Raw genomic sequence first — 72089 nt, 5'->3', positions numbered from 1 at the left:
CCTGCCGTACTTTTCCGTTGGGGTTTGGTTGTCTCTCTTGGTAAGTTTTGAACTTAGTCTGGTTTTTTTAGGTTGTCTGCTGTTTTGTTAAGGTTTGGCTGTCTGATTTTCTCGTGTTGCTCTTTCAGTTGGGTTGTTTGAGGGACTTTGCAGCTGTTTGAGAGTGAATTTCCAGAATTAGGTACGGTTTCTGGTCTTACTTTCTCTTTTTGTCGGGTGTTTATGTTCTTTGCTTGCATGCGTTTTGAGTGGGGGTAGCCAAAACATGACTGGTAGGGTTGGGGTTAGTAACGTGATAGATCTGTCAGACACAAGTAGCGATTCTGGTATAGAACTAAATATGGACGGGAATACGGCCGGTAGTAATGCTAAGAATGCTGGGTGGGGGGTAAAATCGAACACGCCACCTCCTTTTGCGGAGTTTATGGGTGGGAATCCTGTTACCGGCCCTTTTATACCCATGACTGCGGCTCAGTTTACTCGCTCACAACAGCTACATGGCCTGCGGGCACGAATGGAGAGAGAGCTTAGGCCGAATGAGCATAATGTGCCGGCTGGGGAGCCGATATTAGACGTAGATCCGATTTCGGTTAGGTACCATTTGCGGGATTATCGGGAATTTACTCAGCCTGGCGGCTCTGGTCTTGGGGAGTACGGTACTAACATCGGCAATATATATGTTTCTAGGGTCATGCCGTCAGACGCCGAACCGTCTACAAGTAATCGACGGGCCGGGAAGGATCCTACCGTCCATGATGCGGGTGAGGTTGATGCCGCCGTTAGTGGTGATTTGCCTTCCACCCCTGGCGACTCCATACTGGAGTCTTCTGAGTCTGGGTCTCCCGGGCTAAGGGCGCCGCCCATTGCCGACTCTGATGAAGATGAGGAGGATGCTGCGATTTTGCAGCAAGTGTTTGAAGAAGAGGCCTTGGACGCCGATGTGAATTTCGAAGGTGAGGCTGCCGCGTTCTTGGTTCCGGCCCCTCCCGCTAATGATTCTGCTGCCCTCACCACTGAGATAGATAGTGACTTTGTAAAAGAGGCCGTTGCCAACCGGCATTCTGAGGTTGGTGGTCGCTTTTTGGGTTTACCTGAGGGGTACAAGTTGACTGTGCCGAAAGAAGAGCAAACGGTGGCCGACTGTCCCGTAGGTCATGTTGTTGTATACACGAAGATGTTCGACTATGGGTTGCGCTTTCCCTTGCACCCGTTCATTGAGAAGGTTCTGCGGGCCTGGAATGTCGGCCTCGTTCAATTATCGCCCATAGTTATTCGCAATCTGGTTGCGTACACTTGGTTATTTTCATTCAAACAGTGGCCCTTGACCCTCAACCTTTTCAAAAAACTGCACTGGCTGAAGCGTGATGGGAAAGATACCGGCTGGTGGACGATCTTTACCAAGAGTCAGCGTCAGACTGTGAGCCCCCGGCTCTCCAGCTGCAAGGACTGGAAGGACCACTTCTATTTCATGGATGTTCCCGAAGATTACCCCCTTCGGCGTACATTCTACCAGCCTAAACCTAGGATGGAACAATTTGACCAAGCCGACCTTGGGCCCCGAGAGCAACGTGCGTACGACAGGCTGCTGGTTGACTATGTTGACGTTGGGCTGTCTAAGCCTAAAACCTTGCCGGCTTTTTGGCTTCCTCCTGCCGGTTATATTCTTAGTCCTGCCGCTTTGGGCGCAGTCGGTCTTGCACCTACACATCCCCTTGGTAAATGCAGTTGTTTGCCTGCACTCGTTATCTGCTGTATTTGTTTATATTTCTTGGATCTCTGTTGTGTCGTGTTGCGTTTGTTAAAAAAAAAAAAAATTCTGACTTCCTCGTTCATTTATTTATTTATTTATATTATTTTTCTTAGGGCACCATCTTTTAAACAAGGCTTCACTCGGCCTTGACAAGAATTGGAGGGTTGCTGAACAGTGTCCGGCGGGTCCTGCTGAGAAATATTATACTGTTTCTACTTTCTGCGCGAAAGCTTGTCGTGGTCGGTCAGCCAGCTTTGTGACTCCTTCTGCCGTTGTGGACCGAGGTGTTGTTCCTCGCGTTGTTCGAACAAAGGTTCCGGCAGCTGACCAGGCTACATCCTCAGCCCAAGACGAAATGACTACTGGCAGGTTTGCTTCTCTTCCTACCGGTCGGGGGGGACATGCTACTCGGAAGAGGTCTTCCAGCCAGGCGAAGGCCAGTTCTCCCAAACGGTCAAAAAATGACGCTGCGAAGACAGCGCAGGAGAAGGTGAAAGACGTCTACGCCAGCGTCGACAAGCCCTTGCAGACATCTGGCGCTGGAAAGAAGATTGCTGAACAGCCTGCTCAGTCGGTTGAGATTTTGGATGCTGACCTTTTGTCCAAATTGAACCGGAAGCAGGTGTTGAGCGATTTGATTAGCGATCCGATCCATCCTGTGCCTGTGTCGAGGCATATCCCCTCCATGAACCGGTCTGCCAGCTCGGCCTCTAAGTATGGGGTTATAGTTCGTTCTGGGGGGTTCATCGAGGACAAAACTGTCGTGCTATCTCCGGATATTCTTGCCGGTCTAGCCGCTGCTCCCGGTCATGCTGAAGAGCACTGGCAGCCGCAGAATGATGTTCTGAGGGGTGAGTCTATCCTTTTTGACCGTCCTAAAGACGGAGGTACACTGGGCTACCGGTCTCTGCGCCAAGTTGTTACACCCGCCGACGGTATGCCCCAGGAGATTGAGACGCCGGCTGCACAGTTGATGCATGACCTGTACTCGGTATTTTACTTCCCTCTTTGACTTGCTTGTTTTTTATACTTGCTTTTATTTTCGGCTCTGAGCGATTTTACTTTCCTCAGGTGACGCAATCTGCTACCGAGCTTGTGGAGTGCTATCGGAGCTATCAGCGTCGTTTAAAACGATCGCAAGCTGAGAAAGAGAAGCTTCAGACGGACCTTGCTGAATCGGTCAGGACTGAAGGTGACTGCCGGAAGGAGATTGCGAGACTTGAGCTGGATGTTATTGCCGCAGGCAATAGGAAGGCTGAACTAGAGCTTCTTCCAGCCAAGTTGACGGCCGAAGAGCAGAAGATGGCTGAGCTGCAGATCAAGCTGGATGCGGCGCTGAAGGCGGCCCAAGATGCTGAGAAAGCTGCTAAGGATGATCGCAAGGCTGTGGCGCTGAAGGCTGTGCAGAAATTTATGAAGTCTGACTTCTACTGCGAGGAGATGAAGGGGCGCTACAATGGTGGGTGGACTGCAGCTCATCGTTGTGCCGTCAAAGCCTTGACGCTGACTGAGGATGCCTGGGGTAAGGTGTGTTGAAAATAATGCAAAGAAAGAGTATTACCATATTGTGAAAATGTCCCACATTGGTAGAAATGAAAAGGAGGCTTTTCAAGTGGAGTATTTAAAGAAAATGACTTTGTCCCACATGGAAAGAAAACAAGCTTTTCCCTTTGTTTAAATATAGGGAAGTAATGTTTATACTTTGAAGTACTTCCCCAAGTGTTGTGGGCTAGAAGGGGGAATCCCCACGCGCGCCACCGCCGCCCGTCCGGCCGGTTCGGTTCGTGTTCGTGGCAGCGGTTACAGGTGTTTTAATTACCCAATTAAATGTTAATTTTCGGTTACAAAATCTTAGTGGCTTTATAATCTGTTTGGGGATCAGTTTTGAAAGCACACCGAAAATCAAACTCTCTCTACTCCTATTCTGAGCATTATTGTGAGTTCCATGTTTCTCCTTAGTTGAGTGCACATTTTGGAGAGACGCTGTGTAAAATCTTGGGGGGCAACGCCTTTTCCGATTGCACCATAGTCGGGGCGAATTTTGCTTCTAAGACAGTGTTTCGTAACACGTCACAGCTTTATTTACATCAAATATTCGGCCCACATTTTATTAACATTTTCGGATTTTACAGTCTCATTTCCTACAATTTAGAAGCAAAATTTTTTCCAATTGTGAAATCTGATTATGGATTCTTCTCTAATCAAAACTCTTCCTGATCTCTCCAAATTGGAACCTCTTGATGGTACCAATTACAAACGATGGTCACAAAAATTACTGATCTTTTTCGAACAATTGGAGGTTGACTATGTTCTGGTTCAAGATTGTCCTCAACGTCCTCTCACCGAGACATCTGATGCTGCCATACCAAATGTTGATGAACAGATCGCCAAGTATGAGAAGCACAACAAGTTCGTTAGAGGTCACCTTCTCAGTCATATGGGTAACTCTCTTTTTGATCTTTTCATCAATAACAAATCTGCTAAATCTGTTTGGGAGACCTTGGAAAAGAAATATGGTACAGATGATGCTGGAAAAAAGAAGTATGCTACGGGAAAGTGGCTACAGTTCAAGATCGTTGATGACAAGCCAATCATGGATCAAGTCCATGAGTACGAGAATCTGGTTGCTGACATTCTGGCAGAAGGTATGAAGATGTGTGAAGTGCTGCAAGCCAATGTTCTGATCGAGAAGCTCCCTGATTCATGGTCCAATTACCGCAATCATCTCAAGCACAAGAAGAAAGATATGTCCCTTGAAGAATTGGTCAGCCACATGAAGATCAAAGAAGCCAACCGGTTGAAGGATAAGGATTCTTCTCCTTATGAACTTTCTGTTAAAGCTAACATTGTGGAATCTTCTTTCCCAAAATCTGACAGGTTTAATAAACAAAACAAGAATTCTGGAAACTTCAAGAAGAAGAATCAGAATTCAAAACAACTTGGTGTTCAGGGCAAGAGGCGGAGTGGTTGAGAAATTTATTGGCCGATATTCCATTGTGGGGGCGTCCTGCTCCACCTGTATCTCTACATTGTGATTCTCAAGCTGCTATTTGTGTTGCTAAAAACAGCGCTTATAATGGCAAAAAGAGACATATTCATGTGAGGCATGAATCTGTGAGAACACTAATAGAGAGTGGTGTAATTACTATGGAATTTGTGAGATCTGAGAGGAATATAGCAGATCCTTTAACCAAGGGACTAAATAGAAGATTAGTCCTTGATACGTCGAGGGGGATGGGGCTTAAGCCCGTTAGTTGAGAAATTCATGGTGGACACCCGACCTTGTTCACACAAGGTTTCTTGTGGTCTAACGAAGCCATGGAAAGACTCATTCTTGTACACTTCCCATTCCTATGACTTGTACATATTTATCATAAGGTTAAGCTTTGTAGCTTTCAATGAAACTCATATCCCAGAATCTGGGTGGTCCTAATGAGAAGGACTTGGTGAGTTCACCGTATGTGTATTGAGAGGTTGAGCAATAGCTCTTAATGATTTCATATCCCAGGATATGGGTGGTCTATGTGATAGACTTGATGAAATCACCTACTTGAGTGTGAAGGTTTGGCCACCTTCTATGAAAAACTTGGGCTAGTTTTTCTAGAGCACTCATAAGCATCCCAAGTATAATGGCCGTTGTTGATTGTCTATCGCGGAACTCATAATAATCTAAGGTATGGTATGTGTTATTGGGTTTTATTTCTTGGTTGGGATAGTTCCAGATTTGTTCACTTTCTCAATAAAGGGATTGCCTAATCTTCACTATGTGTTGGTTCAATCGAAAGACACCAACATTTAAGTATCAAACCTTCCATAAAATGCTCAGAATTCTTTTTCTTGTTTTTCAAATGGGTCTTTGCATTTGTGGGGGATTGTTGAAAATAATGCAAAGAAAGAGTATTACCATATTGTGAAAATGTCCCACATTGGTAGAAATGAAAAGGAGGCTTTTCAAGTGGAGTATTTAAAGAAAATGACTTTGTCCCACATGGAAAGAAAACAAGCTTTTCCCTTTGTTTAAATATAGGGAAGTAATGTTTATACTTTGAAGTACTTCCCCAAGTGTTGTGGGCTAGAAGGGGGAATCCCCACGCGCGCCACCGCCGCCCGTCCGGCCGGTTCGGTTCGTGTTCGTGGCAGCGGTTACAGGTGTTTTAATTACCCAATTAAATGTTAATTTTCGGTTACAAAATCTTAGTGGCTTTATAATCTGTTTGGGGATCAGTTTTGAAAGCACACCGAAAATCAAACTCTCTCTACTCCTATTCTGAGCATTATTGTGAGTTCCATGTTTCTCCTTAGTTGAGTGCACATTTTGGAGAGACGCTGTGTAAAATCTTGGGGGGCAACGCCTTTTCCGATTGCACCATAGTCGGGGCGAATTTTGCTTCTAAGACAGTGTTTCGTAACACGTCACAGCTTTATTTACATCAAATATTCGGCCCACATTTTATTAACATTTTCGGATTTTACAGTCTCATTTCCTACAAGGTGGAGGGATCCTATGAAGAGGGTGGCCATATTGATCCGACTGGCATGGAGACCCAGACCTTCCCAGACATCGTCATTCAGAATGCTGACCCTCGCCTTCTGCCCGACAGGGAGATTCCCGAGTCTGCTTACTGGAGTGATGCAGATACTCAGCTTGACGGTCTTGGCAGTCATCACCAGGCTCTTCCTGTGGTTCTTCCAACAGTTTTTTCCGGCCTCATACTTGTTAATGTCTGTTGGTAGCTTTTGAATATCATTTAGCGGATGTAACTTATAAACAATTTCCTTTTTTGGTACCTTTTAGCTGTTTGTGGCACTTTGTCTTTTGCCGTGTGTTAACTGTTTCAAGAACGTTATTGTCGTCTTGGCTGCGCCGTCTGAGGCGTATGTTTGTGCCTTTTAGCAGCTACTCACTCCGCATTTAGTTATTTTTGGGTGGTGGCCGTCGTCCCTGTATTTGTTTAAAACCTATGTGATGCACTTGATGGATTATCCGTTTGTTTTTATTCAACTTGTCACGTAATGGCGTCGTTTTGCCTTTGATTTTATTATATATTGCATCTTGCCTCTTGTCGACTGGGCCAATGTGTTCAACCCTTGCATATGCTTATGTCGTATTTTGCCTCGTTGCTGACTGAGCCAATGTGCTCACCCTTAGATTTTAATTTTTACCGTATCTTGCATCATTGCTGACTGAGCCAATGTGCTCAAATTTAGATTTTAACTTTTACCGTATGGTAATCTTTGCTGACTGAGCCAATGTGCTCAACCTTTGATTTCGTTTTGTTGTATCTTGCAACATTGCTGACTGAGCCAATGTGCTCAACCTTTTATGTCGTTTTGTCGTATCTTGCAACATTGCTGACTGAGCCAATGTGCTCAACCTTTTATTTCGTTTTGTCGTATCTTGCAACATTGCTGACTGAGCCAATGTGCTCAACCTTTTATTTCGTTTTGTCGTATCTTGCAACATTGCTGACTGAGCCAATGTGCTCAACCTTTTATTTCGTTTTGTCGTATCTTGCAACATTGCTGACTGAGCCAATGTGCTCAACCTTTTATTTCGTTTTGTCGTATCTTGCAACATTGCTGACTGAGCCAATGTGCTCAACCTTTTATTTCGTTTTGTCGTATCTTGCAACATTGCTGACTGAGCCAATGTGCTCAACCTTTTATTTCGCTTTGTCGTATCTTGCAACATTGCTGACTGAGCCAATGTGCTCAACCTTTTATTTCGTTTTGTCGTATCTTGCAACATTGCTGACTGAGCCAATGTGCTCAACCTTTTATTTCGTTTTGTCGTATCTTGCAACATTGCTGACTGAGCCAATGTGCTCAACCTTTTATTTCGCTTTGTCGTATCTTGCAACATTGCTGACTGAGCCAATGTGCTCAACCTTTTATTTCGTTTTGTCGTATCTTGCAACATTGCTGACTGAGCCAATGTGCTCAACCTTTTATTTCGTTTTGTTTATGCCGTATAGTTTACCTGGAATATAGTTCTAGCTCATATATTAGATTTCAAAATATGGCACTGTCGACCCTACTACATCATGTTTTCATACAACTTCACACATGGAATTTTCTTAAAGTATCTGCGTTCCATGAGTTCTTCAGCGGTGTTCCATTCATCTCCATTAGTCTGTATGATCCAGCTACCAGTTCTTCCCATATCTGGTAGGGCCCTTCCCAATTTGCAGTCAGTTTTCCTTGTTTTTGAGCTTTGCCGGTTGCTGCCGTCCGGCGGAGTACAAGGTCGCCTACCTCCAGCTTCCTATGTTTTACTCGCTTGTTGTAGGCCCTGCTCATTCTGTTTTTGTATGCGGCCGGCCTAATTTCCGCCTGCAGTCTGACCTCTGGTAGGAAATCAAGCTGGTGTCTGAGTAAGCTGTCGTTTCCCTGTTCTTCATAATGCTGGATGCGAAAGGTGGGTAGTGCTACTTCAGCCGGTATGACTGCTTCTGATCCGAAACACAGTTTGAAAGGACTCTCTCCTGTTGCTTCTTTAACCGTCGTTCTGTTACCCCATAGAACCTCTGGGACTGTGTCTGCCCACTTGCCCTTGAACTCATCCAACTTTTTCTTAAGGGCTACGAGTATTTGTTTGTTTGCAGCCTCGGCCTGCCCGTTGCTCTGCGGGTGGCAGACTGAGGCATATGCGAATTTGATCCGGTAGTCTGCCAAGAATGCTCGTATAGGTTCGCAGTCGAACTGGCATCCGTGGTCGAATACTATTGCTGTCGGTATTCCAAATCTTGTTATGATGTTTTTCCAGATGAACTTCCGTACCTGGTTGGCTGTTATTTTTGCTACCGGCTCGGCCTCAATCCATTTTGTGAAGTAATCGACGGCAACAATCAAGAACTTCCTGCCTCCTGAGGCTGTTGTGAAGGGTCCCACGATATCCATTCCCCACTAGGCGAATGGGATTGGATTCAAAATGGGCATCAAGTCGTTTGCTGGCATACGTATTACTGGGGCAAATAGCTGGCATTTTTCGCATTTCTTGACGTAGCTCTGTGCGTCCTCCAGCATGGTTGGCCAGTAGTAACCTTGTCTTTGGCAGATCAAAGCAAGTGTTTTTCCTCCTACATGGTTTCCGCATATTCCTTCATGCATTTCTTCGATTAACCTTGCGGATTCGTATGCCGTCAAACACCGCAGCAGGGGGAGGCTGAAGGCTCTTTTATAGATTTGCCCCTGATATATGACGTACCAGCAGATGTCTTTTTTGATTTTCTTTGCCTCCCTGATATCGGCCGGGAGAACTCCAGTCGTCTTGTACGCCCAGATATCATCGTACCACTCTTTGTTTGCCGTGATGACCATTATTTCCTTTCCTTTTTCCTCCGTACTCCTTCTGTGCATGATTTCTATCATTACTGATCGACTGAGCTCGATTGTTTTCGAACTGGCCAGTTTTGCTAGGCTGTCTGCGGCAGTGTTCAACGCTCTGGGGACCAATTCGATGTCAAAAGCTTCTAATTTCGCTGTCAGTGTCTTCAGTTTTTCTTGATACCGCCGCATTGACGGCTCTTTTGTTTCATACTCTCCCGAAAACTGATTTGCCACCAACTGAGAATCTGTTGTCATTACTATCCTCTTGGCATCTGCCAACAAGCATAGCTGTACCCCTGCAATGGCTGCTTCATATTCTGCTTCGTTGTTCGAAGCTGCGAAAGTGAATCTGATTGCGTATTCGAACTTATCTCCTGTCGGAGAGATCATGACAACGCCGGCTCCCGCTCCCGACTGAGCGGCTGAACCGTCTACTGATACTTTCCAGGATTCTGCTTTGGTTTCCTCTTCTTGATAGGATGCTTCAACTACGAAGTCAGCCAAAGCTTGTGCTTTTATTGCATTGCGCGGGTGAAACTCAAGATCGTACTCCGACAGCTCTATTGCCCATCGCAACAGTCTGCCGGCTGTATCCATTTTTTGCAAAGCCTTTTCTAGTGGAAAGTTCGTCAGAATTTGTATGGTATGTGCGTCATAATATGGTCTGAGCTTTCTGGCGGCTATCAGGACTGCATAGGCCACTTTCTCTATCAGCGAGTATCTTGCTTCTGCCGGATTCAAAATGTGGCTGACAAAGTATATCGGCTGCTGGACTTTGTCTTTTTCACTGATTAGTACGGCAGCAACGGTTTGGGCTGAAGCGGACACATATAATTGTAGCTTGTCGCCCTCTTCCGGCCTGGCTATCGTCGGTAAAGCACGAAGATGTTCTTTTACCTTCTCGAAGGCCCTTTCCTCGGTTTCCCCCCACCGGAATTTTCCGTTCTGCTTAAGAGTGTTAAAAAATGGAATCGACCTGTCGGCTGATTTGCTAACAAATCTTGTCAGAGCCGCCATTCTTCCTGTCAGCCTTTGTACATCTTTGATGCTTTTTGGTTGAGGCAGACTGAGTATCGCTTCTACCTTATCTGGGTTTGCGTCTATGCCTCTCTCGCTGACAAGGAAACCCAAGAATTTCCCCGATTTCACTCCGAACACACATTTCTTGGGGTTTAGTTTCATTTGGTAACGGCGCAGAGTTTCAAACGTTTCCCTGAGGTCATCTAAATGATCGGTCTCCAATTTGCTTTTCACTATGGAGTCGTCGACGTATACTTCAATGTTGCGGCCTTTTTGGTTTGCGAACACTCTGTCGACCAGTTTTTGGTACGTTGCCCCAGCGTTCTTTAACCCAAACGGCATAGCCTTGTAACAGAATACTCCCCCCTCAGTGATGAATGCTGCTTTTTTCCTGTCGGCCTTTGCGAGGCTGACTTGGTGGTACCCGGAGAATGCGTCAAGGAAACTGAGCAGCGCGTGGCCAGATGTGGAGTCGACTAGCCTGTCGATTCTTGGCAGTGGGTAGCAGTCCTTTGGGCATGCTCTATTAAGGTTTGTGAAATCTACGCACATTCTCCACGAGCCATTTGACTTCTTAACCATTACGACGTTGGCCAACCACTCTGGGTAGTCGCATGGTTCAATAAATCCTGCTGCCAACAACTTTTCTACCTCTTCCTGTATTGCTTGATTTTTTTCTGTTGAGAAGTTTCTTTTCTTTTGCTTTACCGGCCTGACTGCTCTGTCGACATTCAGTCGGTGCTCGATTACCTCTGAGCTTATACCGGGCATTTCGTCTGCGGAAAATGCGAACACATCCGCATGTTCTCTCAACAGACCGATCATGTTTACCCGCAACTGGGGGTCAATGTCGGTTCCTAATTTTACTGTTCTGCCAGTTTCTCCTTCTACCAGCTCGACTTCTTCTGACCTTCCTCCGGCCTCTACCCTAGGTAGAGAAGTCCCCTTTTCGATGCTTTCGATTGTGGGTGACTCCATTTTCTGCCTTTTCTCCTTCTTGGGCAAAAGAGATGACTCGCCCCCCAATCTTGGGGCTTGACCCTTTGCCGGTCTTTTCGTTGCTGCCTCTCTCGCTATATTCCCGGATGGGGTCAGTCGGCCTGGTGTTTTTAATGCCGTCAAGTAACATGATCTTGCTGAATCTTGACTGCCTCGGATTCTTTCAGCCTTCTCAAAGTTAGACATGTATATCATAGTTAGATGGTATGTTGATACCACTGCTTGTGCATCGTGGATGAATGGCCGGCCCACTATTACGTTGTATGCAGCAGGCACTTTGATTACTAAGAAGTCTACCATTAGGTCCCTTGCGGCTCTACCTTCTCCAATCTGCACTGGTAGCCTGATGCTACCTTCCGGGAAGACTGTGGCTCCGGAGAATCCTATCACAGGATAGTTGACTCGTGTGAGTTCTGTCTCGTCTATTTTCAGCTGAACGAAGGCTTCCCAAAAGATAATGTTCGCTGAACTCCCTCCATCCACCAGTATTCGTTTCACTGGGAAGTTTGCTATTTCGAGGCCCAAAACCAGTGGATCGTCGTGAGGGTATATAATTCCGCGACAGTCGTCTGGGGTGAATGAAATATTTGGCATGACTTGGGTTGCCGGCCATTTTATGGTGCTGTGGTAGTTTACCAGGTGGCGGTGTTCGCCCAGACTTCTGCCGGCTCCACTGATTGTTCCTCCATGGCACGGTCCTCCAGATATGACCCATACTGTCGGCCCCTTCTGGCCACTGTTTCTAGCCTCCCCATTCCGACTGGTTTCTGGTGCTTTCTGTTCTATTCGGAGCGGTGTTTGGGTGGATGGTAATCTGTTGTTTGTGTTATTGCTTTGCCAATTGCTATTCTGTTGGTTGTTGTTGTTCTGTCGGGCTCTATATTGTGTCAGATAGCCTCTCCTGATCATATCCTCGATGTTATCCTTCAAATCTCTGCAGTTTTCCGTATAGTGTCCACAGTCATCATGGAATGCGCAGTACTTCGACTGTGGTCGGGGTTTGTCGCTCATTGGTGGAGGCCTCTTCCAGTTTTCGTTCTTGTTGACATTGTAAATTGCGGCTCTTGGGGCGTTCAATGGAGTGTATTCGTGGAATGTGGGGTATATGCTGGTTGATTGTTTCTGGTAATCCCTCCCTCTTGGGTCTTTCCTCTGTTCATCCTTTCTGAACCCCCTGTTCTGATTCTGCTGCGCCGGCTGAACCGGCCTTGGTGCGGCATTTTTGGTCTGTGCCGACTAATAGTGATTTGGGATTGTCATCAGCTCGTCGCTTTTGATGTATTCGTGGGCCTTTATCAGTGCGCTTCCCAAATCGGTGAAGGATTTTCTTCCCAAGTATTTTTTGAACTCGCAGTGGTTCATTCCTCTCATCAGGGCCACCACAGCTATCTCTTGCTGCAAGTTTGGTATGCTGGTGGACTCGTTGTTGAATCTGGTGAGGTAATCTCTTAAGGATTCTCCGCTTCTCTGGGTGACTGCCATCAGCTCTCCCGACGTTTTCTTTCTCTGCTGCCGGCTGATGAACCGTAGCATGAACTCTGTTTCTAACTGTCGGTAATTATATATCGACCCCTTTGGTAGTCCCTTATACCAGCCGGATGCCACTCCCAGCAGCGTTGAGGGAAATATCTTGCACCACATGGCGTCGGAATCTGTATACAACATCATATGTTGCTCAAATGTGTTGCAGTGGACCTCCGGATCCGTGGATCCGTCGTACTTGCAGAGTGGGAACTTCAATTTCTCCATTGGTTCCTCCAGAATGTCCGCGCACAGGGGGGAGTTTGCAGGCTGGATGGTGTAACGGCGCGACGCGTATCTCTGGGGTGCTTCTCTTGTCTCTTCGATGACCATGGGTTCCGGCCGACTGCGCAGAGCAATCGCCTGGTTTGTATTTGGGTGTTGTTCTTGTTGCACTAGGATCTGTTCTCCGAATAGGTTTCTTATCGGCAATCTCTTCCGTTTTTCGCCGACTGGTGTTTCTGCAGTCTGGTGTATGACTGTCCTGGGTACAGGTTCTGTGTTTGCCTTTCTTGCTGGCTTCAAGGCCGACAACGCGGCCATCACCGCCCTTGCTGTAGCCAACTGTTCCTCCGAGAACTGACCGGCGAGTTCAGACGGCATTTGCGTATCGTCCTGGGCTGGGCTTTTGGGCTCTCCTTCTGAGTCGTCGTCCTTGACTGAGTATCCCAGAACACGCAAGGGTGTTGCTGCAGTCGTAGTTTTGCTGACGACCGACTGGCTCCCTAGCTGGGGGGTGGGTTGGTCATTGACGGGTGTTATTATTGGTTCTGCCGAGAATAGCGTGGGTTTCAATGGGGTTGTTGTTTTTGTCGTCTGCGTACTCTGTGGGGTTGCTTTCGAGGCCTGCTTTTTGCTTCTCTTATACGAATCTGACTGCGTACTCTCCAATTTCAAGGGTGATGATTATGATTGATTTCTTTTTTTTTTTTTTTTTTTTTTTTTTTTTTGTTTTGCCTGGCTGTGGGTTCTGCTTACAAGTGGGGGTCCCCTCCTTCTAGCGCCAATTGTTCCGGCTGCGGACTCGGAACAGGAAAAGGATGACTGACTCCCGACTGAGGTTGCTGACTGGATCCTGCACAGTGAAGCCGTTAACTAGCCTCGGGGGTGATCCGAGAATTACCCCTCCGATGCTTAAGTCAGATTATGCTGATAGCTCTGTAATAAATGCTCATAAGAATGATTGGATTGGAATTGCGTACCTTTGGCATTGATGGGGGTCCGTATATATAGACGGGTTATTTGTACGGAGGACCCGGGTTATTACCCGTTGGTTCCGGATCCTCCCTTTCGGCTCTGATAGGCAGATGATGTCAGAGAACTGCCGACTGGGTTTGTAAACCCTGGATGCCGACTGCACCTTTGGTGCTTCTTGTGAGTATATGTCTATGTTACAGCTGTTATGGGTTGTCCTACCGGCATACCGGTAGGGCTACTCGTACAATGGTGATACCAACATATGTTGAAACGCCCTATTTAATTTTTGTATGTGTCAATATATGGAGGTCACTTACTACTCCTGCCACTTTCTTTGATTATGCATTTAATTCGTCTAATCTAAATTAGCTAATCAAATAAATTCCATTCACCTATATAAATTAGTATCAATTAACTAATGATGTCCTGGCCTAGTGGTTAACACTGAGGACTCAAGTCATAGTCACATTCGTTACGGAGTATGACCTTTAGCTTGTTGACCTTGAGTCCTTGTTGATCCACTATATGGGTGTCGTACTTGGCAAGGTTGTGAGTCGTTGCATAAGCGGACTGATGAACCGGTCCTTTCACCATACATGCATCATGGGCTTAACCCATATGTTTTTTTGGATATAATATTTCACTTATTCACCATACGTAATCAATAGGATAACGACTATGTCAATGAGGTCTTGGTCTAATGGTTAAAACTGAGGCCCTGTGTGCATAAGTCCCAAGTTCGATTCCCCGCCCCCACTTAGCTCATTCGCACCAAAAAAAATTAGGATAATGACTATTACATACTCCGTCTCAAGCATAACCAAATGACAGAGTTTTGAATTTGTGACCTACAGATTACAAGGTTAGAAAGTTTAAATACCCGTAATCTCAATCACCCTCACTTGTTTCGGCATAAAGTAGTAGACATAAATAATCGAAAGTAACTATACTGTTTATTACAAGCTTTCTAAAACCTAGGAAAAGAACAAATTGGTAAGGGTGTGCAAACTTCAAGAAGATATTATCGTTATGCACTTCTCGTTAACCAATGTAACATGTTGGAATGGTCCAATAATATTGTAAGAAGAATGAATGAATGAATGATAATCCATTAATCTGATTATATGCTACAATTAAATGGGTAAAAAATTTAAATTAAATGGATGAAAAGCGAGTGATGGATGCCGGTTGGATGCTGGTGATGTTTTTTATCCATCACCCGTTTAACACACGATTCGTCATCCATTTAATTTAAATATATTATTTATATTAATATTTAAACATAAAATGTGTTGATAAACTCATTATTTTATTAAAGTTAGTGCTTATTTTTTTTATTTATAAGTTGTGCGTGATAAGAAGTAATTATATGTTTCGAAGTAAATATACGTATATTACTTTTTTCGTTTGGTTAATTATTATGCATATTATTAAATGGTGAAATTTTAATAGTTAATAATTTTCACCCGTGTATCACCCGATTTACCCACGGGTGATAGATGGACGGAATGCAGGTGATGAGTAAAGCGGGTGATGAATAGATCGGGTGGAACAGATGGAAGTGGGTGATAGATGCGGATGATGCTCCATCCAATCCAAATCCACTCATTCCCATCCATACGAAGGAAGCTGCACAAAGTACAAACTGGTAAAACTACAACAAAAACAAAGTTTGGTGTGAAAGGTTGAATTTAATGTGCATGATTTGTTTGTTTTTACGCCATAAACAAAGTTTCTAATTTTCTACTCCGTAGTATCAAAACATGAGAGGCCCTCCGCACATTTTGGTTTTTGCATGATGCAATTGTGGTGACCTTTCGGTCCAATATCTAATTTACTTTGTAGTGTGAACCCCTACTACTCTATAGATACTTAGATCGGCTTTCTTGTTCATTAAGCATAGTGTATCCCAATATACTTGCTAAAATATCCCGATGGCTTTCGACCATGTCAGGTTTGCGTGTTTTGGGCCTGTAAGTCTAACTCATTAACTATGTGTGCATGTGTGGTACCAATTGAGATTGACATGAATGGTGGTTAAGAGTTTCTTGCTCTTTAACCAAGGTCTTGGGTTCGACTCTTGGATATGGAAAAAATCTCAATCGGGAGGGATGCTGCCCATCGAGTTACTCATGCAAACTCCCGCGGGAGATCAGTCCTCTCGTCGAAGGCGGTGGGAACTCCTCGTAGTAGAACCTAAAAAAAATATTAACTACTTGTGGTATTAGAATTTTTAAAAGGGCGATTCAAGTACGACCAGCCCACGTGCCATCGTTATATCATAAAATTTCTCTTATTTTAATGTGATTTTTTGTGTTGTGCCTAGTTATCTTTTTCCAAATAAAATATGATCAGATATGCACAAAAATATCTCACGTTGTATCATGTTATGCCTCAGACTAGTCATGTCTAATCTAGTATCATTTTTAGGTTAAAGCTATTGGGAACAAATAATTAAGTCTAGGATAATTGACGTCGCCTGTCATCTTTGGGGGTCTCAAAGCGACAATTATTTAGGAATGAATGAAACAAGTTAGTTAAAGCGACAATTATTTTAAAACATAGTATGAAAATTTATCATTGTCATCTTAATGGTAAGGGCCTTGAATATTTAGAGTCCCATCAAAGTGTTTTTCCCACCTATCAAGTAGCAATCCCAATTTTAGCCTTGAACCTCCCAAATCTCCCTAAAATGGATCTAAGCATCATAATATGCATAGTCTTATAGGTGGACGGATTAACCCTAAGGGTGAACCGGGCAGTACAAAAAAAAAGTCTTATAGGTAGACACGCCAGTATGCCACCCCAAACCTTCTCCCTCGTCAACTCCCCACCTTAGGGTGAGTTTATCCCCAGACTCACCTCCAATCTTCAGACTCTGCCACATCAGCTTTTCACTAACTTTTTCATTATCCAGACTCACACAAAACTCACCCTATTTTTACACATTATCCCCAGACTCATCTTAGACTCACCTAACTCTTAAAATGATATTTATGTATATATCTTTTTTTTGGGTACATTTTCTAAATAATATTGAAACTATGTTTTCTTATATACAAACAAAGTAGACCTGATCAACATGCGGGCCGGGCCGAGTTTGGTTCGGGCCGAGGGCATAAAATAATGTCCATTATGTCGGCCGGGCGGGCCGGGTCAAACTTTGGGTGAATTTTGTATGCCAAAAACCCGCTATTTTGGGCCAAAAATAACGGGCTTTTCGGACCAATTTCGGGTCAGGTCAAATTTATAACTAAAATTGTTGTTTTCCGCTGTCCAAAGCCCGCAATTTTTTAAAAAAAAATCGGGCCGGAATCTTCTGCCAAAACCCGGTAATTTTCGGACCGGGTCGGGTCGGGCCCATGTTGATCAGCTCTGAAACAAAGTAATTTATAATTCGAGAAAAAAATGAAAAAAAGCAAAAAATGTTAATTTCGAAATTGACATATATTCCGTACAAATTAGAAACAATAATACAACATATTAAATTCAAAAGATCTAGAACATAAATTTAAAGGCAAATGAAACAAAATAATATATAAACCATCAATAATTTAATTTGGTGAAATAAGATAAATTAAGTTTGATGATGTGGCATGATTTGATTGGAGGAAGAAAAAAGTGGAGTCTTAAGTGAGTCTTGGATTTTCAAACTCACTTCAAGACTTGGTGTAGTCTTTTACCACATTATCCCAATATTTAAGCTTGAAATTCACCTCAAGACTCCCTTCAAGACTAGGGATAAACTCACCCTTAGCTAGCCACTTTATCGGAATTAGAAGCTTCCCTTCCCCCACTCCCAACTATCACATTTAACCAGAAATCACTAAAGATGGATGTGAGCAGACCGGCCCAGGATCCGACCCGACACAAAAAATTCCAGGCCCGACACGAGCACAAATCCATGGGCTGGTAAGGCTACATTTTTTTTTTGAAAAAGCACAACAAAGCACGCTAAATTAAATAAAATTAAGCTTAGGTACAACGGTCTGAACTGGACCTGGACCATATTTAAAAATTCCGGCAAGGAACGGCCCGTCCCGATGACCCACCCTGCTGGACACACAACCATCTTTAGAAATCACCCCCCAATCCCATCCAAACACCCCTTGGATTGATGGGCAGTTCGAAAGCCTTGAAACGTAGGGGATAGTAGAGAAGAGAGTTTGATTATCTTCTTTCATAACAAAATTCATAATGAGAGTCATTAAAATTACTCCATACAAGTTCTTTATGCACCTGCACCAAGAAAATTAGCATTTACGTTGAATACGGATGACGAACGAGGAATGAACCCTATGTAATAACTTAGGACTCAAGAGAGTAGTTTCTTGACGGTAACTACGTAGTAGTAGTCCCCCAAGATATAAAAATATGTTATGTATGTAAATAGGTTTACGTAAAAGATCAATGCTAAAAAACTTTATCGTAAATGCGAACATATTGCCAGTTATCCAACTTGGACTTGAGGATAAGTACACATACAAATGATACTTAGGTCATGTTATCGTCAATGAAAAAAGTCGTAATTAGGGAGTCTGGAGTACAAGATAGCAAAAACTTCAATTTGAAGGTTGTTGGGCGCTAATTATTACATTGTTTCATGTATGTAGTCTGCTTAGAACTCGGGGAGTCATTTCAAACATTTGTATTATCAGATCCATCCTTCCTTTGTAGAGGGATTCGCTCTTTGTTGGAGTTAACTCATCAAGCACGGACCTACCTTGTGAATATTAACTGCAGTGAGCATATCATAGGATGTTTTCCTGACTCACTATTATTTATTAATTTACTTTCACACATAAGAAAATTGATGATACTCACCTTCATAGTCTCCACTGAATAATATCCTCGGTCAACATAATCACCCATAAATAAGTAATTTGTATCTGGACACACTACAATCAAAAGGAAAAAGTCCAAAATCAGTAACAAAGGAAAAAACTGCAATACATATGAAACTCTTGGGTTGATTACTTCCCTTTCTACCTCACTCCACATTCCTTCATCCGACACCGGTTTGATCTACGGATGTAAATAGGAACCATAAATTCAGATACCCGTCAATGTCCACAACTCGTCCCTTATCCATACACTTCAAATTAGGGCTGGCAATCCCTGACCCGACCTGATAACCCGACTCGAACCCGACATGAAGTTTTTGAGAGAAACCCGAACCCGACCTAAAGTTACTGAGAGAAACCCGAACCCGAATGAAATCGACCCAATTTGACCAATTCATCATATTTGGTAGTAATGTTTTACAATATTTCTAATATTTTTTGACACAACCCGAAACCGACCCGAAACCAAACCAAAACCTGACCCATTGACCCGAATTGCCACCCTACTTCAAATTGCCTTCATTCTACCAGTAATCCACCTAAATCCCAGAACAAAAAGTTCCTTCCACAACACAAAAGCCAATCTACAGCCTTTTATCACCTCGTTATCCCCACATATCAGTGACCAGCCATGCAAACACCTTCCAAGTACTTAATAAAAATCAAAATTTGAAGATTATTGAGGATCATTAGAGAATATAATTCAATAAAAATCAACAAACCCACAAAATGAGGAAGATGAATAAAGTTGCTAGGAAGGCTCAACAACCAATCAGTAGACTATGGAACATGGTGCACCAAAAGAACATATGTGCATAAACAAAATAACATGACATCACGACAAAAGAACATGCAATATAATATTTCACTTTTTTGTTATAAAAAATAATACTTCGTATATTATTTCACTATTTATTAAAAATATAAATAAACAACCATCAAGAGGCCAGAGGGATGCATGTCTCCTAGGCTAAGCCTGAAAGAAGCTTGATAATGTTCTTTACAACCCTATATACAGTGTCACAATTTTATACTTTTTCAGTCTTTGGTCTACTATGATTCTCCCAAGACCCGCAACAAAGACAAAGGCAAGCAATCCAACACAAGCACCTATCTTATTACGTTCACTTATCTAGTCATAGAGTTATGTTTGATGCATAAGTTCATAGTAACAGCCAGAGATTACTCAACACGGAGATCTAATTTGATGTTACATCATTTAAAATCACAATGAACAAGTTAAAAAGTTAAATCAAAGAGATGCAAAAAGTAATACTCCCAGGAAAAAACATGCCAACTCTATAGAAGTTAGATCCAAAGAACATGTGCACTAATAAGAACAATTTTTGTCTCCAAATGCTGTCAAAGGATTAGCAGAAATATGCGGAAAAAACAGTAAGACCGCAATACGTTCTCCAGACTTGCTTTTCATTCTTAGATAGCACAAATTGTAATCTTTTATGACACACACCAGATTGGAAAATATAATAACACTTCAAAACAATGTTTCTCACCTTCTTGTACTCTAAACAGAGACTGCAAAAGCAAAGTTCATGTCGGGCAAATTATGACAAGCCTTAACACCAGATTGAGCTTTTGATTCATAAAAAAATGTAGTATGTCAATTGTCAATGCAGTTCCACCGAGTCAACAGTTCATGTTATTGGTAGTTCGGTACCAAGAACTAACAGGAATGCAAGGACAAGCAAAGATATCAGTTATCGCATGACAAGCAATCAGTTTAGCATGAAGTCAAATCCCATTACAAGGTTAATTCCGTCGAGCATAAATGTTGTAGAACTTATGAAAATAAATGTTCTGATGCTTACACGAGAACTGTGAAGACAACTGTCAACGCATCAATACATATAACAGACAATTCTTTATACAAAACCTGTCAACACCAGTGCAAGACTTAGAAATGGAAGTGGAGGAGAAAATCAGTAAGGACATACGTAAAGGGACACTCAAGTGACATTAATCTTTCCTTTAACCGATGTTCAGCACCATCAAATCCTTAGCCCGTAGGTTCTAAATAAACGCATTCACAATCAAGGTACTACGTCAAGCAATATTTCAAACCATCCTTTTATTTCTATTACCTCTTCTTTTCTCCAACACTCAAGCTATCTCTTAGTTGTACTCATATTCAGAATACAATAATTGAAACGACAATACATGATTACACCAGTTGGTTAACCATAAACGTAACACCTTGCCTACTGCCTAAAAACCACTAATTTTGGATCAATAACGAAGGACGACCCATCATCTTTTCTTCAGATAAATTACTGCCTAAAAACCACTAACTTCATTACCTTCTTACATGAACAATATACAACTCCGCCAAACACGCATATCTTGCATACCAAACCTACAATTCTTCTAGAATAATGTGCCCTTCGTTATTGATCCAAAATTACAAAGCATGTGACTGTAGAAAGGTCAGAATTTCATATCAAATCACTATATAAATTCCAGATCAGAAGTCCCAGACATATCTTGTGGTTTTTATGATATGAAAACAAAATTCAAACTTCAAGACCTCAAAACAGACCCCCAGATCAGAAATCTGATATAAATATAAAGAAAGAGACGATAACAAAACCTATAATACCTGAATAGAAGCATGGTAACATCGAATGGTCTTTCACTTCAAGACTGCAACAAAAAACTGAATTAATCAAAATTGTAACTATAGCTAGATAAAGTTTCTCGGATAACCAATTCTAGGATTCACAATGCAACAGTCAACCTAAAAATTGAAAAACAGTGAGTAGTACCTGAAGCAATACATGGAAATACCCTTGGTTTCGGAATTACATGATAATTCATCTCCTACATATCCGAAGGAAATTAACTTAATGCAAAAACAGGGGGAAAAAGGCAGTTGAAAATCAAAGATGAAGACATTTGAACAAAATTATGAGAAATTAGGGCAAACCTAGTGAAATCGGCCTATAAGAAATGATACATCTGAATTCCATCGGCCTTGAAACATAACTGACCCCAAATATATCAACCATTTGACCCTCATCTTTCCACCATCCAAATTTCTAATCTCTGAAACATCAAAACCCCCTGCTCAACCATTTGAAGGAAGGCCACCTTTCCCTTCCATACTTAAAACTTAAAACCAAAGAAAAATCATATAAATCAAACTTACAAGTAAGCAGATTAATGCTACTCTAATATGCAAAGGTACAACAAAATATGTACTACTCCTCTCTAGAAATTCATCCTTTCTTTCTACGATACAAGAGGGGGAAATCCAAGGGACCTTCTTCAAATGCACTAAATGGCAGCTAGAAGAAACAATTAACCCAACCACCTGTCCTTACCATTACGACTGCAACAACAACTATTCCGGAGATTATCGAAATTTATAAACTGAAGTACTTAGACCTAGAAAAAATCTTAAATTGAGGGAAGATGAGAAGAAAATACCTGAAATTCCTTTGAAGTTAGAACGAATGAGATAGCTTGGATAGGATCAGATGATCGGAATTGTAACCCTCATCTGAAACAACAAAACCCCCAAATAAATCGAAAATTACAAAATTAAATCGAAAATTTTAAATCAAATCGAAATCGAAATTTAGGCAAATTTGTTAAAAAATGACCTTTTATAACCCAAATTTTGCGAGAAAGGACCTTATATAATTTTTTTTGTGAAATCACACCTTAATGTAATTTTTTTTTGCGAGAAAGAACCTTATATAACTTTTTTTTTTGTGAAATCACACATTAATGTAATTTTTTTTTACGAAAGACAACCAAAAGTAAATTTCTGGCATTGACTGAGCTTTTTCGGCCATTGACTTGCACGTGAGAAGCACGTGTGACTTTATTTTACTAATGACACCCAATTTTCCTCCAAAATTCTAAGCTTTAAAACCTAAAATTGAAAAAAAAAATCGAAAAAAAAATCAAGTTAGAAAATTCAACTCGGGAAAATCAATGTCTTTAGCCAACGTAAGCCACACTTGCTGCTCATGTGCAAGTCAATGGCCGGCAAAGCTCAGTCAATGCCGGAAACTTCCCTTAGGTCCTTTCTCGCAAAAAATATTACTTTAAGGTGTGTTTTCACAAAAAAAATTATATAAAGTCCTTTCTCGCAAAATTTGAGTTATAAAAGGTCCTTTTTGGCAAATTTGCCCGAAATTTATTCAACAACGTGTGAAAGAGAGGGTGAAATCAAAGAGAAGAACACCTCTCTCATATTTGAGAAGAAGAACAAATGAGAAAAGGGAGCAGAGAAAGGAAGGGAAGCAAGGGAAGCAGAGAAGTTGAAAGGAGAAGGGGAAAAATGATAATCACACTGTCTGTAAGCTACATGCCAAAAAAAATTGTGCATGAAATTGAGGGTATTACGGTAATTTCACTATTACGGGAATAGTAATCACAACTCCTTGCTTTTATAAGTGTTAGGATTGAAATAAAGAGAGCATTTTGGATGAAATATCTGCAATATCGGACAAGATAGATCTTTCTCTGAAAGTAGCAAGAATGGTTCCATCACGTAGAAAGCTGTAAACAATCAAGAAGTAGGCACTCCACACATCTGCACACACCCTCATATTTTCTGGAACCAAGAGTTAATATGAAATCAAACAAAACTAGAATGTAGCAGCAGAGTCTCATTTTAAAACTAATTGAACCAAAATCTGTAAGATTTCAGACTGCAAATCACGCAATAATACCTATCAATGATAGATTATTTGAAGATCGACCCCATGCATATGTTCAAGGCCTGCAACTACGGCTTTATACATTTAGATACACAAAACATTGTGACAAGTATTGCGCAATCTCTGATCTTCTCATTATAATAGACACGCATATATATATATACATATGCAAAGTATCCTACTCCTATTCTATTACTAAGACTTAACATAATTACTCTTAGGCTAGAATACTACTCATACTAGGATACTGCCTCATATTAAGATACTACTACTGTAATCCTAATCTATCTCAATATCCCCCCTCAAGGTGGAGCATGTAGATCGCGAATGCCCATCTTGTCAAGAAAAAATTCAAATTGTGCCTTCCCGAGCGCCTTTGTAAAAATATCTGCCAACTGCACCTTTGTTGATACATACGATGGACAAATAATTCCTTCTTTGATTGCATCTCGTATAAAATGACAGTCTGCTTCAATATGTTTTGTCCTTTCATGAAATACCGGATTCTGTGCTATGTGTAGTGCTGACTGACTATCACAAAACACATTCATACCCTGCTTGTGTTCCACTCCCAAATCTCTAAGTAGTTGTTTCAACCACTTTAGCTCACATGTCAGTGCCGCCATCGAACGATACTCTGCTTCTGCCGAGGAACGAGATACTGTATGTTGTTTCTTAGTCTTCCAGGAAACTGGAGATAGTCCGAGTAAAACAAACCATCCCGTGAGCGAACGACGAGTCAACGGGCAACTAGCCCAATCCGAGTCACACCACCCCTCTAGTCGTAATGTACTGTTAGAACGTAAAAGAATACCTTGACCCGGACACTTTTTCAAGTATCGCACTACCCTTAATGCTGCTTCCCAATGCTCTTCTTTTGGTGCTTGCATGAACTGAGATAAAATATGCACTAAATAAGCCAAGTCTGGTCTAGTAACGGCCAAATAAATCAGTCGGCCTACTAGACGTCTGTATTGTTCTGCATTGTCCAACTCCTTCCCTTCTGCAAGTGCTAATTTGTGATTTTGCTCCATCGAAAATCTGCAGGTTTAGCACCTAGGAGACCTGTTTCCGAAATAATGTCTAGCGCATATTTTCTGTGGCAGACATAGAAGCCACTCTTGTTGCGTGCAACCTCTAGGCCTAAAAAATATTTCAGATGACCCAGATCCTTCATTTTAAAGCATTGACTCAGATATGCTTTAAAACTATTTAAAGCAAACACACTGTTTCCTGCAATAATCATATCATCAACATACACTAGGACACTCAATTGTAATTCTCCCCTGGACAATGTGAACAATGAATAGTCAGAGTATGATTGTTTAAATCCATACTGCTTCAGGGCGGTAGACAATTTTTCAAACCAACACCGGGGTGCCTGTTTCAGTCCATACAATGATTTTTTCATCCTGCAAACCATGTTAGGATTACCTTTATGAAAACCAGGTGAAATTTCATATAAATCTCTTCCTCCAAGTCACCATGAAGAAAAGCATTATGTACATCCATTTGATGCACCTCCCAATTTTTCACTGCTGCAACTGCCAAGAACGTTCGTACTGTTGACATTTTAGCTACAGGAGCAAAACTTTCATTATAATCTGTACCTTCCACCTGATGATTTCCTAAGCAGACCAGTCTTGCGTTATTCCGGATCAAATTTCCATCCTCATCACGTTTCTCCGTATACACCCACTTGCTTCCTAGTGCTTTCTTTCCCGGAGGTAGTTCTTGTAACACCCACGTACCTTGTCCTTCAAGTGCATCTATTTCTGCACCTATAGCCTTTCTCCATGCTTCATGTTTCATTGCTTCTTTAAAAGATTTTGGGGCTTTGCCGTCTGTAATAGCTGCAATAAAATTTCTGTGTTTTGTAGAGAAACGTTCATAATTAACAAAATACGTTATAGGATAAGGAGTACCTGAGGAGGATGATGTCGAGGACGAACGGGCTGATGGACTATTATTTTTCCGTATGGTGTGGGTTACACAATCTCTTAATTTATAAGACGGATATTTTTCTCGCTTTCCTCTCCCTAACTCCTCCTCATTACTTTTATTTAATTCCCCATAAGTAGTAGTAATTGTAGGAGAAGCATCTGTACTAGTTGTCTGCTGTACTACTGGTTGCTGTACTGTTGCTTGCTTCTTCCTACGCACATAGGTCTGTAGGGGCTGCTGCTGCAAGGGTTTTTGATGCGCCTCTTGCAGTGCTTCTGTTCTAGGTTGCAGTGCCTCATAAACTCCTTGATGTGTCTCACTCACCTGGCCCCCTGCCTGCACACCAATCTCCTGTGCTTGTGCACTCACCCCACTAGAAGACACACCTGCCTCACCATGGCTAGCTGATGTTGTCTCGTCTAAGGACTGAACAGGCGCCCCACATTCTCTTGAGTCAGTAGGCTGCCAACGCCTATCACATGTGCTACTGCCCAAAAGTGGGACATCGTCCTCACTGTCATATATCACCAAATGATCCTCAAGCTCACTTATTCCAACATCAACCCGCACACTCTCGTTATAGGGAAATACCTTCTCATGAAATTTAACATCACAGGACACAAAAAATTCATGTGTTTCTAAGTCAAACAATTGCCACCCCTTTTTACCAAACGGATAACCTATAAGTATGCATCGCCTACTACGAGAATCAAATTTATCCCCTTTACTCCGTTGATTATGAGCGTAACAAAGACATCCAAAAACCCGAATCAAATCATAAGACGGAATTTTACCAAACAACATTTCCTACGGAGTCTTATTTTCAAGCAACGGAGTAGGGGTTCTATTAATTAAATAACAGGCCGCCAAAATACATTCCCCCGAAAACTTTTTAGGTAATGTAGCTTGAAAACGTAATGCCCGGGCCACATTTAAGAGGTGTTGATGTTTTCGTTCTACTCTACCATTCTGCTGAGGAGTACCAACACATGACGAATCAAAAAAAATTCCAGTTTTTAAAAAATAACCTTGTATTCAATTAAATTCCGTCCCATTATCACTTCGTATTACTTTAATGTCTTGATTAAACTGTCGTTTACTCATGGCAACAAAATTCATAAACATATCTTCAACCTCAGTTTTATTACGAAGCAAATAAATCCATACTCCTCTAGAAAAATCGTCTACAATAGTTAAAAAATACCGAGCACCACAAGACGAACGTGTCTTGTAGGGCCCCCACAAATCTAAATGAATCAATTTAAGTATCCTACTTGCTCTATTCTCACTAATAGGAAAACTACTTCTAGTATGCTTAGCACGAGGACATATATCGCATACTTTATTATTTTTTCTAACTGCACTACTAACAGGAGGAAGAAGCTTAACGATTTTCTCCGACGGATGTCCCATTCTTTGATGCCACAGTTCTACACCACATTCTGTCTCAAGTGCACACACTTTGACCAACGGAAAACCACGGAAAAAATAAAGTCCATCTGCTCGTTCACCTAGGCCAATCATCTTCCTCATCGATCGGTCCTGTATAACACATATTTTGTTAGTAAATTGAACAACACAATTTGATTCATCACTTAATTGTGTCACAGAAATTAAATTGCAATTTAAACGAGGCACAAATAACACATTATCAAGGACCAAGCCGCCTTCTAGTTCCACCGAACCACTTTGATTAGAATTAGTGGTTTGACCATCCGGGAGTCCTACGTGACAATTTGGTATTGTCTGAACATTCTTCAATATCGAAAGGTCATATGTAAGATGATTTGACGCTCCGCTATCAATAATCCACTGTAAATTATTAGGATTCTTACCCTGCAATTTTGGGTTGGCCTTGGATGTTAGCAAATCAAGAATTTGTTGGACTTGTGCCGAAGTAACCCCTGCTAGCCCATCTGTTATACTACCAGAATTATTAATCTTTGAACTATTATTATTATTAGGTGCAGCAATATTCTGGGCGTGGACTTTGTTTTCCTTCACGCTATTCCTGCTTGTGGATGTACCACTGCTGCTCCCCCCTTGACTGCCACGACCGCGACCAGACCCATTCTTCCCGCCACGGCTACCTGCCCGGCCAGAGCCACGACCACCTTGTCAGGCCACCACTCTGGGAAACCGATCAATTGGAAGCACCCTTCTTCGTCGTGCCCGGTCTTATGGCAGTGGTTGCAGAACTTGTCACTGTTATCGTTGAGTCGGGAATCGACCTTGAACGTCATGACGGTCTCACGTCCCTCCTGACTGATATCTTCTCGAAGGTCCTCTGTGTTACAAACAGAGTTGTACGCTTCTTCTACTCCTGGCAGGGGTGATTGGGCAAGTAGTTGGGCTCGAATTGCCTCATATGGAGTATCTAATCCGATCAGAAAATGATGTAGGTAATCCTCAGCCCGTATATCAGCTACTTGGGCCACAATGTTACACTTGCACGACCCGCACGAGCACTTGGGAATACGTGCATAGGCCACAAAGTCCTTCCAGATCGTCGACAATCTCCCATAGTAATCTGCCACAGATTCTGTTGGGCTCTGCTTACAGTTGCCAAGCTTCTTCTTCAATTGACAAACTCGAGTACCACTTACCACACAAAATCGCTTCTTTAGATGAACCCACATAACCCCTGCATCATCGAAATCCCCTACAGTTGATCGAAGAGATTCTTCCAGTGTGTGGGAGATCCAAGAAACGAGCATTGAGTATACGGCAATCCAATCTGCGAGCCGGTCTGGGTCCGAAGGTTCTTTGATCTTACCGTCAATGAAACCAAATTTCCTCTTTGATATTAATGCCTGACGAACAGATGCTGCCCATTCATCATAATTTTTCGATCCTCTCAATTTGATCGGTGTAATTAGATTGCCTGGTCCATCGCTTGAACCAAGATAGTACGCCTTTGCAAGTTCATCTCCTGGCTTAGATTTCGGCTCCTCATCGTCCTTGCCCATGATTCACAGGCCGGGTATTTCGTTTGTGTTTAATTTTGCGGAAAAGGAATCTCAAACCTTGCTCTGATACCATGACAAGTATTGGGCAATCTCTGATCTTCTCATTATAATAGACAGGCATATATATATACATATGCAAAGTATCCTACTCCTATTCTATTACTAAGACTTAACATAATTACTCTTAGGCTAGAATACTACTCATAATAGGATACTGCCTCATATTAGGATACTATTACTGTAAATACATTGATACGAAGAATCACAAGTTTAATACCAAGTATATGTCAAAATGATATATCCATGATATAAACATACAGCACGCATCATGTTGCTGAACAAGTCCTATAATAAAATTTTCATTGAACTATTGCAGAGAGCCACAGGGTGACAAAAGACTGCGAATGGGCAGCTTCTAAACCTCCTCTGCATGGTTGATTATCTCCACTATACAAGTGGTAATCTAACAAAACTTTAAAGTTAAGGAGAATAAGAATTTATGCATACCTTAGTAAGTTAGTAGGGAGGGATTGCATTACATGAGGAAAGCAGGCTTAATGTAGAAGTCTTAACTTGATCAATAACTTTTGGGAAAGAAAATTCTGACAAACTTGAGACTTTGGAACTTTACTACGACCCAAAATTTTCACGCTTTAGTACTTTCTCTGAAATACAATCATATAAAATAAAAATAAAAACCTAGGAGAATCACCATGAAACAAAGGAACTAGTTCTCGGTTTCTTGTTAGTTTTTGAGAGTTCTAATTTCCTTTTGTTGGGTGTTTTTGTAGTTTTAAAGTGATTTGGAAAAATGAAGGGATGATGTTGGGGTCCTACTGGACTAGTTCCTTGTTCAGAAGCCATGTTTAAGAAAAGTTACAGTAGACTTCAGAAGTAGACATTAGACACTGATCATCTTATGCAACTCTTGACCTAAAGAAGTAAAGAGATACCTTCCTTAAACTTATAAGTGAACAAGAAGTGATGAGATCAACATTATTATTCTGCTCATAATTATGAGCCATAACCCCATAAAATCAACATTATTTAGAAGCACATATCCTAAAACTCCACCCCATCAGTTCAGTTCAGCTCAAAAGGTCTTACACTGAAAATAGTAAATGGTGAATTTGAACACTGCAAAACACAAAATGTCATTTTCATCCAACCCACAGAGAAACATATCTTATGTTTAAGTTTCTAAGAAATTTGGACAGTAAAAACATTTTCAACCCATATCGAAAGTTTATGCACAGAATTAGGCGGCTAGGTCCCAAGCTAAATGAAGTGATTGACGTGCTTTGTGAGCTGGTCTGATCAGCAAGCTAAAGAGTAAAAAACATAGATCACTCATATATCTTGTACTGTTGTACATATAGTAGTATAGACACATTAGGTAAGATCACTCATATATCTTGTACTGTTGTATCATTCCAGCTTCATATTGTCAATCAAATTAATCCCTAAATCATTCCTGATTCATATTGACAATCATCAAAATCACCAGTGTTAACTAGGGAAACTCAACATATAGCAAACAAACTAATATGCTTAGTCAATAATTAATTAATAATTCATAACATACCCAAATAGGCCGGCTTACAACCTACTATGCTAAATAACTAGTAAGCTTAAGTCAATGAGCTGACAAGATACCAATAAACTTACAATTCACCTACTCTATAATATGCTAAATAATAAGATAAGCTTAAGTCAATGAGCTGACAACATACCAATAACCTTATAATTCACCTACTCCGTAAAATGCTAAATAATAAGATAAGCTTAAGTCAATAAGTTGACAACATACCAATAAGCTTACAACCTAAATTACTAGATAAACTATTCAACTAAGCTAATACTCCTTAATTAGTACTCCGTATAATTAATCTTCCAAAAGCTAACAGCCAACCCCTGAATTATATGTTTAATCTTCCAAGAAACCAGTGTATTGTTCAAGAATATTGTTGTACAACTCATCAGGATGAATACCAGTTAGGAACTTTGACAGCACAGGGCAAAGAGTTGAAACAATTTTGCCATCTTCTCCAAATACGATGTATGACAAATCTTCAAACCCTCTCCCAGTAATTGGAATGTTCTCCATTATAAAGGCTTCGCGATGAGAATCAGGAGGGCATATCAGCCATGACATTCTTGGAATGCTGAAGCCACGAGGTTCTGGGATCCAAACCCTTCGTGAAAGTGATTTTCCACCCCTTTGAATTTACGGGAACAAAGACCAGTTCAATATTCTTCTTCATTTTGCCATTTCGTTTAGTATGTCATCGGTAGAGGGGCCTAGCAGTCTCTTGGAAGGCAAGAGCTTCAGCCGAATAGGGATACATATCAGGTCTAGTCCAAAGTTAGTCATAGCACGACGTCCCTTAGGTTCCAAATATGAACCTTGAGGCTCTACAATGATGAGTTCCTCACTATCAGATTCATGACAAAGGTGCCACAATCTGCGGATTCTTGAGTCGTTGTAGGGTAATACCCACCAGGGTAGCACCTATACACAACCTTTCTTTGAGTTCTGAAACAGAAATAATATCATTAGTAGCAGTAGCAGACAGAAAATCGGAGAGTTGAAGACCCAAGAGATTCTCGAGTGGGACAGGTCTTTGAGTTGATAAATTGACAGTTTTGTTAATTAGATTGAAGAAATGATCATCTGTAAAAGGAAAAAAATCAACTCCATGACTTAACATATACTGAGAAGTTTGCTGCAAAACAATGCTACTTGGATCTAAACGGTAATGGGTTGTGGTTGCTAAGACCAATTCATTGGAGGATTTCAATTCCTTTGTATCTGCGAAATCCTCCAATGAATTGGTCTTAGCAACCTCAACCAATTCCTTTGTATCTACATTTCCTTCTTGCTTAACTATCCCTTTTGGGGATTCTGACTCTTACAACCGTGTTACTGATTTTTTTTTTATGGTACAAAAGCTCTTGTCTTAGATCCAAGTGGAAATTGTTTTGCAACAATCTTATCAGTACATGTTAAGTCATGGTGTTGATTCTTTTCCTTTTACAGATGATCATTTCTTCAATCTAATTAGCAAAACTGTAAATTTATCAACTCAAAGACCTGTCCCCCTCGAGAATCTCTTGGGTCTTCAACTCTTCGATTGTCTGTCTACTGCCACTGCTACTAATGATATTATAAACTCAAAGAAAGGCTTGTGGGATTGTACCTGTGCGAAACTGGCCAACATTTCATCACAAGCAAACGGAAGTTTCAAGAATGTCGAGCAAAGAACCGTCAATTTGACATAGTGCTGGTTTACTTCTCTTTTAGAGATGATCCACAACATTTCTTGTTCTGTGTTAATGTTGTTTTAAGAGAACAGAACCTACCCTGTTGGGTATTACCATACAACGACTCAACAGTTCACAGATTGTGGCACCTTTGTGATGAATATGATAGTGCTGAACTCATCATGTAGGGCCTCAAGGTTCATATTTGGAACCTAAGGGACGTCGTGCTATGACTAACTTTGGACCAGACCTGATATGTATCCCTATTCGCTGATATGTATCCCTATACGGCTGAAGCTCTGGCCTTCCAAGAGACTGCTAGGCCCCTCTACCGATGACATATTAAACGAAATGGCAAAATGAAGAAGAATACAACTGTTGTGATATTGAACTGGTCTTTCTTATCGGACATTTAGAATTGAAAAGCATTGTGCTCCTCCTAAGGGCAAAATTTAAAATGTGTATAACAATTCCTCTTTCTTATTGCAGGGCTCACCGAAAAATAGAAAATTCAAATAAATGATAAAAAAAATGTCACACACATTCTTATTTTATCCTCTATAACCAAACTCTAGACCATCTAGATCTTTTAAAAACTACAACCATTGTGAATAATATCGGATCAAGGGAATAGTAAGTAACTCGTAAACAATATCTAGTAGAACGTAGTATATACATCATTACGTCCATATCATCGCACTTGTGTCAATGTGTCATGCGTCTTGCATCGTGCATCATGAAGTACTCGCTTGACAATCTAGACATGTTAAACAGTTAATTGCCTATTCACCTTCACGGTTTTAGGGTTATTGAATATGTGCATGTAACCACCAAATATTTAGAGTGATGGCCTCAAATCTATTACGTATGTAACAGTGAAGCACATTTTGCGTTTTAAGTAGACTAGTGGTTGGGGCCGCACGCGTTCCGCGTTATGCTTAGGAATAGTTAATTTGGCAACAACTTCGTTCTAATGTTCTATATGTATTTGTACTGACGATATGTAGAATAACAGGTCGTACACTTGTACCGACTTTTGATTTGCTTTTGGATGCATAATATTACCTATATGCTATGTTATTTTTTGAAGGAGAAAAAGGTGAAGAAATGAGAAAACGAGGATGTTTGTTAGTTGTAGAGAGGTGAGCCCACTTATGTGAGCCCAACAATGTCTTTAGTATAAGTAGCCCAATGGTAGTGTAACTATTGTAATGAAGAGAGAGTTCCAAACTCCCTGTCGCTCCTATTTGTTGTTTATATTGTCTTCTAACTTAACGTAATACCCCCAATATTTAGGCTCTGTTTGGTAGAGCGTAATACATTTTCCTAGAAAACTGTTTTCCTCCATTTTCAAATTTACATTGTTTGGTTTGCAAAGGAGTGTTCAACCATTTTCCCTATGATTTCATAAAATCTGTTGTATAGACAAATGAAGGTCGTTTTATTTGTGTGAGAAAATTGTGTTTTGATGTACCTTATTTTGGAGATAGTATATTTATGGGAGTACAATATATATACTTCTGTCTAAAAATGATTTTAAGAGTTACCTTTACTTGTAAAAAGAGTTTCACAACGATAATTTATTTAGTCTCTTGAGAATTATTGGCAGTTTGTAAACCTTATTTTATACTTCCCGTGTTTCTGGCAAATGACATACTTCCACTATTCTTATTTATATGACACAATTGAGGTTTTGACACTATTCATACAAGCTATTTGGTTTCAATTTGTGATTTATACTTAAGAAAAACATAGTCGTGTGGGGTCTTGTTTGATTCGTCTCAATAAATATTTTTTAAATATCAACTTTTTATAATTTTTTTATGGATGGTGCGGGGTATTGTTTGATTCGTTTCAATAAATATTTTTTAAATATCAACTTTTTATAATTTTTTATTATTCATAATGGTAGATATTAATGTTTGAAATCGTGTATCGGCAAACGTGACTAAATAATTGTCTCGTATAAACAAGAACGGAGGAAATATAAACCAGGGAGGAGAAAAGAGAGTGAAACATGACTTATGTGCTTAAATAACAAAATAAAGCTTTCTTTGTATAAGAATTTGCCAATAAGAGAAATGTTGTAAGTATTATCAATTTATCATACATCCTAAAAATGAATATGTTGCATGTATTAAGAAATAGGGTAAAAATGGCAAGCGCTTTGGTCAGAAAGGGCTCATCTGCTTTGTTTTTTAAGCAGAACATTCATTTAGCAAAGGAGCCCATAGATACAGTTTTTGGCCCCTGTTTTCAGCAAAACTGGAGCCATAATTACATTTTTGTGTCACAAATAGGAAAATAGACATTAAAAAATAAAGACACTCCATAAGAACTTATATAATAAGGGTACTAACCTTTACTCGAACACCATTGGCGTTAACTAGGAAATCACTCGACATTCACTTTCCTGTCTTCCCATACACATTGATATTTTCAGGATCAAGAACAATGCTTTCGTCAACATATGAAATTGCATCTTCTTCTTTTGATGGGTTGGAAAACCGAGGGAGAGAGAAAGTCTTATCATCGTCAGATGATTCCGAAGATGATGATGATGACATAGTACATGATTCCAATTCCGATTCCGATTCCGTTTCCGGATCAGAACCATGATGATGATGATGATGATGATGATGATGATGATTAGAGTTATAGGCAACATTATACCAACCCTGCAAGAAGTAAAACCAGGAAACACATTTGTGCAGTACTCGTGTCAATGAGTTTCAGAATCAAATCAATTTTTCTAGGGTTTTCGATTTTTTAGGGTTTTTGTCTGAGAATCAATTTTTTTATTTAGGCAAATTTGACAAAAGAGTGATAGAGTTATGGGAAAGGTCAAGTATATTGAGTTATGAGAAAGGTTATGAGAAAGTTTAAGTATTTTGAATTATGAGTTATGGGGAATATTTATACAGCCTTCGTAACATTACAAAGACAATAATGAACATAAATAAGAACATTACAAATAACTATATAGGATAGTAAATACATTAGAATAAAATTTATACTAAATTAAGTTAATCCGGTTGATTAAATCAATCAATTAATATATTTCAAGTCTTATAATCTTCTTGATATAAAGAGATCTTTTATATGTAAATCTTTGCATGAGACGACCTTTATAATTTTTGTAGAACATTTCGGCTTTAAATAATACGGAGTATATTTTTTTGACCTTATTCTATCTCAGTCATTGACTATGTGGCGTGCCGGTCAAGTGCATATTTTTTTCTTGGAAAATTTGCCAAAACATACATTTTAAATGATTGACCTTGCGAGAAACAATCTTTTACGAGATGTTTACAATTTCAAACTTCGCAAAAAACCTTTATAACATTTTATTGTGAATAGGAATTTACTGGGCAATCCGCTCAGTCGGGCGGATTATTTTTCAAGCTTTACTTCCAACGGTCTACCCCCAACCTAACCCACTCCCACTTGCAACTATCTCACCTAAATCAGAAATCACTCACTACCATCGCCATGCACCTAAAAACCGCTTGGGCTACTGATCATGAGATCATCTAGTTTGCTTATAAGTTTGATTATCTTCTTTCATAACTAAATTCACAATGGGAGTTATTAAAAGTACTCTGTACAAGTTCTTTATGCAGTGTCTTAGTCCTAAAATTACTCTGTTATTAAAATATGTTGATGACGGACGAGTAAAGATGGCTGTGGGCCGGGCAAGCCCGAAGCCCAACCCTGCACAAAAAAAGCCCAGCCCAGCACAAGCACAAAAACACGGCCCGGCACAAGCACGAAGTCCAAGGCCAGACATGGGCCTTAATTTTTTAGAAAAAACACGACCAAACACAGCACGTCAAAGCACACTAAATTTAATAAAATTAGCCTTAGGCACGATGGACCGGCCCAGCCCGAAAGCTGTTGGTCTGGGTCTGGTTTTGAACTTTTCGGCCCAGCCCAGTTAGGCCCACGAATCACAGGATCGGCCCGAAGCCCAACCCACAGCCATCTTTACAAGTTGGAACTCAAGAGAGTAGTTTGTTGACATGCTTCATACTGTAGTAATTTATATACAACCATTGTAATAAAGAGGGCATTTTAGATGAAATATCTGCAATATGGAACAAGAGTCACAAGATAGAGCTTTCTCTCTGAAAGTAGCAATGGTTGTCAATGCCCAACAATTCACACCCTAAAACTGGTAAGTTGAGTTTTAACGTCATGCGACAGAAAGTTGTAAACAATAAAGAAGTAGGCACTCTCCACACATCTGGACACACACACCCTCAAATTTTGTGGACTCCAATGAGCAAGCTAAGGTTACAGCTCTTCTAATTAATGGCCATACTTCTGGAACTCCCACTCGCTGTTGTCTGGTAAATCAAATTAAAAACGAGATTCAGGGATATTAATATTATAGCAGTAACAGATATAAAATAGTTTGCAGAAACAGTAAGTAAACGAACCTAGAGGACAAACTTGACGGGTTTTCAGCCATCTGCTGATGCAGTGGAAATGAAATGCATGATTGCACACTCCTGCATTATTATTATACCAAATGAGAACTGATAGATATTACAGCCACAAACTGATACAATAGTACTTTATCCAGGCAAATGTTGGATACATATGAGTAAGTTGACAAACATTAAACCAGGGAAAAACGTGACAAAACAGGAACCAAGAGTTGATATGACATCTAACAAAACTAAAGTGTAGCAGCAGAGTGTCATTTTAAATTAATTGAACCCAAGAAACCGAAATCTGTAAGATTTCATACTGCAATTCAGAAACTGAGAAGCAATTTGTTCTGTGTGCCGAGAAATCACAAGTTTAATACAAAGTATCTGTGAAAACTATATCAATAATTCCTAATTTTAACTGGAAATATGATTTCCTCACTATTACAACAGCCAAAACAAGTAAACCTAAATAACTGCACAAAAAGGAGCCCCTAAGGCACTGCATTACAAGGTGAAAAGGAAGACCCGCCTTAGGGGCTCCTTTATCTCCAGTTATTTAGGTTTACTTGTTTTGGCTGTTGTAATAGTGAGGAAATCATACACATTTGAGGCATTTTAGGGTATTTGATGCTCATAGCAGGCCTTTGTAAACACAAATTAGTACAGGAAAGTATTACAGTACAATATCAATCCTCCAGCAACAGTAGGATCTGGAGAGGTCTAAATGCAAATAGCTATAAGCCTACTAGCTAACTGGCCACAAACTATTCGCAAGTTAGCAACATTGCTTTAAATAGACCTACATGGACACAAAGAATAATATTTTTGGAAAAAGAGTCTAAAGTTTCTAATTCTTCTATGACTATTGTTAGGGAAGATCGGTGGGATTCTATAAAGGACTACATGCCTATCCAACATTACCTGTGTGCATCCTTTGCCTCTGACCTCCTCCCCCAAGGCTCGGTCCCCTATTTCTTTAATATATCTCACACCTTTTAGAACATTTGTTCACAGCCCTTACACAAAATAGCCTTTAAACTTGTGGAAATGGAAATTTCAAGTTTGACATCACGCCATTCCTAACAAGACCAATGAATTTTTGGCAATAAAATCTACCATACCCACCACCAAAGCCCGTTATTACTTATTAGTCAAAGTTACTGGTTCCATATTTGGGAACCAGGATCATAAGCTCACACACTTTAAGGGGGGAAGCAAGAACAGGAAACTCTTATGACGTAATTTATTTCGCCATAATCAGCCAATGGTCAGTTGAAGCACCAAAATTTCCTTGTTAGCACAGTAACCAGAAACGGGAAAGCATCAAATTCCAACAAGAAACAGTTAAGACTTATTGAAACATCAAATCCAAAGAAAATATTCTCCTATTTTATCAAAAAAGCTACATTCATAGCTTTATTGACAGGCTCGCCACACAAATTATGATGTGTAGCTCTCTAGCAGAGTTGCAGTTCCCAAGCTACATTCATTCACCTAATTTGTCTAGGTCAAAATAATTCTAGTAAGAAAAAAAAACCCAACAAACTCTCAAACTTGCCAATCATCCAGCTGAGCTAATACATGGATAATCCATCTTTTCATTCCTCCAACATCACAATGTTATCTACAGTAGTATACATATTAGGAAATGTCATCTTACTAAACATTCAATCAACCCCAATGAACATTTCTCTACATCTTAACAACAAGAAACCAGTCTACTATAGACAACAAACACAGTGCCAATTCGAAACCACACACCATCAAACACATGGGAAACTCAAAATTATCTGCCGATAAAAACATATCTGGCAACAAACGAAATTCTAAATTCTCATAATCTTTCTTCAATTAGATTAAAGATATCTAGTTTGAAGCTCAGTTTTAGCGGGAAAAAAAGGACCAGGAACCAAGAGGAATTCATAAAAATAAAAAAATAGGAGAGAGATAATACCCCAAGCAACAGTACACTCTTCACTGGTAGCACTCGCCTGGTTAGCTTGGCACTCAATGCCTATTTAAAATCAACATCAACAAATCAAATCAATTCTCGACAACAACCATAAAAACCTTACAAAAAAATTACCCTAAAAAATTGAGAAAGAACTCACAGAGATCCATGATGTGGTTCCTACAAATTGCGCAATTATCGACCACAATATCTGCCAAAAACCGACCCCAAAATCAACAAAACAGTAGAAAATCCTCCGAAACAACACATTAAAATTAGGGTTTATGAAGATATTTGAAGCAAAAATTGGGGGTTAATTAGAATGATTACCCCAAGCCCAGAGAGAAACGGCGTTCCACTTTTTGATTTCGAAACGCTTCGGTTTCTTGGAAGATGAAGATGGGCCAGCAGCAGCGTTCGAACCCTCGCCGGCGGGAACAAAAGTTGACACGTCTGTAGCTGCCATTGACGCTTTCTCTTTCTCTCTCTCTCTCCTCTTTGTCGTTTCGTATTCCGATTGAATGTAATATTATATTAGGGCATTACTCAGTCCTTAGAAACATAGGTTGAAAATTATGGATGGAAACTCTCTATTTATAGGCAAAATTGTCAAAAGTACCTTGTTTTTGCCTCAGTTTATGAGCTAGTACCTTGTAATTTTAATTTTGTCAAATAGTACCTTGTATGAAAAAATTGTTTTAAAAATGGGACCTTACTTCAACATTCCGGGCAAAATTAACCTTTTCCGATCATCCATTCCGTTTGTTGGCTCATTTTGGGAGGGAAATTAACGCGTGCACACACGCTTTTAACATCAAAACACATTCAAACATCCAACGCCCTTTCATATTCTCATTTACTCCATTCTCTGCTCCAACACTGAATCCTCAACCACCATTTTCAGTCAACATTAAAACTCAACCACTCCATTTTTCACTTTCATCTTTGTGGTTGCTGTCATTGATTCCAATTGCTGCTGTCATCTTCGTCCTTTCATGTGGTCCAAAAACTGACAGAGTGAGGTTGAAAGAGAAGGGAAAAGTGTGGTCCTTTGTACTTGGACAAAAGGAGAGAATCAATACTGGTACTTCTTACAAATTGGGGAATCTTTCAGGTTTAGGAGAGAATCTTTCATATGAATGAGAATGGGAAGACATCTGTAATGGGAATCAATTACAAGCAATCAATTTCATTTCATTGCAACAAGAAATCCAAAAGAATAAAAGATAGAAAATAATACATTTGGATCTTGAATTCAGTTGGTTTCCCCCCAATAAACCTGATGCTTCCCTTCAAAATAAAATGTTGTAGATTTTAAAGTGTTGTCTAGGTGTTGTTGTTGCTGTTCTTATAAGAGGAAAGAAAAGGCGCGTGAGTTTGCGGCTTGTTTGTTGCACACGCACAATAGTTTGGAGGGAAAATTGAAAAATTGGCCGGAAAAGGTTAATTTTGCCCGGAATATTGGAGTAAGGTCCCATTTTTGAAACAATTTTTTAATTCAAGGTACTATTTGACAAAATTTAAAATATAAGGTACTAGCTCACAAACTGAAGCAAAAACAAGGTACTTTTTGACAATTTTGCCCTATTTATATTACAAACGATATATCCTAGACTTTGTAGGTTTCTATCTTCTATCGCATCGTTCAGATATAACATAACTCTACTACATTAGATATATTGTCTTTCAAAAATTTTTGTGTAAGACTACCTAACGGTTAAACCACTTTTTTTTGTACTAACTAAATTAGTGTAAAACATAACTAAAAGTAATAAAATCATAACTAATTGAATAACAAAATAGTTAAGGTATAAAGGCAAATAGTTAAATTTATGAGTCGTATAGTTATTATTTTTGAACAAGTTTATTAATAACTAAAACTCATAAAATTTTAACTAATTGATCTCATTGCTTAACTAATCAGTTGCATTTTTTAACTAATTAGTCCAGTGCTTAACTAATTGGTTCGGTTGCATAACTAATTGGTTTCGTTGCTTAACTAATTGAATTTCAAACTTAATTAATTGATTTCAGCGGTTAACTAATCAGTTAAAGTCCATAACTAATTAGTTTCAGTGTATAAAAGTGGTCTAACTGTTAGACCGTCTTTCTTAAAAGTTTGTATTTATCTTTCTACATAACTACACTACCCTCAACGTATAATTTTATTTTTTTTTAATACGGAGAATTGGAATTTGTTGTGTCATGTTTAGATTAATACATTGTATTACTACGAAGTATATAAGAAATAAGATGTACTCCGCGGTTAACTAATCAGTTAAAGTCCATAACTAATTAGTTTCAGTGTATAAAAGTGGTCTAACTGTTAGACCGTCTTTCTTAAAAGTTTGTATTTATCTTTCTACATAACTACACTACCCTCAACGTATATTTTTTTTTTTTTTAAATACGGAGAATTGGAATTTGTTGTGTCATGTTTAGATTAATACATTGTATTACTACGAAGTATATAAGAAATAAGATGTACTCCGTAGTGCTACGGTTAGTACTTAGTATAGACCAAGTCAACAAACGAGAAGGTTGTAGGCGGGGATACTCTTTTATTTGCGCAAATAGACACATCTCTTTGGATGCAACATTCTTTCTAAGGGTACAAGCTCTACGTAAAAGTCTAATTTGATTTACATGTGAAGTGATAAAATAGTGTTACATAACTACATTTGGGGTTGTAAAGAAGACTAATCCGACATTCTATCACTGGATCAAGCCATATGTCAATGAGGTCTTGACCTAGTGGTTAAGATTGAAGCCCTGTGGAAGTCCTATGTTCGATTCACCCCGTCCCCATTTATACTTTATATTGCCCTTGTGGCTCATTCGGAAAAAAAAAACAAAAAACTGGATCATGTCCTATCAACTGCAAAAATGTTTGGAAGTGACTCAAGCAAAAACCTACATAATTAGGCTAACTAATTTATAATAAGTGTTGATTTAATAGAGTCTCTTCTTCTTACCTAGTTAAAAAATATATTAAAGAATTGGACTATCACTTCTCCAATTTCCTAATACTTCCTTTTTATCTTACCAAACGTTTCCAAACGAATATATGGGTCACTAGTCTCACTACTTACCCTCGTCAATGTCATTTAATTACTTACGTTTAAAACATTAATAAGTAATATGCATGGTTTATATATAGCGCAAGAGTAAACTCATGCAAGACGTACCTCAAACTTATGACTCTAGACACTTATGAAATGAGTACGTTGTTTAATACATATTCTCCTTTTAAAAAATAATATAATTGAGAATATAACAAAGAAAAAAAAAGTTAGAGAACACATTTCCACTCGAGGGGAAAGAATAGACCTGATCATCATGATCCTGACCAGAAAAATATCGAGTTTGATATTAACTATTTTGGGTGGGCTTTGCACAACTAAAAATTGGAAATTTAGTTATAGAATTGGCGCGGATCGAAAATGGCACGAAATGGCGGGTTTCGAACAAAAAATGTCGTTCCGAAGTCTAGCCTAGTCCGGCTTGTGCTAACGGTCCCCTTGGTCAGGGGCGTGGCTTAGTGTGGGCCTGAGTAGGCCATGGCCCCCCTCAAAGCCCACAACGAACCTCTAAATATTGGTAAGAAGTCTGATTACTCAAGATTGTCATTTAGTGTGGCCCCCCTTAGCAAAAGTGAAGTAGTATAGCTGTACAAGTTATTTATACTGTGGGAGCTTACATTCTTGGGAAAGGTGAAGTATATATTATACTCCTAGATTTCTTTTAAAGGGTAAAATGCAAGAAAGTCAAAGTCGCAAAATTGTGGAACAAAATGATAAAAGCTTTCTACTAGTATTCTTATATGTCACTAATTCGTTTTGTAGAACTATACAATTCATTTCCATCAAAAAAATAATAATTATATAATTCCAAAGAGGGTTTAAAACTCATCTTTATTTTTTATTTATCAACCTTTTTATCTAAAATTGTGTTTTGTTTAATTCCAATAATGGTACTCTAAGTCCTATTCATATATTGTTAATTGTTATCAAAACTACCTCAAAATTGCTACGTTAATTTCTGACTGACTTATTTGACTATGAAGACTGGTAGTGGATTTAGTAATATGAATGAGTGTAAAGCACATTTAGGGTTGTGTATAACTACGAGATTATGTAATAATCTCATGGAACTAGTAAATTTGATATTGAAGTTCAGTTAGCGGTTTATTACGGAGTATATATAATGTGCTATTTTATTGTCTTTATTTAAAACAATTAATTGACCAGCCCCCCTCCTATACCAAGTCTGGCTTCGCCCCTGCCCATGGTCGTCCCGAACCCGATTCAAACCGCCTTTTGATCAGGTCTAGCACAAAAGTTGCAAAAGCAACCAACAACAAATTAAAAGGCAAAGGAAAATAATTGAGGAATTGAGGAATTGAGCAATAGTAAGGGTAAATGTAGCATAGCATGCATAAGGATAAAACGGTTAATGTTTTGTTCCTATGAAATTCTGATTTTTTTCCCAGAACAATTTCAATGGTTTTTTTTTAGTCAAGGCACTAATGTTATGCTGGATAGTGTTTATTAAAAAATTTATTCATGAGGGGCAAAGCCAAATTAAGTAAGCAAATGACATAACCAAAAATTTCAACTAATGTAGGTCGTTATATATTTTTTTTCTGACATACAACAACTAATGTAGGTTATGGAGCATAAAACGAGGGAAAGATACACCTAGCTCGGATATCCTCCTCTAGTATTCTACTTAGTACTACGGAATATTTTCTGAAAAGAACGATGCTAGTCTCTTGTAAGACCCCTTGATTTATAAGTCAATCTGCCATATTAAAAAAGGGATAGTAACATTTGCAACCAAAAAAAAAACAGATAGTAACATGCATCTCTTGATATTAAAAGGATTTCATAATGAAATATTAATTCCCCTATTTATTCAAAGTATTATTATTACAAAGAATGATATACTCCCTCTGTCCCATAATATAGTGTCCGTTTGACCAAAATTACGGTTATTAAGGTAAAGGATAACATAAATCATTGTTTGTACTTTCAAGATAAAGTACATATTTTATTTAAATTTTAATTAAAAACAAACAAAACATCAATTAATGGGTTTGGATTATATTGCTGATGTTGTAAGCCAATAACAAATGAGTAATTAACATGCCAAGTCACTAATCCATACAAAAACTAACTGATCAATATAATGTTTTTATTTCTTGGCAACTTCCAATAGAATTACGGATTAGAAAAACACACAGATTACTCAAATTCACATGTCTAAACTTGTGACTCACACCCACAATATAAATACAGACTTCATTTGTTAATTGTTCAGAAAAATTTCAACAAAACAGAGAGAGAAAAAATCACTAAAAAGGGGGGGGGGGGGGGGTGGGGAAGCAGCCAACTTTTTGAGGAGAGCATCATTGCCTGAGTTTGATGGCTTTAGACTTGAATCTAAATCAGCCATGGTTTCCAGATGAAGAACTTGAAGAGGATCAAAACAACGATTTCTCAAGTGGTGATGAAATAGATGATGATGATGAGCTTGACATACTCTTTAATGGAACCAACAGAAACTTGAATACGGAACAACATACAGCATACCCGTTTGATTTAAATATGGAACCACCAGAAACATACCAACAAGGGACAGAGCAACAGGGGACAGAAACAGAGCAACAACATACACAGGCAGCAAGCAGTTTTGCAGAAACAGGGCTGCATTTACAGCATTCTCAGGCAGCCACTCATCCGGAAAAAGGCAGGGAGGAAGGCGTCCTCATAAGCGCGCCAAGATCAACAGTTATGATAGGCTGCATATCCTCGTTTGGATACTTAACAGGGGACTGGGAAAAGACGGGAAAGTCAAGAAGGGCTGGATAAAGGCTGCAATACAAGAATTCGGACTATCAAGAAGATGTTTAAGCAACTTATGGAACACATCAAAGAAGCAGAAAGAAGCCAACCAGAAATACAATGTAAGTACAAAATTTCACAATTCCGGTAGGAAAAGAATTGAAGTTCCTGTTGAAAGCATCACAAGTATTAACATGGGGGACATAACATGTTTAAGAGATTTAGAAAAAAATGCTCGGAATAGGAAAGAGTACAGTCCATAGAATGGTTAAAAGGGGAATCATTAAGGCTCATACAAATTCATTACATCCGGGTTTGAATGATGAAAACATGATGGGTAGGTTGCAATGGGTTTTGGGCTTGCTAATGGGAAATACACTAGAAAAAAAAAACAAAAATATTTCACAATGTACGACTTTGTGCACTTGGATGAAAAGTGGTTTTACTTAAGCAAGAAATCACAAAGATCCTACCTAGCAAAGGGGGAAAAAGACAAGTATAGATCAGCAAGTTCAAGCAAATTTATTCCAAAAGTCATGTTCACGGGGATTGTTGCAAGGCCAAGATTTAATGAACAAGCTGATTGCACATTTGATGGGAAAATTGGAATCTTCACATTCACTTACCAAGCAGAAGCAAAGAGAAGTTCGAAGAACATATTAAAGGGGACAATGGAGACAAAAATAGTTGAATTTGTCAACCAAAAGGTCACAAGGCCCATGCTAATCAATGAAATCGTACCAACAATCAAGGCAAAATGGCCAAGGGATGGAAGGCACAAAATAATTTTCATTCAACAAGATAATGCAAAGGCACACATAAGCCAAGAGGATCCAGAATGTCAGCAAGTTTATCAACAAGAAGGTTTTACTTTCATTTTACTCAACCAACCACCAAACAGTCCCGATTTAAACATACTAGACCTCAGATTTTTCAAAAGTATACAGTCATTCATGCACAAAAAGATGCCCAAAGATGTTGACAAGATGATGGAAGCTGTGAATGAAGCATTCTATGAACTTGAGCCTATAACACTAAGCCATGTGTGGACTACTCTACAATATGTGATGAATGAGATCTTGAAGGCTAAAGGTTCAAACAACTACGATCTACCACATGTAAACAAGAAAAAGCTAGCTGCCGAGGGAAGATTGGAAGAACAAGTGAGTGCTCTAATGTGGGCATTGATAAAGGCATGGCAGGCATTGTACGGGGAAGAGGAAGATAACACAAACATTGCACCCACATCTAATGCACACACAAACATTGCATCAACATCAAATGCACATGATTAGGTCATGTTGTAATAGACTAAAGTCGTAATGTTGTTGATTTAATTAGATTAAGTTGTAATGAATGGAGTGAATTGAAGTAATATAACGAAGTATTTTGGTTCAAGTTAAAAATTTTCTGAAATCATGAATGAAATTATATTTTGTTTTAGTTCCTTCAGTTGTCCCCAAGCATCATCGAACAAATGCCCTAACCACGAAGCTTTAGCACACAAAAGCCACAATTCAGCCAACGATGGTTGGTTGCTTATGGCCGCATTTCGGTTTGTGGTATTAAAGGAATTTATTCTCAGCAAATGAAGACTCATCATTGGACAAATTAAAGAACAGTTTGAAATAGTTCACCAATAACAGGATCATCACATAAAAACCTCAACTTAGTCAATGGCAGCCGATTACTTATGGCACAATAAAGACATATCATTGATCAAAACAGAGAACAATTTAGGCATGCCAAGGCTTGTGTGATCTCGGATGTCTCCAAGCATCATTGAAAAAATAACCTAACCATAAACCGTTAGCACACAAAAGGCTCAATTCAGCCAACAAGGAACGGTTGCTTAAGGCACAATTCGGTTTATAGTTAAAGGTAATGTGTTCTCAGCAAATAAAGACTCATCATTGATCAATATAGGACATTAAAGAGGACATTATTTTGTAAAACGTCAAAGAATCATCGAGGAATCATCATCATCAAATATTAACAGGGCATCATCTGAAGGAAATAATGCCCTTGGTCCAAGTATGCATTCAATACTAAGTCTAATAAATGCGGTTCAGTATTAATTAATTATGCAAGTTAATAATTCAGTGAGATCAAGTGAACTGTATGCCTAGCTAGAGGTCGCTTTAGTTCAAGTGGAACTTATAATATTAATCCACAGCTTACTCTTGATTGAACCCGTAGGGTCACACAAATAGTACGTGAACGAATCAAGTATTTAAGTGAATTAAATACTCTATTTATGGATATTCGGAATCGACGGATCTCGGTTCCAGTGGGAGCTGAAATCGTCAAAAAGGCAAATTATGAATATTCCGGAAACGATGATATTGCCGGAAACGGAAATATGGATCGTATCGGAAATATAAATATTATCCAAGTCGTAGATGTTGCCGGAAACGGAAACATGGTACGTATCGGAAAATATTATCGGAAATGGAAATATTGCCGAAATCGGAAATATTGTCGGAAACGGAAATATTGCCGGAATCGGAAATATTATCGGAATCGGAAATAAACTCCGAAATCGGAAATATTAAATGTTTGTTCGAAACAGAAATTAATTCCGGAATCGGAAATATTAAATATTGTTCGAATCGGAAATTAGTTCCGGAATCGGAAAATAAATCGGAAAGCGCGACGTACGAGATAAACATCGGACGAGCTTGCTAGACGCAAGGCCCAACACGAAGCTAGGCCCGCGCCTAGCGAAGCCCGCGCAAGGCAAGCAAGAGGAGCAGCAGCCCGCCCCACTAAGGCAGGCCCAGCCAAGCACAAGGCAAGGCCAAGCCCAACCACTGGCGAGACAGCAGGCTGGCCGCGCCTACGCATGGGCCGCGCCTGCGCTGTTGGGCCGCGCGTGCGGACAACGCCCTTGTGGGTTGTTCGTGTGTGTGGTAGATGTTCGTGCAAACTTCGAATCCTTAGTTGCTTAGGATTTGTCCGGTTAGATTATTTTCCTAAAACTACTAGAGTTAGTTGTTTAACTAAACACTAAAAACAAAGGTTTAATTTAAGTCTAATTCTAATTGAATTAGATAAATTGAATCCTAGTAGGTTTCTAGTTCCGATAATCCCACCCTAAAAATAGGTGATGAATAATCACAATTTATGCATCATATTCTCAAGTATTCATATAGTTTTAAGATTAAACTAAGCTTAATAATTTTCCAAGTAATTAAGTACGAATAACATAAAACCTTAGGCTAAATTCTAGTTAATTGAATCTAAGGCGGATCTGAACGTGTTGTGGACTATCTACGGAGGGACGACACTTGGAGTCCTAAACTTGTTCTTGTTCGGTTCGGGAGCAGCTAGGGAAGGCACGCTACACATGTATGTATCCTAAATCATGCTAATTGACTACGTGGCAATTAATTTGGATTCCTGGCTTTATGGTTTTTCCGCATGAAATATATGTTTTATATTTGTCATAACCTAACAGTGGTATCGCGAGCCTCTAATTAATTCCATAATCAATTATAGTTAACATGGTTAAAATTTTATAAATTTGCAATGAATTAAAGGGGTGATTAATTTCGTTGATTGTAATTAATTGCAAATTCGAACGATTATTTAATTATATGTTCGCAGGATTTTCGGCAGTTTAGTCAATAATGGTCGGAATCGTATAATTTTATAGTGAATTTCGCATGTAAACGGCGTTTTAAAATTTTGACTAAAATCATAGATTTGATGCGAGTAAATAGGTCTGGAGGTCCCTTAACTTTGCCAAAAGGAGCAGTTAAGTCCCTCAAGTTTCAAAAGGAGCATTTAGGTCCCTCAAAATGGATGGAATAAGCTATTTTTATTAACACCGTTACATTTTCCGTCAAGTTCAATTAAATAATAATAAAACTGATTTTAAATAAAGGGAAATCAATTTACATGTGTATAAATGATTTAAAATAGCTTCTTTTGATTTTGACTTAGCTTTTTCAAGTTCCTTAGCCTTTTCAATTGCTTTTTCACCCTACACATTTCATCATAACAGAGCAATTTAACCCTATACATCTACAATAAAAATTAACAAAATATATTAAAAGAGATGCTAAAATATTTGATCTTGATTAATTCCGAGAAAGAAAAAACTGAGATCTAATCCCCCCAAACAAATAGATTGATCATTTGGTGGAAGATGGCAGTGTATTCCATTGAACAATGATATAGGGATTACAATATGATCGAGTCCTAATTCATTAATATGACTAGAAGTCTAATATACATCAAATATCCCAAGGCAAAATCCTATGAGATATCTAAGTAGTTAAAAATCAAGTGTCGATGTGATTACAAATAGTTCTTACACTTAACTTATTAAACACAAAATCACAACATATATTAATAAAGGATAATCTAGTTACATGACAATGGTCCTTCCCCACTGTACAAGGCTAGTAAATACCCGTTGCCAACCCAATCCTCAAAAGGGTAATACACTTGAACCATAACATAAGACCAACCGAGTAACGGATACCATTTATGCACAATTTGATCCGACTCACGTTTGTTCGGCCCGGGATACAGACATTCTGGGATACAGACCAACTGCCTCGCGTACCTTCTGTTCATATGCCATCCATTCGTTTCATGTACTGCTTGAAGCCTTGGTTTGATGGCCATCATCTAGAACTCTCGAGGTGAGGCCCCACGAGGTGGATCCCTTCACAACATGCCTTTGTCGAACCCAAGCTTCACTTCATCGAAAAATGATTTCCTCACCATTCGATGATCTGCTTTTCAGGATTCTCCAACATTCACAACCCCTTTGAGAATGACTCAACAAGGGGTCATGGAAGCATGACATTGGAAGGCTACTTAGACAGAGAAACTACGGTCGTGTTTTTTTTATGACTAATTTTTATTTTCTGATATGGGGGGTGATATTTGTATACGAAATCTTCTATGGTTAAGAAGATATTCATTGTGTTGTGATGAATTGAAAGGAAAAAAAACTGGGTTGTTGAGTAGAAGAAGAAATATATATGGAGTATTGAATACAAACCAAGATATAAGAGATGAATATTGTTGTAATGCTTTAAGCCAACCCCCTTGTGTTTATATAGTTAAGGAAGACCAATGGAAGATAAGCTGTTTCTCACATCTCAATGCTCCTCATTAAATACTTAGGAGTAGTTAGTAGACCAAGGAAGACCAAATTAAATATAGTCTTGTTGTAATGCTTTAAGCCAACCCCCCTTGTGTTTATATAGTCAAGGAAGACCAATGGAAGATAAGCTGTTTCTCACATCCCAATGCTCCTCATTAAATACTTAGGAGTAGTTAGTAGACCAAGGAAGACCAAATTAAATATAGTGCGTCTGAAATGCAACTTGTATCTAATACAAATGTTTAAATTTCCAGAACAGTGGATACATACTCCGTATATGTGCCTAGTTTGAACACATACTCCGTATTAAGGTTCATTACCTTACTCGGACGAAGCTCTTTTACGTCCTCTTATCTAACGAGTATGACCATTAATTGAATTTCGTTAAATAATACTCTGATGAGCGAGCTTAGCTTTGAGACGAGATAGAACACAAAATGAGGCTCATTAAACAAATCAGTTTGGACATGATCTGAACACAAACATGCTCGTTCATGTTACAAGCTCGTGAACAAGCTCGTTTATGTTCATTTATTTAATTAATTAGACGGGCTTGAACACATATCTAAACTTGATAAATAAATTAGATTCAGGAGCATGAAATATTGGACATATCGGTAAGTGCAACGTCTAATTGTAAATTGTAACAAAATTCATAATTCACGTTCTACAAAATTTTTAAGTGTTTTATTTGCCATGGAATGTTAAATACTCTGTTTTTTGAGAGCCTCAACGGCTATATTTTTGTAAAAAGCTAACTGAAATGAATTTCCCTTTATTTAATTATTGGTAAATGGTAAATGTAACTGTTTTTTTGTCGTTTAGTGCCTTTTATTTAGTTTCCTTTTAATTTAATTGAATTTTAACGGCCGTTAGTAACAGAAGTCAAAAAGCAGCGGTTTCCATCCATTTTGAGGGACCTAAATGCTCCTTTTGAAACTTGAGGGACCTAACTGCTCCTTTTGGCAAAGTTTAGGGACCTGCAGATCTATTTACTCGATTTGATGCCGAACCCAGTATTACCAAATTCAAACCCTAACTATGAGTTTTCGGAGGGTTTAGTTTTTCGAACGTAAAATTTATAATTTTTATGATGTTAAATTAAATATTTGCGAATCTTGTTTGTAAATCTTGAATCTATGATTGACCTACTATATATGTTTAACAATTTCAATGCCTAAGCTTGTTAATTATACAACCTAATTGTAATTGTAATTAATTTGTTGAAATTCGAATAATTTAGAATTTGATTTGATTTTCATAATTAATTAGCAATTTGATTAGGAACCTATGATTAAAAACCACCATGAAATTTTTTAAAATTAAAAGTTTTAAAATTTTATGACCTAGATTTGAATACATGAAAATAAGTATAATTGGAAATTAATTTGAATAATAAATTTTCGATTTTTCGCCCAAAATTTATGAACTTAATATGATTTATTAATTCGGCGATAAATTTAAATAATAAAAGTTTTAGTTTTTATGAAATCCGTTCACAAATCTTGCACGCACGAAGCAATGGAAGCTAAGTGTTACCCTTAAGGGGTGTTGTATAGTGCGGGCATGCGATGACGAGCAAGAGAGATCGTCGCCCATGTGGTACGATGCAGCGAGCAAAGGCGTGGCACATGCGCGCAAGGCAGCAGCCCTGCCATGCGCTATGTGCTGCGAGTAGTGGGTGGGAGGGGCGAGGAGAGCAAGGCAGCGAGCACAACACGCCGCGCGCGTGGGCAGCGATGGCTGGCTCGGCCAGCAGCGTTGCCTCGACACAGTGCACGAGTGGGCTGCGCGCAAGCGTGGCTTGCTCGTGGCTTGCGATACGATCAGTCGAGTGGCAAGGCATGCCACGAGGCCTCGACGAGGCATGGGTGCGAGCCCATGGCCTTGTCTTGGCCCGATTGGTTCGTTTTAATTTTAATTTTTCGGTTGAAAAACGATTTTAATTAAATTTAAAATTCGTAATTTAATTTTTTCTCGAAATTTAATTTTGAATAATTTAATTATTATAAAATTATTCATACTACTTATTTTACTAAAATTAAAACCTTGATTAAATTTAAATTAATTAATTTAATCAACTGAAAATAAATTAAAGGATTTAAATAATATTTTATATGAGCTTTAAATTTTAATAAAATTTGTAAGTTTCTGGTTTGACTAGGAAATACAATTTTATGTTTAAAATTCGTAAAGCATGTAAATTTCTTGGTGTAATACCCCGGAATATCAAAGCTCGATTAATTAAGTTTAATTATTTTTATTCTCTTAAAATTCGTTTTAAGTTGCAATTTCATATTTAATTAACAAAATTTTTATTTATGACTTTTAATATTATTTCACGATTTATTTTTTCAGATTATAAAAATTTTATCTCATATTTTCGAGAATAATTACGTTTTAAATATTTCGTAACTTATAAAAGATTATAAAATAACGTTTTCGTTCACGACTTATTCGGAAACTAAATTTAATTATTTGCACTTTATAAATATTATTTTCAGAAATTAATTTAGTCAAAATTGTCATTTTAATTTTGGTTATTAGTAATTAAATTCTGAAAATTAGCCCAAAAATTACTAAACTACCCTTATTAGCACCTAAATGAAACAAAGTCAGCTTCTCTTTTCTCTTCTTCTTCCTCACATCACTTTGGCCATGGGAGTCAAAAGCTCCACTTTCTACTTGTCACCACCTCAAGGCAACTCAATCTACTTGTCACCACCATATTGCAATTCAAACCTTACTCATCAAACCTACTTGAATATCTGGAAATCTAGAACTAGAATAGCTCATCTTATTCATCAATTTCCTTGATTCAATCTCTTCCACTTGTCAATGCAATCAAGCTGAGTTGTTGCATCCATGAAGCCCCATGACAACTATAAATAGCTGCTCAATCATCTCAAATGAAACACAACTCAGATATCAATACCAACTTCAATTTCAATTTCAAATTCAATTTCAATTTTAATTTCAATTTTTGGCACTCACCACCACCAACTGTACCCGCCGGAAACTACCACCACCGCAGCCACCCACCACCACCCAGACCGCCCAACACCACCACGACCACCGCACACCCTTCGTCCCTCTCCCTTCCTCCACGCCCAGCCTAGCTCCCCAGCCTCCTCCTTCTTTGCGCCCATCTCCCACTTCTCCACGCGGCCACCACCACCCACCCAGCGTGCCCGGACCACCTCGCCGCCTGCAACCACCATAACTATCGTGCCGCGCCGACCAGACCAAGCCGTCACCTCTTCCTCCTTCTTCCGTTTCCTTCGTCGTTGCTTCTGCTTTGTTGCTCGCCCCTGCTTTGCGTGAGTTCCAGGAACCAAGTTCCTGTTTTGGAACTTTGTTTTATTCTACAATTCAAAATTCGGACTCGGAGCTCAGAAAGAACGAACCAAGGATAAAGCTTAACGTATCACGGAATTGAGGTAACGGCTATGGCTAGTACCCGCAATTCCCTTCTAAATGTGTTTATGAAATCATGACAATGTGATTGAATTTATGATCTGAATGCTTTGACATGTTTTATTGAATTGCGGGAAATGAACTATGTTTTGATTGAATAATTTATTATAATATGATTTGATGGAATTATTCCTTACTTTATGATTGATTGAATTTCTTATAAAAATGATATTACGATTGATTGAATTTCTTATAAAATGCTTATATAAGATACCATGAAAGAAAGGATGTTCGATCGTATGATCCAAAGGAAATATGTTACTTCAACTGAAGTAAAAGGCTAAAATGTAAAATTAAAACATGATAAGTGAAAGTGAAAGACCTAGTCCGTTTGGCAGTATATGTTCACAGGTTACGATTCTCGGTCATGCATGTACCCATGGGGCATCCGCCCATTGAGCCAAGGCTCTCATGTTTTCGGGCCAAGGCCCCATGTTTATGGACAACGGTCCATCGTGGAAGACGTTCCACCATGTCATACTTGCCACGGCTAGCATGTCAACTCTAAAGTTATGAATGAATTAAATAAAGGACTTTATAAAATATTTTACTATATTCTATTCTCCCTGTGTTATTAAATAAAATGAATTGAAATGAATTTACGTTGCTAGAATAGTTTGTTACTGAGTCTTCGGCTCACCGTTTTTGTTTTCTGTTTTAGGTACTGATGGGAACGATGGACACGAGTAGTGGCGAGGAAATTTCAGTTTAATATATTCACCTAGTTTATGTTTAAAGTTTTAATAGCTTAATTAAAGACTTTTAGTAAGTTTTGTACTTTTATTTTGGTAATATAAAAGATTATTATATTAACTTTTGGGATTTAATAGCTTATGATTGATGGTTGCCTTGTAATTTCCAAAAGGAAGTTACGGCAGGTAATGTCCCGACCGAATTAGGTTAATTCCGCTGCTAATTATGCTTCAATAATTGAATTAGAGGTCAGGGCGTTACAGTTTGGTATCAAGAGAAAAGGTTCTGGACCATAAGTGCTAAACCTTACGGGTTTTCGCACGAATAGAATTCATTAGGCTTTGAGTAAAGAGTTTTAAGGAATAAGTTAAAATCTTGCTAAGTTAAAATGAATATGAGTGTGAGTGTAGGAACGGGATCAAAGGGCTTATTTTATATTATTATTTCTCTTCAATCTTATAAGATATGTTATGCAGAATGTCGACCATTGATGCTATCAACGATGTTACCAACGGAGCTCACAGTGAGAACCATGTTCATGATGATAACAATGTTATCCACGAGGAGAATGTCCATGTTGATGGACATGAGGAGAGAATGGAACGGTTGGAAAATGTGAGTGCAATGTTGGCCGAGTTAGTCCATGATTCTCGGAAAAAGAAAGATGTAAGTGGGAACGAGAGCGCAACGATGTTCAAGAACTTTTCATCGCTCAACCCACCATCCTACGATGGCAAGCCTGATCCAGTGGAGTTCGAGGATTGGATAAGTCGCATTGATCAGTTGTTTGAAACCCAACAATGCCCGGAGAAATGGAAAGTTGACTTTGCCGTGTTTTATTTAACGGGCCAAGCAGGATTATGGTGGAAAGTCAACAAGGAACGAAAGAATGTGTCGGGATTTGGTTGGAACCAACTCCAGAAGTTAATGAGAGACAAGTTTTATCCACCATCCTTAGGGAAACAAAAAGAAGATGAATTTCTCCATTTGCAACAAGGAACAATGAGAGTTTTGGAATACGCAAATAAGTTCATGGAGTTGTCAAGGTTTGCACCAGACTTGGTGTCGACAGAACAGTCCAGGATGAACCGTTTCGAGCGAGGTCTTCACCTTAAGTACCAGGATAGGTTGTCCACTCAAAGGTTTACTTCATATCAGGATATGGTTGATATCGCGGTTAATGTAGAGCGAGTGGTATTACTTCGAGAAGCAAAGAATGTTGGGTATAAAAGGAGAAATGATAATCAAAGCCAAGGAGGAGCAAAGAAGCCTAACCAAAGTTATCAGGGAAATCAAAGGAGGAATGATGATAATCAAGGAAATAATAGGGGACAAGGATTTCAAGGAAGGAACAATCGGTTGCAAGGATGTGCCAAATGTGGAAAAAGGAGTCATGTTGAGAGTGAATGTCGTGTGGGCACAAATGCTTGTTACCGATGTGGAAGTCATGATCATTACGTCAGAGATTGCCCAAATCAAGTGACGTCAACCATGAGAGGACCAGTTCCAACTAACAACGACCGTGGTCGGAACAACAACAACAACGCAGGCGGCTCGAACCGCAATCAACCACGACCACCGCCAACTGGAAGAGTGTTTATGATGAGGCAAGATGAAGCAGACGAAGATGATAATGTTATCACTGGTACCTTTTCTATCCATAATTCACCTGCCCATGTTCTTTTTGATTCTGGAGCTTCACATTCCTTTATTTCGCCATTGTTTGCTAAATGTTTAAGTTTGAAACCATGTTGTGACTTTCATGCTATGAGTGTTTCCCTTCCTAGTGGAGAAATAGTGAAATGTAGAACCATGTATAGAGATTGTCCCATTGTAATAGAGAAAGTGGAGTTTCTAGCAGACTTAGTAGCTTTTGACCTCTCTGAATTTGATGTAATCTTGGGAATGAATTGGTTGACTAAGTATGAAGCTAACCTTAATTGTTCGAGGCAAAGCGTGACCCTTAGGACGCCTGATGGGGATAGAATTTCATTTCATAAGTTAGTAAGAAAACCAACGATTCAAATTATCCATGCTTTGAGAGCACGTAAAATGATTGAGAGTGGTTTATCTGGTTATCTGTGTAGTGTTGTTGACCTAAATACCCCTGCATCTTCCATTATTGACATACCTATTGTTTGTGAATACCCAGATGTTTTTCCAGAAGAAATACCTAGTATGCCCCCTGAAGGAAATAATGCCCTTGGTCCAAGTATGCATTCAATGTTAAGTCTAATAAATGCGGTTCAGTATTAATTAACAAGTTAATAATTCACTGAGATCAAGTGAGCTGAATGCCTAGCTAGAGGCCGCTTCAGTTCAAGTGGAATTAATGATATTAATCCACAGCTTACTCTTGACTGAACCCGTAGGGTCACACAAATAGTACGTAAACGGATCAAGTATTTAATGGCATTAAATACTCTATCTATGGATATTCGGAATCGACGGATCTTGGTTTCAGTGGGAGCTGAGATCGTCACAAGCAAGAAATGAATACTCCGGAAACGATGATATTGCCGGAAACAGAAATATGGATCGTATCGGAAATATAAATATTATCCAAGTCGTAGATGTTGCCGGAAACGGAAACATGGTACGTATCGGAAAATATTATCGGAAATGGAAATATTGCCGGAATCGGAAATATTGCCGGAAACGGAAATATTGTCAGAATCGGAAATATTATCAAAATCGGAAAATAATTCCGGAAACGGAAATATTAAATATTTGTTCGAAACGGAAATTAATTCCGGAATCGGAAATATTAAATATTGTTCGTATCGGAAATGAATTCCGGAACCGGGAAATTTAATCGGAAGCGTATCGTACGAAAAAGCATCGGACGAGGCCTGCCGGACGAAGGCCCAGCACGAAGCCAGGCCATCGCCCAGCAAGCAAGGACGCGCGCACGCCCAGCCCAAGGCAGCGCCAGGCCCACCGCAAGGCAGGCCCAGCGCGCCAAGGCAATGCTGCCCAGCGTGGGCTGCGTGGGCCGAGCGCATGCGTGCGGGTGCCCTCGTGGCTCCGTGCGTGTGTGTTTGTGTCCATGCACAATTCCTAAATCTATTAGGATTTGGTGTATGATTAAACTCCTATTTCTATTAGGATTATTTAATTAATTAGAGTCCTTGTAGGATTCTAAGTTTAATTAAATCGTATCCTACTAGGATTCCAATTCCCTTTCCAAACCTCTATAAATAAGGGCCTAGGGTCATAATTTTTACGTACGATTGAAGTATTCAAAGGGTAAGTTTTTGAAAGAAAATTCAGCCACTCTCTTACACTAATAGCCAAAAATTCCTAAGCACTTTAAGGGCGATTCTAGTTGGTCAATCTTGAGGCGGATCCGGACGTACTGTGGACTATCTATGGAGGGACGACACTTGGAGTCCTAAAGACTTGTTCTTGTTCGGTTCGGGCGCAGCTAGGGAAGGCACGCTACAAAGTGTATGCATCTATACTATGCTAAATGATTATGTGTAAATAATATGCTTTCCTGGCTTTATGGTTTTTCCGCATGATTTATGTATTGTCATATGCATCATAACCTAACACCCCCACCAAGAGAATTAGATTTCAGCATTGAATTGATTCCAGGATCCACCCCTATTTCTAAGGCACCATATAGAATGGCACCAGCTGAGTTACAAGAATTAAAGAAACAATTAGATGAGTTACTTGAAAAAGGATATATCCGACCTAGTGTTTCACCTTGGGGAGCCCCTGTCTTGTTTGTGAAGAAAAAGGACGGGACTTTGAGGTTATGCATAGACTATAGAGAGTTAAACAAGATCACTATTAAGAATAAGTATCCTTTACCCCGTATTGATGATTTGTTTGACCAATTTCGAGGTGCAAAAGTATTTTCAAAGATTGATTTGAGGTCTGGATACCATCAACTTCGAATGAAACCTGAGGATATTCCAAAGACAGCCTTTAGAACTAGATATGGTCACTATGAGTTCGTTGTAATGCCTTTTGGGTTAACCAATGCACCAGCCGTATTTATGGATTTGATGAACCACATTTTCAAACCATACCTTGATAAGTTTGTAGTTGTTTTCATTGATGATATTTTGGTATATTCTAAGAGTAATGAGGAACACAAGGAGCATCTTAGAAAAGTGTTAGATATGTTGATTGAAAACCAGTTATATGCTAAGTTGTCGAAATGTGAATTCTGGCTTAAGGAAATATCAATTTTAGATCATATTATCTCTGAGAAAGGTGTATCTGTTGATCCTGAGAAAATAAAAGCAATTGTGGAATGGCCTAGACTAACTAATGTATCTGAAGTACGGAGTTTTATGGGTTTAGCTGGATATTATCGAAGATTCTGAAGGAAATAGTGCCCTTGGTCCAAGTATGCAGTCTAATAAATGCGGTTCAGTATTAATTAACAAGTTAATAATTCAGTGAGATCAAGTGAGCTGAATGCCTAGCTAGAGGCCGCTTCAGTTCAAGTGGAATTAATGATATTAATCCACAGCTTACTCTTGACTGAACCCGTAGGGTCACACAAATAGTACGTAAACGGATCAAGTATTTAATGGCATTAAATACTCCATCTATGGATATTCGGAATCGACGGATCTTGGTTTCAGTGGGAGCTGAGATCGTCACAAGGCAAGAAATGAATACTCCGGAAACGATGATATTGCCGGAAACGGAAATATGGATCGTATCGGAAATATAAATATTATCCAAGTCGTAGATGTTGCCGGAAACGGAAACATGGTACGTATCGGAAAATATTATCGGAAATGGAAATATTGCCGGAATCGGAAATATTGCCGGAAACGGAAATATTGTCAGAATCGGAAATATTATCGGAATCGGAAAATAATTCCGGAAACGGAAATATTAAATATTTGTTCGAAACGGAAATTAATTCCGGAATCGGAAATATTAAATATTGTTCGTATCGGAAATGAATTCCGGAACCGGGAAATTTAATCGGAAGCGTATCGTACGAAAAAGCATCGGACGAGGCCCGCCGGACGAAGGCCCAGCACGAAGCCAGGCCATCGCCCAGCAAGCAAGGACGCGCGCACGCCCAGCCCAAGGCAGCGCCAGGCCCACCGCAAGGCAGGCCCAGCGCGCCAAGGCAATGCTGCCCAGCGTGGGCTGCGTGGGCCGAGCGCATGCGTGCGGGTGCCCTCGTGGCTCCGTGCGTGTGTGTTTGTGTCCATGCACAATTCCTAAATCTATTTGGATTTGGTGTATGATTAAACTCCTATTTCTATTAGGATTATTTAATTAATTAGAGTCCTTGTAGGATTCTAAGTTTAATTAAATCGTATCCTACTAGGATTCCAATTCCCTTTCCAAACCTCTATAAATAAGGGCCTAGGGTCATAATTTATACGTACTATTGAAGTATTCAAAGGGTAAGTTTTTGAAAGAAAATTCAGCCACTCTCTTACACTAATAGCCAAAAATTCCTAAGCACTTTAAGGGCGATTCTAGTTGGTCAATCTTGAGGCGGATCCGGACGTACTGTGGACTATCTATGGAGGGACGACACTTGGAGTCCTAAAGACTTGTTCTTGTTCGGTTCGGGCGCAGCTAGGGAAGGCACGCTACAAAGTGTATGCATCTATACTATGCTAAATGATTATGTGTAAATAATATGCTTTCCTGGCTTTATGGTTTTTCCGCATGATTTATGTATTGTCATATGCATCATAACCTAACACCCCCACCAAGAGAATTAGATTTCAGCATTGAATTGATTCCAGGATCCACCCCTATTTCTAAGGCACCATATAGAATGGCACCAGCTGAGTTACAAGAATTAAAGAAACAATTAGATGAGTTACTTGAAAAAGGATATATCCGACCTAGTGTTTCACCTTGGGGAGCCCCTGTCTTGTTTGTGAAGAAAAAGGACGGGACTTTGAGGTTATGCATAGACTATAGAGAGTTAAACAAGATCACTATTAAGAATAAGTATCCTTTACCCCGTATTGATGATTTGTTTGACCAATTTCGAGGTGCAAAAGTATTTTCAAAGATTGATTTGAGGTCTGGATACCATCAACTTCGAATGAAACCTGAGGATATTCCAAAGACAGCCTTTAGAACTAGATATGGTCACTATGAGTTCGTTGTAATGCCTTTTGGGTTAACCAATGCACCAGCCGTATTTATGGATTTGATGAACCACATTTTCAAACCATACCTTGATAAGTTTGTAGTTGTTTTCATTGATGATATTTTGGTATATTCTAAGAGTAATGAGGAACACGAGGAGCATCTTAGAAAAGTGTTAGATATGTTGATTGAAAACCAGTTATATGCTAAGTTGTCGAAATGTGAATTCTGGCTTAAGGAAATATCAATTTTAGATCATATTATCTCTGAGAAAGGTGTATCTGTTGATCCTGAGAAAATAAAAGCAATTGCGGAATGGCCTAGACTAACTAATGTATCTGAAGTACGGAGTTTTATGGGTTTAGCTGGATATTATCGAAGATTCTGAAGGAAATAGTGCCCTTGGTCCAAGTATGCAGTCTAATAAATGCGGTTCAGTATTAATTAACAAGTTAATAATTCAGTGAGATCAAGTGAGCTGAATGCCTAGCTAGAGGCCGCTTCAGTTCAAGTGGAATTAATGATATTAATCCACAGCTTACTCTTGACTAAACCCGTAGGGTCACACAAATAGTACGTAAACGGATCAAGTATTTAATGGCATTAAATACTCCATCTATGGATATTCGGAATCGACGGATCTTGGTTTCAGTGGGAGCTGAGATCGTCACAAGGCAAGAAATGAATACTCCGGAAACGATGATATTGCCGGAAACGGAAATATGGATCGTATCGGAAATATAAATATTATCCAAGTCGTAGATGTTGCCGGAAACGGAAACATGGTACGTATCGGAAAATATTATCGGAAATGGAAATATTGCCGGAATCGGAAATATTGCCGGAAACGGAAATATTGTCAGAATCGGAAATATTATCGGAATCGGAAAATAATTCCGGAAACGGAAATATTAAATATTTGTTCGAAACGGAAATTAATTCCGGAATCGGAAATATTAAATATTGTTCGTATCGGAAATGAATTCCGGAATCGGGAAATTAATCGGAAGCGTATCGTACGAATTAACATCGGACGAGGCCTGCCAGACGAAGGCCCAGCACGAAGCCGGGCCATCGCCCAGCAAGCCAACGCGCCACAACGCACCAGCCAAGGCTGCGCCAGGCCCACCGCAAGGCAGGCCCAGCGCGCGCCAAGGCTGCTGCAGCGTGTGGGCCTCGTGGCAATGGGCTGCGAGCTCGCGGGCTGCGCGCGCGCATGGCGCCCCTCGTGGGCTGCTGTGCGTGCGTGTGTGTGTTTGTGTGCTATACGAATCCTAAAGCTATCAGGTTTCGACATATGATTAAATTCCTAAACCTAAAAGGATGAATTAATTAAATAAGAATTCTATTAGGATTCTAGTTTAATTAATCCTAATAGGATTCCAGTTCCTTTTCCATACCTCTATAAATAGGTGCCTAGGGTCATAATTTATAGATACAATTCAAGTATTCAAAGTGATTTTTGAGAGCAAAAATTCAGTCATACAATTGCCTATAATAGCCGAAAATTCTAAGTACCTTAAGGGCGATCCTAGTTGGTCAAGCTTAAGGCGGATCCGGACGTGCTGTGGACTATCTACGGAGGGACGACATTTGGAGTCCTAAAGACTTGTTCTTGTTCGGTTCGGGCGCAGCTAGGGAAGGCACGCAACAAAGTGTATGCATCTAAACTATGCTAAATGATTATGTGTAAATAATATGCTTTCCTGGATTTATGGTTTTTTCCGCATGATTTATGTTTTGTCATATGAATCATAACCTAACAGTGGTATCACGAGCCTCTTATTATTTTCATAATCTAAATTGCATGAACATGGTTAAATATTACAAATTTGCAAGAATTAAAAGGGGTGATTAATTTTCGTAATTGTTAATTAATTGCAAATTGCGTTTATTTAATTATACGTACACAGTTTTTCGGCAGTTTCTTCGTTACTCATCCAAATCGAGTGATTTTTGTGTCAATTCCGCATGTAAAAGGCATTCTAAAATTTTGACAAAAAGTAGTATTTTTCGGCCGAACCCAGAATTCTCAAATTCGAAGCCTAACTATGGCTTTTCGGAGGTTTTAGTTTTTCGAATGCAAAATTTCGTAAATTTAAGATGTTAAATTAAATATTTGCGATTCTTGTTGATAAATCTTGAATTTTTGATTGACCTACTGTATATGTTTAACAAGTTTGAATGCCTAGCCTTGTTAATTATGCAATCTAATTTGTAATTATGATTAATTTGTTGAAAATTGGAATAATTTAGAATTAATTTAATTTTCATAATTAGTTATAATTTAATTAGATACCTATGATTAAAAACCACCATAAAAATTGTAAATTTATGTTAAATTTTAAATTTTTATGACCTAGACTTGAATCCATGTTAATCGGAAATCAATTAAATAATAAATTTTCGATTTTTCGCCCTAAAATTATGAAATTAATATTATTTATTAATTTGTCATTAATTTTGAATATAAAATTTTAATTTTTATGCGACTCGCTCATATAACTTGCACGCACAAAGCAATGGACGCTACGTGTTACCCTTAAGGGGTGTTGTATAGTACGGGCATGCGACGACGAGCAAGGGAGCTCGTCGCCCATGCGGTACGAATGCAGCGAGCAAGGGCATGGTGCACGAGCAGAAGGCAGCAGCCCTGCCTTGTGTCGTGGGCTGTGAGCAATGGGCGTGTGGGCAGGGGCGAAAGCAAAGCACATCAGTCGCGTGTGGGCAGCAAGCGTGCTGTGCCACAGCGCGCACTGCCTCGCGCAAGCATGCGGAGCCTCGCGCGCAGCGAGCGCAAGCTCGCGTGCCACGAGCGCTACGCACAGCGTCGATGCCTCGCGCGCAGCGAACGCCAGCTCGCATACTGCTGCCTCGTGCGATGAGCGCAAGCTCGCGTGCGGGAAAGGCAGGCGCGCAGCGAGCGATGGCTCGCATGCATCGAGCGATGGCGCGCGCAGCGAGTGATGGCTCGCATGCATCGAGCGCTGGCGCGCGCAGCGAGCACCAGCTCGCGTGATGCCTTGCGATGGTGAGCAGCAGCGATGCGACGCAGCACATGGGCTGCGCGCACATGGCCAACGATGACTGTGTGCGTGTGGCCAATGGGCGTGCGTTGCGTGGGATTGTTGCGTTGCGATTAGATCGTTTTGAAATTTTAATTTGAAATTTTCAGTTTACGTAATTTTAATTAATTTTAAAATTAATAATTTAAATTATTTTCTTGGATTTTAATTTTGAATATTGTAATTATAATAAATTTTATTTATTCTAATTATTTTACTAAAATTAAAATCATGAATTTATTTAAATACGACTGAAATTAAATTAAACTTTTTGGATTCAATTATAAATTTATATGAGCTTTAAATTTTAATTAAATTTGTATGTTTCCGGTTAGACTAGAAATACATTTTTATGTTTAAAATTAGTAACGCATATGAATTTATTGGTTTAAGTGGGAGCCCTTTTTAGTCATATACTCTTGATTAGGTCTACAAATCCTTAAGGTCAAAACAACTTGATTAGAATTAATAAGGACTGAATAATTTGTAGATTATTGGTGCCCTTGATTAATTGTTGCAAATGTTTATGTATGCATAATGTGTTTTACTAACCAGCTATGTGGGCCATTCATGATAATGAATGGGTGAATGGTATATATTGTATATGTACTGTTTTGCAGGTCATGAAGTGACTAGTATGGCCCAAATAGGATAGAAAATATGGTCTGCGTACCATTAATTTGAATGTAATTGGTCTAAAGTACCAAAGTTGTTTTTCAATTCAAATATGGTCTGCGTACCATCAAATAGTTGTAATTAGTTTTAATTATAGCTTATCCTATTTGAAGAAAATGGTGCCTCCCACGGAGATTTTCAAGACGGACTTTGAAGTTAAAGCTTCAAGATGAAGTCGGACCATACTAGATCACATTTATCTTATGCATGTTTTAAGTTATTTATTGCTTTTAAATATGTCTTAAAATGCATGAGATCAAAAGCTTGATTATGTTGCATGATTAAGGATTTTAGTTCACTTAAAATCTAACCAACATAGTAAGAGCCTTAAGTTCCAAACTTAAAAATTGAGTTAAAAGGTGCCATGCCAAAATATACACTTGCTTGGATATCCTTTACATCAATCTAGTAATAGTTTTCGCTCAGCGAGGTGTTACTTATTGGTCCTAAAGGGGCAAGGTACACAAATAATTGTGAGTACATGTTAGTTTTGGTGAAACTCAACGATATAAGTAAGGAGTCCTTTTATGTCGTGGCAAAATCGATAGGTTTACCTAATAAGTTCTTAGACGTACCTATCAACCAAGAATAGTTTCTAGACTATTAGCAAAAGGCTTTTGCTTACCTAAGATGTTTTAGGACTAAGTCGACAAACTGTGCTTAGTTCTTCAATGATTTTAGGATCTTGGAATCATTTTATTCACACCTGCCGGAACACATAACTTGAATAAAATGCTTAATGAACATTGAATTATGCATGTATGCTAGAATTTAAGTTTATTAAGAGAAACTGTGAATGGTTATTTATTTGTTTATTCTTTTCAATTGTAGTTTTAAATATGGCAAACAACAATTCATTCAACATTCGATCAATTCTCGAAAAGGAGAAGTTGAACGGGAAAAACTTCCTTGACTGGCAAAGGAACTTGCAAATAGTTCTTATGCAGGAAGAAAAGGAGTATGTCCTAGAAGAGGCGATGCCCGAAGCCGCAGGCGACGGGGTCACTCAGGCAGCCCTCAATCGTTGGATTGATGCCAACAAGGATGTGAAATGTCTAATGCTCGCCACCATGAGTGCAGATCTGCAGAAAACGTTCATCAACTCAGATGCTTTCACAATCATCAGTGAGTTGAAGAACATGTTCCAAGATCTGGCTCGAGTCGAAAGATTCGAGACTCATAGGCAAATTCTTGAGACCAAGCTTAAGAAAGGCGAGCCCGTAAGTCCACATGTTCTCAAAATGATTGGACTCATTGAGAATATGAGTCGGCTGGATCAGCAATTTTCTTAGGAAATGGCTATAGACACCATCCTCCATTCTCTTCATAGCGGGTATGATCAGTTCAAACTGAACTACAGTATGAATAGTCTGGACAAAACGTTCACTGAGCTTCACGGTATGCTGAAGACCACTGAAAAGACGCTCAAAAGTGATAAGCAGGATGTGCTTATGGTGCGTGGGGGCAAGTTCAAGAAATCTGGAAAGAAGAGGAATGCTAAGAAAGGTGGCAACAAGGCCAGCCCAACTAAGCAAACTGGCGCCAAATCTGTAAAGAGGAAGGTCAGTCAACCCACTTCTGAATCCGAATGCTTCTACTGCAAGAAGAAGGGGCATTGGAAGAGAGATTGCTTGAAGCTAAAGGAAGATCAGAAGAACGGAACAGTCGTTCCATCTTCAGGTATTTTCGTTATAGACTGTATACTTGCTAATTCAACTTCTTGGATATTAGATACAGGTTGTGGCTCACACTTATGTTCCAATCCACAGGGACTAAGAAGAAGTAGAAAGTTAAGCAAGGGTGAAGTCGACCTACGAGTGGGAAATGGAGCACGGATTGCTGCATTAGCTGTAGGAACTTATTATTTGTCGTTGCCCTCCGGGCTAGTTTTGGAACTGGAAGAGTGTTTCCATGTTCCAAGTCTTACTAAAAACATCATTTCAGTTTCTTGCTTAGATGCTAAGGGATTTTTCTTTTTAATAAAAGACAATAGTTGTTCGTTTTATTTTAAAGAGATGTTTTATGGATCTGCTAGATTAGTCAATGGACTTTATTTATTAGATCACGACAAACAAGTATATAACATAAATACCAAAAAGGCCAAAAAGGATGATTCAGATCTCACCTATCTGTGGCATTGTCGATTAGGCCATATAAACTTGAAACGCTTAGAAAGACTTCAAAAGGAAGGAATTCTAGAACCATTTGACTTAGAGGATTATGGTAAATGCGAATCATGTTTACTTGGCAAAATGACAAAGCAACCTTTCTCTAAAGTTGGAGAAAGAGCAAATGAACTATTGGGTTTAATCCATACAGATGTATGTGGACCAATGAGTACAAATGCTAGAGGTGGTTTCAGCTACTTTATCACTTTCACTGATGACTTCAGTAGATATGGTTATGTCTACCTAATGAAGCATAAGTCTGAATCCTTTGACAAATTCAAGGAATTTCAGAGTGAAGTAGAGAATCAATTAGGCAAGAAGATTAAGGCACTGCGGTCTGACAGAGGCGGTGAATATCTGAGCTATGAATTTGATGACCATCTGAAAGAATGTGGAATTCTATCAGAATTGACTCCTCCTGGAACACCACAATGGAACGGTGTGTCGGAACGGAGGAACAGAACCTTGCTAGACATGGTCAGGTCAATGATGGGTCAGGCCAAACTTCCATTAGAATTTTGGGGACATGCACTAAATCCAGCTGCACTCACTATAAATAGAGCTCCGTCTAAAGCTGTCGAAAAGACTCCATATGAATTATGGTTTGGAAAGCCTCCAAATGTGTCTTTTCTTAAGATTTGGGGATGTGAAGTATACGTCAAACGATTAATTTCAGACAAACTTCATCCAAAATCTGACAAATGTATCCTTGTGGGCTATCCAAAGGAATCAAAGGGGTATTACTTCTACAATACATCTGAGAACAAGGTGTTTGTTGCTCGAGATGGTGTCTTTTTGGAGAAAGATCACATTTCCAAAATGACAAGTGGGAGAAAAGTAGACCTCGAAGAAATTCGAGTCGAACAACAAACTCTAGAGAATGCTCAAGATGACATTCAGGATGAAACTCAGAGATCTTTAGAAGAATCTGGTGAGAATCATGGTCAATCTAGAAATGTTACCCCGCGTAGATCGCAAAGATATAGATCTCAACCGGAAAGGTACTTAGGTATTTTGACGAACGAGAGCTATGACGTTCTATTACTTGAAAGTGATGAACCTGCGACTTACAAACAAGCTATGACGATCCCTAGCTCCAAGCAATGGAAAGAAGCCATGCAATCTGAATTAGACTCCATGTCTGAAAACCAAGTATGGGATTTGGTCGATTTGCCAGATGGCTACCAAGCCATTGGAAGCAAATGGGTTTTCAAACTGAAAAAGGACAAGGATGGGAAACTTGAAGTTTTCAAAGCTAGATTGGTTGCAAAAGGTTACAGGCAAGTCCACGGTGTGGATTACGATGAAACCTTTTCACCGGTTGCAATGCTAAAGTCTATTCGGATAATGTTAGCAATCGCTGCATATTACGATTACGAAATATGGCAGATGGATGTCAAAACTGCTTTCTTAAACGGCGTTTTAACAGAAACTGTGTTTATGACACAGCCTGAAGGTTTTGAGGATCCAAAGAATGCTAAAAAGGTATGCAAGCTAAAGAAGTCAATCTACGGATTGAAGCAGGCATCCAGGAGCTGGAATATACGTTTTGATGAAGCAGTCAGTGACTTTGGTCTCATCAAGAACGCAGACGAATCTTGTGTATACAAGAAGGTCAGTGGGAGCAAAATTGCTTTCCTAGTATTATATGTCGACGACATATTACTTATCGGAAATGACATTCCTATGTTGAACTCTGTCAAGATTTGGCTTGGGAAATGTTTTTCGATGAAAGATATAGGAGAAGCACAGTACATATTGGGCATCAAGATTTACAGAGATAGATCTAAAAGGATGATTGGACTTAGTCAAAGCACTTATATCAATAAAGTGCTTGATAGGTTCAAGATGGCAGACTCCAAGCGAGGCTACCTACCCATGTCTCATGGAATAACTCTAAGCAAGACTCAGTGCTCAAAAACACTTGATGAGCGTAGACGAATGAATGGGATTCCATATGCATCATTGATTGGTTCAATAATGTATGCTATGATATGTACACGCCCGGATGTTGCGTACGCACTCAGTGCTACGAGCAGATACCAGTCAGACCCAGGAGAGGCGCATTGGACTGCTGCCAAGAATATTCTGAAGTACCTGAAAAGGCACAAAGATGACTTCCTGGTCTATGGTGGAGATGATGAATGAATTGTTAAAGGCTATACAGACGCAAGTTTCCAAACCGACAAAGATGATTTTAGATCACAGTCTGGGTTTGTCTTCTGCCTCAACGGAGGTGCAGTAAGCTGGAAAAGTGCTAAGCAAAGCACCATTGCGGATTCTACAACTGAAGCGGAGTACATTGCTGCACATGAAGCAGCAAAGGAAGCTATATGGCTAAGGAAGTTCATAGGTGAACTTGGTGTAGTCCCCTCCATTAAAGGACCAATAGCCCTGTATTGTGATAATAACGGAGCTATTGCACAGGCAAAGGAGCCTAGACACCACCAGAGAGTCAAGCATGTACTTCGTAGATTTCACCTTCTACGAGAGTTCGTTGAAAGAAAAGAAGTCGAGACAAACAAGATTGGAACTGATGACAACATATCAGATCCATTGACTAAACCTCTGCCGCAGGCGAAGCACAACTCGCACACTGCAGCTATGGGAATCAAGCATATTGGAGAATGGCTTTGATATCCCTGTTTAATGTTTTAAAGTTTTAGAGTTTAAATCTTTGTAAAACATTATTGGTTAATCATTCACAATAAATGAAAAGAATTCATTTTTCCATTTAATTTGTGGTTTATTAAATGATGAGTCCCTTCAATTTGACGATATATTCAAGATAGACTGTCAGGACCAGTCCTGTGACTAAGAAATGTCTATCAAGTGAACTTGAATATCAAAGGTTGAAAATGGTCCCTAGTCGGAGTTTTCTATAAAATTGGACGCATAGAAAAACGTTAGACGATTAGAATGCAATATGACTAGTAGTTCTGTTTCTTGAACTATGTGGACATGGCAATGTCATAATCATTTGCATAGATACTTACTTTGGGAAGACTAGTATCGGACAAGACCTATGAAACTTTACTGTAAGAGATGAAAATCTGTCATAAGTAAATTTCATTAAAATTATTAGACACTAAATCCTCAATACCTGAGTGATTTGAGATTACTTGTTTGAGAACTGGTTGCTTTGACGTTGACCAACCGTCGCACCGTAAAAGGAGGCTATAAAGGCAACGCTCAGGTAATCACCTATCAAACGAAGTCTAATCTCAAGATCGCAAGATTGGGATTGTCCTCCCATAAATCGGGATGAGATGCTTAAAAGTTGTACAAGGCCACTCGGAGAGCTAGAAACTGTGAAATGCATGGCCGTGCTCGGATGAATCATAGGCTATGATTATCTGTTTATTTGATCAGTTGAACTCTGAAACCGAGGAACACCTCTGGACATAATAAGGATGACAACTCTTACCTTATGTTCAAGAGCAAGCATCGAGCGACAAAGGAATTAGGAAATGCACACTTGTCCCTAAGGACAAGTGGGAGACTGAAGGAAATAGTGCCCTTGGTCCAAGTATGCAGTCTAATAAATGCGGTTCAGTATTAATTAACAAGTTAATAATTCAGTGAGATCAAGTGAGCTGAATGCCTAGCTAGAGGCCGCTTCAGTTCAAGTGGAATTAATGATATTAATCCACAGCTTACTCTTGACTGAACCCGTAGGGTCACACAAATAGTACGTAAACGGATCAAGTATTTAATGGCATTAAATACTCCATCTATGGATATTCGGAATCGACGGATCTTGGTTTCAGTGGGAGCTGAGATCGTCACAAGGCAAGAAATGAATACTCCGGAAACGATGATATTGCCGGAAACGGAAATATGGATCGTATCGGAAATATAAATATTATCCAAGTCGTAGATGTTGCCGGAAACGGAAACATGGTACGTATCGGAAAATATTATCAGAAATGGAAATATTGCCGGAATCGGAAATATTGCCGGAAACGGAAATATTGTCAGAATCGGAAATATTATCGGAATCGGAAAATAATTCCGGAAACGGAAATATTAAATATTTGTTCGAAACGGAAATCAATTCCGGAATCGGAAATATTAAATATTGTTCGTATCGAAAATGAATTCCGGAATCGGGAAATTAATCGGAAGCGTATCGTACGAATTAGCATCGGACGAGGCCTGCCAGACGAAGGCCCAGCACAAAGCCGGGCCATCGCCCAGCAAGCCAGCGCGCCACAATGCACCAGCCAAGGCTGCGCCAGGCCCACAGCAAGGCAGGCCCAGCGCGCGCCAAGGCTGCTGCAGCGTGTGGGCCTCGTGGCAATGGGCTGCGAGCTCGCGGGCTGCGCGCGCGCGCATGGCGCCCCTCGTGGGCTGCTGTGCGTGCGTGTGTGTGTTTGTGTGCTATACGAATCCTAAAGCTATCAGGTTTCGACATATGATTAAATTCCTAAACCTAAAAGGATGAATTAATTAAATAAGAATTCTATTAGGATTCTAGTTTAATTAATCCTAATAGGATTCCAGTTCCTTTTCCATACCTCTATAAATAGGTGCCTAGGGTCATAATTTATAGATACAATTCAAGTATTCAAAGTGATTTTTGAGAGCAAAAATCCAGTCATACAATTGCCTATAATAGCCGAAAATTCTAAGTACCTTAAGGGCGATCCTAGTTGGTCAAGCTTAAGGCGGATCCGGACGTGCTGTGGACTATCTACGGAGGGACGACATTTGGAGTCCTAAAGACTTGTTCTTGTTCGGTTCGGGCGCAGCTAGGGAAGGCACGCAACAAAGTGTATGCATCTAAACTATGCTTAATGATTATGTGTAAATAATATGCTTTCCTGGATTTATGGTTTTTTCCGCATGATTTATGTTTTGTCATATGAATCATAACCTAACAGATTCGTTCAAGACTTTTCTAAGGTTGCCTTACCCATAACCCGATTAGTTAGGAAGAATACCAAATTTGTGTGGAATGATGATTGTGAATGTGCATTTCAAGAACTTAAGAAACGTCTCACCACTGCCCCTATTCTTACCCTTCCATCTGGAACTGAGGGATTTGTGATTTATAGTGATGCTTCTAAGAATGGGTTAGGATGTGTCTTAATGCAAAATGGAAAAGTTATAGCTTATGCTTCACGTCAACTCAAGGTTCATGAACAAAACTACCCTACCCATGACCTCGAACTTGCAGCTGTTGTTTTCGTTCTCAAAATTTGGAGACATTATTTGTATGGAGCGTCGTGTCAAATTTTCACTGACCATAAAAGTCTTAAGTATATTTTCACCCAGAAAGAACTCAACATGAGACAACGTAGGTGGTTAGAACTTCTTAAAGATTATGACCTTGATATTCAATACCATCCCGGAAAGGCTAACGTTGTTGCCGATGCATTAAGTCGGAAATCTCACCTAAGCTCAATCCTAACTTTTTCTCGAGCCAACCAAGATGATCTGCAAAAGATGGAAATTGAGTTTATCAAGAAAGGAAGTGCTTGTTTGTATGTGTTGGTAATGAAGCCAACTTTGATTGATGAGATTAAGGAAGCGCAATGTAAAGACTCACAATTAGAAATAATAAGGAGTGGAGTGGAAAATGGAAAGTCACTCGGCTTTGTCATTCAAGAAGATGGTACGTTAAGGTTTCAGGGAAGATTATGTGTGCCTAATGATGAGATGTTGAAAAAGAGAATTTTAGAAGAAGCTCATAGTTCACCATATTCGATTCACCCTGGAGGAAATAAGATGTATAAGGATTTGAGGCAAGTGTATTGGTGGAGCAATATGAAGCAAGAAGTAGCAGATTATGTGGCTAAATGTTTGACATGTCAGAGAATCAAGATCGAGCATCAAAGACCAGCAGGTTTGTTACAACCTCTGGATGTGCCAGAATGGAAATGGGATTCCGTGTCGATGGATTTTATCTTAGGCTTACCAAAGTCAACCAAGGGAATGAATTCTATTTGGGTTATTGTCGATCAATTGACAAAGTCAACACATTTCTTAGCAATAAAGAACAATTCGAGTTTAGATCAACTTGCTGAACTATATGTGAATACTATTGTGCGATTGCATGGAGTGCCTAGTTCGATTATTTCTGATCGTGATACGAGATATCAATCCACCTATTGGAAAGAATTGCAGAAAGCTCCTGGAACAAAACTTAACTTCAGTACTTGTAGACACCTACTTTTGTCCCCATTCCCGAAAGGGAAGGTTCGATGATGAAAACGTAAATCTCCACTTGACAACGCATCTCCTATAAAATAACGAATCTCATTACCCCTTTTCATTTCACCCGAAACCTGCTATTTATAGAAACATGCTATTTATGGAAACCTGCTAAAAACAGTAACTTCCGTAATGGGTAGTTGTTAAAAGTGGCAAGTCATAAAAGATAGAAACCTGTCAGAATTAGGTGTTGCACTCCAACATAAATCCTAAATGAGATAGAAATTGCGAGAGAATCCTATTCCTAATATGATTCGAAAGTAAGAGTTACGTATTAATTAAAATCCTAACGAGCCTAGAGTTCGTAACGGGCCCAGACGCATTCCGTCATGAAATTGATACGCACTAAAAGACTCGATTAAGTCTCAAACACTACGAATTTCAGGAATCCGAATCTGACTAAGAAAACAGCCCAAACATCAATTTCAACGCCCAGCCCTGGGCGCTGAAATTGCATGGGTCCTATTTTCAACGCCCAGAGCTGGGCGCCGAAATCTTTGACGCCCAGAGCTGGGCGCTGAAAATACCTTGGACGTGTTTTTTCCTAATTCCTCGAGGATTAGAGTTCTACAATTCTATCTTTCCACGAACTCTTTCCTATAAATAGACCCTTAAGTTCGACGTGAAAACAACACAACACAACACACAATTCATATTCTGAGTATTGACTCCAACCCTTAGCCTAAGCCTCACGCTGCGAAATTGTTCACGCGTTCTGTCGCAATCGATCCATAAATCGAACAGAACGTATCCTGTCCCATAATTTGAGATTCGTTAAATAAAAAGGAGAAATAGCAAAGTCAA

General features: G+C 39.4%; 3 protein-coding genes across 3 annotated transcripts; 1 reads left to right on the top strand and 2 right to left on the bottom strand.

Annotated features, from left to right (window-relative positions):
• Positions 1 to 8656: 8656 nt before the first annotated feature.
• On the bottom strand, positions 8657 to 12109 carry LOC130467239 (uncharacterized). The gene has a single exon (XM_056835688.1). The coding sequence runs from the start codon at positions 12107 to 12109 to the stop codon at positions 8657 to 8659; it is 3453 nt and encodes a 1150-aa protein (XP_056691666.1).
• A 23474-nt stretch (positions 12110 to 35583) lies between these two features.
• Positions 35584 to 38481, bottom strand: LOC110798000 (RING-box protein 1a). The gene is made up of 5 exons (XM_022003130.2): positions 38249 to 38481; positions 38079 to 38129; positions 37922 to 37981; positions 35971 to 36042; positions 35584 to 35877 (listed from the first exon to the last, which is right to left on the bottom strand). Exons 1-5 carry the CDS (start codon positions 38382 to 38384, stop codon positions 35840 to 35842), a joined length of 357 nt encoding a protein of 118 aa, XP_021858822.1. The 5' UTR covers positions 38385 to 38481; the 3' UTR covers positions 35584 to 35839.
• Positions 38482 to 44171: 5690 nt separating this feature from the next.
• LOC110797992 (uncharacterized) lies at positions 44172 to 45059 on the top strand. Its single transcript, XM_022003119.2, has one exon. The coding sequence runs from the start codon at positions 44172 to 44174 to the stop codon at positions 45057 to 45059; it is 888 nt and encodes a 295-aa protein (XP_021858811.2).
• The last annotated feature ends 27030 nt before the right edge of the window (positions 45060 to 72089 follow it).

The sequence above is a fragment of the Spinacia oleracea genome, chromosome 2, assembly GCF_020520425.1.
Source record: "Spinacia oleracea cultivar Varoflay chromosome 2, BTI_SOV_V1, whole genome shotgun sequence".
Lineage (NCBI taxonomy): Eukaryota > Viridiplantae > Streptophyta > Magnoliopsida > Caryophyllales > Amaranthaceae > Spinacia > Spinacia oleracea.
Note: the sequence above shows the minus strand (reverse complement) of the source record. Positions and strands in the feature narration are given on the sequence as shown.

Bases quoted from the DNA above. Each gene is read 5' to 3' on its own strand.
- LOC130467239 (XM_056835688.1), bottom strand. From the start codon at position 12,109: ATGAGCGACAAACCCCGACCACAGTCGAAGTACTGCGCATTCCATGAT.
- LOC110798000 (XM_022003130.2), bottom strand. From the start codon at position 38,384: ATGGCAGCTACAGACGTGTCAACTTTTGTTCCCGCCGGCGAGGGTTCG. The intron at 38,130-38,248 runs GTAATCATTCTA...GGTTTTTGGCAG, and splicing joins CGTTTCTCTCTGGGCTTGGG to ATATTGTGGTCGATAATTGC. The intron at 37,982-38,078 runs GTGAGTTCTTTC...GATTTTAAATAG, and splicing joins GAACCACATCATGGATCTCT to GCATTGAGTGCCAAGCTAAC.
- LOC110797992 (XM_022003119.2), top strand. From the start codon at position 44,172: ATGTACGACTTTGTGCACTTGGATGAAAAGTGGTTTTACTTAAGCAAG.